General features: G+C 43.3%; 1 long non-coding RNA gene across 1 annotated transcript; it reads right to left on the bottom strand.

Annotated features, from left to right (window-relative positions):
* Positions 1 to 33,866: 33,866 nt before the first annotated feature.
* LOC118351217 (uncharacterized) lies at positions 33,867 to 43,645 on the bottom strand. Its single transcript, XR_004806302.2, has 3 exons — positions 43,597 to 43,645; positions 35,229 to 35,415; positions 33,867 to 34,408 (listed from the first exon to the last, which is right to left on the bottom strand). It is a non-coding gene; the product is annotated as an uncharacterized LOC118351217 (long non-coding RNA).
* Between the last annotated feature and the right edge of the window lie 28,444 nt (positions 43,646 to 72,089).

Genomic DNA, 72,089 nt, shown 5'->3' on the forward strand with positions numbered 1-72,089 from the left:
GATAGCAAATGGACAGCAGAAGAGACAGCACATCTCATTGGTAGAGCCTATATTGTTACCAGCAGATGATGTCTTCTTCAAAGATGCCAACATTTGTTCCTGCTTTGCTAGGTCTCATATCTGACACTGTAAGCAAAGTATATGTAGGTTTTTTGGACCCAATTCCTGGAGTCCATGGAGGAAGCGTGTCATAGGGTGAGGCTGAAGGTATCCCAGGCCATGGACCTCCAAACATAACCTTTTACTGCTACCAGAGCTTACCTCCAGTCTATGGGCATCACTTGTGTCTTACTCTTCATTTCACCAACGCCCCTGACATTTCTCTGCTGAGTAAAATTCACTGCATGGGCTCATTCTTATTCATGGACCTCTAAGTGAAATTTAACTTATTTTAAAATAAGGAGCTAAAATAAAATAATACTGATGAATCCAAGAAGATGAGTGAATTAGAGCTAAGAGGATGGCAACTGAGAAAGCAACACCCACCTCTTCATGATTCAGATAATAATAATACAAGGAATTGCATGCCTACCACTGGTTCCTTACTTTTCAAGGTACTCTTCCCTGATGGGTAGGATGGGCATCACTTATCATGCAACTACTACTTCCCCCAAACTTGTAAGCAACACATTCTTTTGGCAGGTGATGTCTTACTCTGTGGTTCTATGTGACAGGAAGAAGGAAAGAAGCAGAGCTACTTTGCTGCAGCAGGGGCATGGGTCTTAGGCACTGCAGCTGACCCCGCCCCACTCCTCAACGGTTTCTAGTGTGCTTTCCTGCACTGTTTGGGACTCTTTGACCATCCAAACTGTGTCACTGGCCTCTGTGCTTCTTGGAGGAGGACACCATGCATACCCAACTTTGTCTTTCCAGCATGAAGAGAACTATGATAGAGTTGGTGACAAAACTACAGCCAGAACCTAGATGTCCTGACTCCCAGCACTAGGCTTGTCCTCATTTCACCATGTCAAGGATTTTATGGATTTATGAAGCAGAATGTTAACATGTTTAATCAAAAACCCAGTATAACTGAAAATCTGAGAGTTATTTTCTAGTTATTTCCAAAATTTCCCAAGCATTCTGCAGGAAAATATATTTACCACAGCTAATAAGACTCTGTCTCTCCACTATCATTACATTTCTTCAGAGCATTTCCAATAAGAACACTCCAAATTATCCCCCCTCAGCTAGTTCATCTGTTCAGTCAATAAGCAACATTTTATTGCTTTTATGAATTAAGCCCACTTTGCATCCAATCATTTTGCAAACATCTGTAGCAGGAGCAGGCTAGGGAGCTTTTGAAAAATCAATCAGAGGGGAACAGCTTTCACTTCATGAGTTTTTTTTAATTTTAATAAAGTATTTACACATGTTTGCTCTGCCTGAAATGGAAACAGGATGGAGGCCACAGCAGCATCGCAGAGTGAGGGCTCCTGAGCCACAGGCAGCAGCAGTAGGGCCCCTGTCCTGAGTCTCCCCAAGCAAGAGGGGACCTACAGAGCCAAGCATTGCCTCACTGAGCCTAGTCAATTGGTTAAAGACCCCCTGTCTTTTCCTGTCTTTTCTCTCAGGTCTGATCTTACTGAGTTTTACATATGAATGTGGAAAAAAGGGACTTTTTTGGTTATAACACAGTCCCTAGATCTGGTCTTTATAAATGAAACAGCAAAGTCGCCTGTGCAGGGATGAGTTCTGTATGCTACTCGAAGTTGAGTTCAAAAATCCTTGTGGATGTATAACAGGGAGAGAGGAAGTCGATGTCAGTGGCAGATTTTAGACTGAAATCTAAAGGTAAGGACCGTGGACCTACCCAGTATTTTCTAGAAGGATTTCTAGGGTCATCTCGGATACATGAGTCACTCCTAGAAAGTCTCGAGCTCATTGAGTTTTAGTCTCCTTCCTCTACTGTGTTGCCTTTGTAACCCTCCAGAATCTGTCTTTTAGTGTGTGATATGCTTCTCATGATGCATTTTTTTTTAATTTAAGAAGGCTCCATGACCAGTGTGGAGCCCAACATGGCGCTTGACCCCACAGCCCTGAGATTAAGACCTGAGCTGAGATCAAGTGTCTGCCATCCAACTGAATGAGCCACCTGGGCACCCCTCTTGTGCTCTGTTTTAGAAGACATTTCTACAGTTTGTCCTCCTCTCTGTCCCTAATTTGCTACCATGGATTATTTCATTTTGTGTGTTTAGGCTGCTGAAGATTACTATGGTTCAACACAGTGCAGAGGGGAAGGGAAAGAGGCGCTAGGGGAAGAACAAACGGCATATTTAACAACCGTTGGTTGAGGACAGAACCCCCAAGTAGTCAACTACTGCACCAAAGATCCCTGGCACTGGATGGGATCCATTCCAGCTGAAGCCTCCTCTTGGATTGATGAGAAGCTTAAGAATTGGGCAAGCCCTTTGTCAAGGACAAAACCTCAAGGATTATGCTACAGCATGTAGTTCTCTATTTCACTCTGTTTTCCTGTCTTTTCCCACTGACAGGTTTGAGGGTTATTTTCTTTTCACCCTCAGTGGTATCATGCTATGAGAAGTATTTCTTATTAACAAGAGGAGGCTGATACGCGGTCGGTGACCTCACTGGGAAGAATGAGAGGATACAAGACAAAATAGGACTTGGGATCTGCCCACCTTGCAGAGGGTGACAAGATGGCATGCTTCCGAATTTGACCACTGTGGCAAGATGACACTGATGGGGCCCCAGAGAGGGCATGGGGAAGGCGCTAGAGGGGAGCTAAGAGAAGGAAGGACCTCCAGCTCCTCATTCAAGGGAAGCCCTTGCACCAGCTCCACACCCTGCGTTCACTCGCAGTTAACCAGGAGTGATGAACACACCGGTCCTTCTGGTACAAGTGTGAGCCCGGTGCCTCTCCGGCTGCTGGCGACAGCAGGTGTCCACGGTAGCAGAGGTGCAGTTATCTTGTAGTTGGCCAGGGATGGCTTGGGAGGCAAAACCCTGGAGCAGAAATGGAGAGAGTTTAATTTTTTATCTGGAGGCAGTTTTCAGAAAAGTCTGTAGCTGCCACCTGGCAGTTTGGAAGCAGCTGTGACTTAAGAAAGCACCCTTTGCTCAGGAGACTCTTCTTGCATGGAGGCCAAGTTTAACAGGCTTTTATTCCCCCATAGCCAGTTCTGAATTATTGACTAAAAGGATTTAAGCAGAGAAGCATGTTTCCCTGCTCCCCAAAGTCAACCCTTCGAGCAAATACACTTCCAAGTTACTTTTTCAAAGCTGTAATCCACTTTGCATTGAAATGAAGAATTCATAAGAACAGTAGACATGTTTTTTGGTTATTAAATGCTGAGGTGTATCACCAAAGTGTTGAAGGATAATTACCTATAGTTTCGTTCGTACAGGCATGAGAATGCTGGTATATTTACCCAGGAATGTATATCTGCCTGTTTTCACATATTTTATGACAAATAGATGGCTCCCACAAACACAGCGTTTAAACATATTATCTTTTTTTAAATGTAACGCAATATTACCTTGACTAATAAAAAGTTATTTTTTGTAGCATGAGAATGCTTAAGAACTGCTGCTTCAGCTCCTCTTGCATCATCCTCTTGTTGGCTTTGTTTCATGGTTTCCAATTCTACTGTATAATAGGGCAAACGCCAGGAAAACTGTGCACTTTAAATATCTTACGATTTTATGTGTCAGTTTTACCTCAGTACAGCTACAGTAAAAAACCTGCTTTTGATTTACCCTCTGCAGCCTTTTATTTTTATTTAAGAATTTATTTATTTATTCATGAGAGACACACAGAGAGAGGCAGAGACACAGGCAGAGAGAGGAGCAGGCTCCATGCAGGGAGCCTGATGTGGGACTCGATCCCAGGACCCCAGGATCATGACCTGAATCAAAGGCAGTTGCTCAACCACTGAGCCACCCAGATGTCCCTCTCCACAACTTTTTAGAAATCTTGTCGGTTTAAACAGTGATCCTTTGACTGCCCCACTTGATTGCCGCTGCCACAAAGCTGGACACAGAAGGCCTGTCCTCTGCAGACATCAGATTAGTCTCTGGTGAGGTCGTGTGTGACACTCCCATCTCCTGCCTTCTCCCCACTGTCCTGGTTGCTTCTGGTTGCTTTGAGCTGACTCCACCTGGGACGTCCGTGATGTGTTTTAGGCCAAACACTGTGGATCAGTGACTAGGATTCTTCTTGCCTTGTTCTTGAGCCTCTTGGACCCACGCCTGTTACTTAAGCTGGATTTCTTCTTTATTTTTCATTTGGGCTGGCTGAAGGGAGTTTCTGATTCATCATTGCACCAGCAGCCCAATGGAATCACAAAGGTCCCCCCGAGGGAGGCCGGGAGGCAGGGGTGGGGAGGCCAGAGGGGAGCGAGGGAAGCAAGGTTGCAACAAAGCCATGTGTGAGGAGGGCACTTTCCATGTGTTTGGTCACAGATGAGTTACAGACTCTGCACCGCAGAGGGTGAGGCTCCTTCATTCACGCTCCATTCATTCATTCATTCATTCATTCCCCAGGATGTGTTAAGTGCTGGCTCTGTGCATGAATCCTATTCCCTGGCTACCATCTCCTTCTTTCTCCCTCTTTTCCTGAACACCTTGTTCATTGCCCTGCTACTCTCTCCTCCTTACCCCACTTTCTTTGCTTGGGTCCCAGGGCCCCCTCTTTCCCGGCTGTCTGTCTCTTCCGGACAGTGGCTCCTCATTCTTCCCTGCTGGATCCTCAGCACGCTGATGCCAAATGCTAGTGTTCAGAGCTCAGCCCTTGGCCCTATTCTTTTCCCTGTAGTCTCCCCCTTCATGGTCTCATGCAATCACATGGCTTTAATCATTACCTGTGTCGGAATGACCTCTGAATTAATATCTGTTACTTGGATTTCTCCTGTAATTTCCACATTTGTATATTGTGTTCCCTACCCAACATCACGTCTCTTGTGGGTTAAGTAGTGTTCCCCAGAATGATAGATTGAAATCCTAAGTCCATTACCTATAAATATGACCTTACCTGAAAATGGGGTCTTTGCAGATGTAATTGAATTGACATGAGGTCACCCTGGATTAGGGTGAGCCCTGCTCTAGAGTGACAGAGTCCTTATAGGAAGAGGAGAGGGGACACAGGCACCCAGGAAGATGCCGTATGAAGACGCTTGCAGGGATGGGAGTGGTCCAGCTGCAAGTCCAGGAGTGCCAGGCATTGCTGGCAGCCACCCAAATCTAGGAAGATTAGGGGAAGGATCACCCCATATTGCCTTTGGAGAGAGCATGTTCCTGTTGACACCTGGATTGTGGACTGGAGCTTCCAGAGGTGTGACACAGCAAGTTTCTGAAGTTTGTAGTATGTTGCAGCAGTCCTAGGAGACGAACACAGTGTCCGAAGCCTAACTCTTCATTCCTTCCCTCTCAAACCTGCTCTCTGCTCTGTCTTCTGTGTGGGTGATAACAACCCCATTCTTAAGTTCCTTTGGCCAAAATTCTTGGCGTCATCACCCCGCTGCGTATCTGGCATTACTGTAATGACTTGCCCTTGGTCTTACTTTTATCAACAGGTTATTCGCCAACAGCCCAGTCTCCGCCTGGCTCGCTCCCTCACCTGCTCAGGTCTTTGTGTACCTACCACCTTCCCAGGGGTGGTGGTTCCCGGCTCTGCCGCACGCTACTGCACATCCTCTTGCTTGTTTGTTTCCCCTGTGGCAACTACCGTGAACAAACATACTCTGTATTTCTCCTCTTCCCGTGTTTCTCCTCTGCCTCCCTGCTCAAGAATAGAAGCTCTATGCAGACGGGGATTTGCCTGTTTCGTGGCTGCACTCAGATCCTTGATCAATGGCTGACGTCCAAGGGCTCTGCAGGCACCTGCTGCTGGAAGCATCGGACAGCTGTGGCCACCATTCAGAGGCAGTGTGCCTGTTGCTTGTCTTCCTCTTGATCAGTCTTCATCCTTTTCCATTCTGGTCAGCCTGTCTTGGAAGAAAGCGCTTGTTAACAAATTGGATCCCAAGCTCTTTTCAACTGCACGGGGTCTTCATCTGCGAGACAAGCAGAGCGGGGAGATGGGATGCCCAGCTGACGGATGGAAGCCACCTACCACTTTGGAACTTCACTTTGGGGGAAGCTAAGGAATCATCCAGCCTCTGTCTCTTGTTGTGCATCTTGCTTGAAGCAGCCACAGCCACTCCTGGGGGAGCAAAATATACTAGAAAGAACAAAAAGAATGAAATGTTTGTTTTCCGGCAAGAAGGGTGGGAGCTACTGAGTTACATATAAAGCTGTGAGCTCTCTTCCTGACCACTGAGGCTTCTCCAAATATTTAGGCTCCAGAATACTAATAAGGTCCGATGCAAATTCTGTTTCCTTTTCAATTTGACATTTTCCAAGTGTATCTATGGGTGCCCGGTGGCTCAGTGGTTGAGCATCTGCCTTCGGCTCAGGGCGTGATCCTGGAGTCCCGGGATAGAGTCCCACATCGGGCTCCTTGGATGGAGCCTGCTTCTCCCTCTGCCTGTGTTTCTGCCTCCCTCTCTCTCTCTCTCTCTCGAATAAATAAATAAAATATATTTTTTTAAAAAATGGTGTATGCTTTTCACTGGGACTCCAGTCTCGTTGATTCTGTTTTGCATGCTTTCTTACCTTTCGCCAGTGTCAGTCAGGAACCTGACCTCTTCCGGTAGAAGATTCTGGAAGGCAACATGTGATCTTAATTTCTCATTGTATTCCTTAGCTACTAAGTTTTCAGTTCTGGGGCTCAGAGGTACCTATTTATTTAAATATAATTTCTGTTACCATTGAGTGTTATTCTCAAGGTAATTCAAATTAGAAAAAAAAAAAAAACAAACAAACAACAAACCCTGCCAGGTGAGTCTGTAATTTATGGTATCACCTCATCTGTGAAGCCCTCCCTGTATACCCTAAACTACAATGTGGGAGTGCAGTGAGTAGGTCTGTGGAAGGCCTACCCTGAGCGCATAAGGGCTTCTTTGTGTCACCTGCTCCTACCAATATGGTTGATAGGTGTCATTATCCCTGAGCCTCTTATGAGTAAACCCTGATGTCCACAGAATAAATACTAGCTGAAGTTCTCAAGGCTTCAGGGGGCAGAGGTAGGATGAGAAGCCAAGTTGGCATGGCACAAAGCCTTTTTCTTTCTGTGCCTATGTATAGAAAGTGAAATTTCAGATAAAGGTGCAGAAAAAGATGGTATGTGTATTCTTTTGTCCTGAAATGCCATCCTGCTTCTGTTGGGAGGAAACATCCTGTTTGTAAAACAGACAAACTTCCAGGGCTCCTGGGGCCCACTCATCCCTCTCCCTCCTATTTCTAATACCTCTTGCACAGGGACACGTCTGCAACCCAGATGGACAAGACAGGAACTCTGTACACCTGAAAGTGTTCAAAACAATGCCACTTTGTAAAGACAGCCAGGGTAACACTTGGTAAAAGGAGACAATTTTACGTAGTGGCTGTCATATTATTCTGTCAGACGTAGCAACAAACAGCATTCACAGGATCTTATCCCCTATCAAGGAAATGAGCAACTGCGACCTAATTAGAAGGAAAGCCCAACTCCTGAGCATAGGCCTATGGTCTAAGACTGGGAGGGATCCTAGAAATATATCAAATGAAAGTAGCTAGATTTACACAGACCCAACACACAGAGAATCATCAACTACGTGGATGTACAAAATGAGGAGTCTGAGGGGAGGGCTGGCTTTAAAGGAGGGTGTAAACATAAATGCTAGTCAGAGGAATTGTGTCATACACAATCAAGCCAAGAAAACCGCAGAAAACAGTTTAGATCATAAAATCTGCCTTTCTATTGACACACCCATGGACTTGCTAAACAACCCAGGACTGATTTAACAAATTGAGGTAAGGGCCTATAGTCCGAGTGTATTAGAAAAAAAAAATGTGTACAATTTTGTGGGCCAGAGAACAGGCGTGAGAGACCCAAGGTGGACCAGTTGTCCAAAGCCCATTGTGTTTTCTCTGTTCTTTTCCCAGCCTCCCCTGTGGCTTCTTAATAGATTGTAATAGTCATTTACCCTCTATTTCCCTACAATTAGAAATAAATAACACTTGACCCAATGGGACTTTGGGCCAAGGTTCCTTTCTGAGTGTTTGGATAGCTTCCCTTTGCTAGAATGGGCATCCAATACAGTTTATAAAAAATGAAACCTGAAAGCAAAATCTCTGATTTTCTTCACCACCTTTCTGAAATTCAATATGCAGTCATGAAAACTAGTCAGTTGGTCAGCTGTTGTTCTTTGTGTGGTTCTGGTCACGGCCATATGTATTTTAACAATGATTATAAAATGGCTCAGTCAGACTGTTTTGAAAGGGAATTCATTGCTAATTCATGATGCAGCTAGACTTACAACTTTCCTCTGCTTAATTACAGCTTTTTGTGAGAAGAACACTCATTAAAGGGAAAACAGGGATGGAAGAGTTTCTGAGTCTGATCGATCTTGAACATTGCAGGTCTGGGCGACTCCTGCTTGCCGTGTGTTGCGGGGGTGTTGGGTTTGGATGCGCACATCTGCATTTCAAAGAAGTTCTCATCTTCACCAGTGTTTCTTCCAAAATATGCCAAACCAACTGTCAAGTTAAAATAATAATAAGTCCCTCTTCCCGAATTCCCTGCCAACCAAATGAAAATGATCACAGTTCAGGGGCAATGTGAGAAGTCAAGCAGTGCCAGTATGCTCCCCTTCTGCCTGCTTTCCTCCCTTTGTCAAGGGACACTATGGCTATTGGCTTTGGTAGCTCTAGAGTTCACTTCCTTCTGCTTGTGATGATTGAGCTCATATCAGGAATAGGCCATCCTCCTTATAAATTCAGCTCAGGCAAGGGCATTGGTCTCATAGCAAAGCAACAATGTTGTCTATTTGGGGTTTTGTTTTGTTTCTGGTGAGTCCCATCCCGAAAAGTGAAACAAACACAGACAACTTGGCAGTACAGAAAAAGGAAAGATCAAGAGAGAAGTGTGCTGCCCATGGGTAAGATTCCAGAACTTGTCAAATTCTCTTGATCTTCCCTTTGTCCCTACTGCCCAGTTTTTGCTCAGAGTCATGGTTTCAGTGGCCTTTGTCATTTGGTATAAATGTTATTTCCATAACCCTGGCAAATGTTTACCCTGCCACGAGCCTCATTCCTATGAGGTGTTGGGTGTTGGCTGCTGTTCTGATGCTGGCCACGAGCTCCTGGGGCCGGTGAGACATGCCGAGATCCTTTACTCCACTCAGCTATAGACAGAATGCTAGGGAGCCATGCCAGTTTGAACAGACATCCTAAGCCCTTCCTTTATGTGATCTCCACACTCACACCTACACCCTGTTAAAAGCTAGTGCTGTACACTTGGGTCACTGTGGATTGCCTTGAGCTGCCATAGGGAGACTCCCCCTCTGGCAGATGGGATATAAGCAGTCAGGGATGTGTACCAGGGATGCCACTGTCCTTAGGTCTCTCTTTCAACCCAGCTAAACACAGGAGTGAGGACCTGCCCTCTAGAGCAAGGGTTTTTACGCTGCTTGCACATTAGACTCACTTGAGCATCTCAGAATAAAACAAGACTGATGTCTGGGTCACACAGCACCAACAAAACTAGAACCTCTCATTGGCCACAAGCAGGAGACCCTTCTGAAACCCCTGCGCACACAGGCCGATCATCCTGTGTTTCGGAAGTTGAATGACTGTACTTGTGGTTGGGATACACAAGTACACAAGTACACAAGTATGTGGGTTGTACATAAGGATAGAAGGAAGCCAAGTTTTTAAATCACCTGTGGTACATCCTCAGACTCCTATCTATTCAGATTATTGTGTGAGAGAAGGATCTTCTCTTCTGATTTTGTCACCTCAAGTTTGTTTCTGGTAAAACAGATAATCCCAGATTGATGAATAGAACCCCACACCACCTGATCTTCATAGTGTGCAGACAGCTCTGGAGATCACCAGGACACATGCCTAACTTCTTTTCTAGACCATCAGCTCTTTGCAGAAAGGAATTGTGACTTATTCAACCTTAGCTTCCTTCGTTCAGCAAACACATACTGTGTGCATAAGATACACCTCTTACTAGCCAGGAATTGGAAAGATGAAAGTCTCTGACTGCAAGAAGTTAATATTCTAGTGGGGGAGACATATAACACACACACACATATATCAGATAGTTATGGATGCTTGAAAGAAAAATTAACAGAAGGTGTTTGAATAATAGGGAGAGCTTTTGTTGGACAGGATGGTCGGGGACTGCCTCTGTGTCCTGGTAAAGTGGCCTATCTGAACGAGCACTCAGTATCATTCTGTGGAGTTAATGAATTTGGTTTCCCCCAGAATACGTAGCCATTCAGAACTGAAGAGAGGTCATAGTCCACATGACCTCACCCAGTATGGCTCTCCTCCCAGCACAGGTCAGGTCTGTTATTTGGGTTCCCTGTACCTGCTTCTGCTATCTCTTCCCTGGCAGCCTTTCTCAGTTGCAGGGGCTTATTTACTGAGAATTGGAAAGCTGGATAATCAAGTTTATTAAGCTGGTATGAAAATTAGGAGTTGCTAGGACCTGAGTGTAATTAGATTTGGAGACCTTCTCCATGAAAGACAGACAGAATTGGAATGTTTGGACTTTGTGAGTTGGAGGTGGGGGGGTAGGCATTGTTCCAGCGGCAGGCAGTGGTGTGCATTGTTTGTAGGGAATCCCAAAACAATAATAAAACAAATCATAAGTCAGTATTCTTTTTATTATCACCATGCCCCAACAATTTCAATAATGTCACTGATTAAAAAAAAAAAAAAAAAAAAAAGCTCCTCCATGTGAACTTTTCTCACCTCCTTCTCTCATTGGTAGAACACGGGTAGGTCCCACGGAGAGACTACTCTGTTTAAAACAGAAGGAACTGGGCTCTTCTTAAATTGAAGGAAAAGCTAGAGAAGATGGCTGTGGGCTGAGAATGACTCACAGAAAGATCTGCCCCATGATTGAGGATATGTAGGAATTGAAAGTTGTCACTAGTTACCTGGGTTCCAGGAAGATTTTGCTGTGGCTCCAACCCAGCAGATAGGAAGCTGCTCCCACTCAACCCCTCTCATCAACCATGGAGCTCAGGACAGGACACTGAGTGTCAAATGCTGCAGCAGAAAGTCCCAATTCTTTCTCCCTCTCCCTCTCCCTCTTTTCCTCCTCCTCCTCCTCCTCCTCCTCCTCCTCCTCCTCCTCCTTCTCCTTCTCCTTCTCCTTCTCCTTCTTCTTCTTCTTCTTCTTAGCAAGAGTGATAATGTAGGGGAGTGGGAGAGGAAGAGAGAGAATCTTAAGCAGGCTGCATGCCTAGAGCCTGACTTGGGGCTTGATCTCATGACCCAGAGATCATGTACCTGAGCCAAAATCAAGAGTCAGATGCTTAGCCAACTGAGCCAGTTAAGCCTCAGATGCCCCAGAAAGCCCCAACTCTTAGTGACTTCTCTTGCCAGATACAGCAATAGAGCCACAGGCAGATGGCTTCCACCTCACCTTGACCTTCTAATCACTCTTTGTCCATATGCACCTTGTTCCTACAGCCTAACTGTGTCCAGAACCTGGCTACCAGAAATTATTGGACATATGGTTTCCATCTCTCTAACTGTGAAATACAGGAGGACACACAGAGGGTAATTGGAAAGGGGATCAAATGCTCCAGGTTTTGACCCTGCTTACCACTCCAAGTCTGTGATACTTTTTTGTACCCACGTGTAGATGCTCACACAATCCTAATATATCATTAAAAATGTGACTCACTGAACATAACGCTCAAGCTAAAATGAACCTACTTCTCTCTAAAGGGGAGACTACATTTCCATCAGTCACTGTATCCATCCCTGTGACATGGTATATTCCAATATTATCTTGATATCTTATAACCTGATGATGTAACCATCATAACATGCCTTATAATAAACAATGAGAGGAAGGTGTCTGGATGGTCCAGTCAGTTAAGCATCTGGTTTTGGCTCAGGTCATGGATCTCATGGATCATAAAATTGAGCCCTGAGAGTTGGGCTCTGTGCTCAATGGGGAGTCTGCTCAAGATTCTCTCTCTCTGCTCCTCCCCTACTTGCACACGTGCCCTCTCTCTCTAAGATAAATAAATACATTGTTAAAAAAAACATGGAAAAGAAGTTGAGGAAGACAGAAGTGTTTAGTAATTACAGGTATGTACAAAACAGAACTGAGAACTTATGGGTAGCTCCCTACTAAAGTTCCTATTTCAATAGCTCCTCATAAGGCCATACCTGATGTCATCACTGATCATTCTATGGCTGTACCTGGTCAGGTGAGGCACATCATCCTCCCTCCCAGGTTGAGCCCTTGGTAGTTCTGCTTATAATGACTTGCTAGAATCATCTCTTAATTTTTATAGCTGGACATGGAGTTCCTGGAGGAGCCCCAGATAATCTCCTGAATTTCAAACTCACTCCTGCCTGCTGGCATTCCATAGCAGCAAAGCTACTTCCCCTTAGCAATCAGCACCACTTACCCAGGTCAGCACAGTGACCTTCCCTTTGGCTTGTTGATCTCAAGGCATAGTAAGCCCTGGTTCCAGTCAATGGTACCACTTTCGTGGAAACATTCACATATTGGGTGAGAAGAACTCTAATCAGCAGAACTGAAAGTCACGGAGATAGGCAGCAAAAGTTCTGTGACTGGACAAATCATTAGATGAATTAGTGAAAATGTGAATTTCATTGAGCCCCTGAGTGTCCAGACCCATTTATTCTGACCTTATAAGGCCATATATTGTCAATTCCTGTTTCAAAGAGTATTGCTTATTTAGTAGGCATCCCCTCAACACCAGCTGTTGCAATAACTACATCTGCCATCAGCCTTTGTTTCATTCTCTAAGGATAACTGCTTCTGTTGAGTTAAAAATCATAGCTTCAAGGGATCCCTGGGTGGTGCAGCGATTTGGCGCCTGCCTTTGGCCCAGGGCGCGATCCTGGAGACCTGGGATCGAGTCCCACGTCGGGCTCCCGGTGCATGGAGCCTGCTTCTCCCTCTGCCTATGTCTCTACCTCTCTCTCTCTCTCTCTCACTGTGTGCCTATAATGAATAAATAAAAGAAAAAAAAAGAAAAAAAATCATAGCTTCAGTCCTGGGGTTGCAAAGGCAAATCCACTTTGCCAGCACCCCCAAAAGAAACTCTCAACACGTGCAACACTGGGGTTAAACACTGAAACAACCCCCTGAAAATGTCCCATAGCTCTTCTGCCTTCCAGCCACGCACAGCATCAACCAGTTGGCAGAAAGTGATTTATAGCCAGTGTCCTAGTGTAAGGGAATCATAGAAACAAAGGTTTCAGCTTTCTAGGCTTTGTACAACAGAGAAGTGTACCAAGCCACATTTGGGATGAAAGCCATCCCATTCACCACAAAATTCAAGGAACTCCAAATAAAGTAAATGGATGATTGTCATATGTGCCACACACGGGATGTCAATACAGCCATGGGCAAAATACGTTGCGTGTGTGGCAGCAGATGAATGACATATGTTATAATAGTTATTGGATTCTGGTCACTTTTCTTTGAGTTTAGCTTTATTGTCCCCATTTTACAGATTATGATGAATACCCAAAAAGGTGACTTGATTTATTCAAGAGTATTCTAAGAGGATTTGAACCAGGTCTGGGTACCTGAAGATACTTTTCAGCATTTATTTGAGGGATGTAAAGGTTTTTAACATTTTTTTTTCCCATGGTCAATATTAAAGCAGAATATGGCAGCCATTCCCTCTCACATTTCATTGTGTGGTTGTGCACTGCACAAATCTTAAAGGCACTGTCACATAGGCATAACTAATCTCTTACAGTTTTGAGCATATAGAATATATTTATATTTACATATATTATATAATATATTTATATATACTTATATATTTATATATATTAAATATTTATATATTTATATATGTTATAGAATATATTTATATATATTAGAATATAAACATATATAAATATATATAAATATAGAATATATTCTATATATAGAATATAAAGTCACCTTCTTTGTAGTGGAATTTTCCCTTAGGCTTTATATTAATTACCATGCCCTAAAAATTGAAGAACTGTGACTCCTGGACATAGAAACATATTGGCTAATTTACCTCGGGGACATTTATTTGGGTCACAGGAAGTGGGTCCTCTCATTGGAGCACATTTTTCTTCCTCATAATCTGAAGAATCTGTCTGAAGTTAGGATAGAGTACAAAATGAATGTGTTTTCTTGGAATATTCTTAGAGGCAAGAAGTTGACATTTTATATTCAATTGTGTGTATGTTTGTACATGCAGTAAGGAATTCTGAATATTTTTCACTAAAAATCTTAGTGGAAAGAAAACCATAAAACAAAAGACAGAATGCCATCATTCCAGTGTGGTTACACACAGCTGGCATTATTCTCCACTTTTGTTTCTTCCCCTGGAGCCCTTTCAGAGATGGAAGATTTCCTCAGACAGCATGTTCTCAGCATAGGTTGGAAAGACAAACAAAAAGTGCCTAAGATTTTAGAGAAAAGGGACTTTAAACTGTCTTTGTTGGTTTGGGTAAAAACAAAATCTATAGGAACAGCTGCTTCCATTTTCTTTAAAAATATAAAGGTAGAGGGGTTACCTGGGTGGTTCAGTTGGTTAAGTGTCCAACTATTGATCTCAGGTCAGGTCGTGATCTCAGGGTTGTGATATTGAGCCCTAAATCAAGCTCCAAGCTTGGTGTGGAGCCTGCTTAAGATTCTCTGCCTCCTTCTCCCTCTATCTCATATATATATACATTATTTATATTTATATTTATATTTATATTTATATTTATATTTATATATAAAGGTAGAAACACTCTGTTGTCTATTAATTTCCATCCCAGGAGTGGACAGGTAGATAAAACCCTTTTACAGTTTCCTACCCCTGTTCTTATATCCATGACCCTCCTCTGAACTTTCCCACATTTGAATCTTACCTTTTCCCTCATTCTAATACATCTGATACACAGAAGTGAAAGCTGAGAAAAAAAGGGATTAAGTAGAAGTTTTAAAAGATTATATTATGTAGCAAAGAAATCCAAGCTGAGCCTACAGCAGTTGATTCTATGTGTGGTCCTGAAGCTACAGGTTTTCTCTTTCCTTCCCAGGCTCTCCCTGCATGTAGGCAACACTTAGTAGGACCCACATCCGCATCCACATCCTATGATCCTGTGGATGGACACTGCAGGAACCATGCACATGCTTTACTGAAGTGTATAGTACAGAGTGGTTAGGGATGTAGAGCGAGCTAGAACTGGGTTCCATGTGAGCACACATGCACTTGTGAGGGAAATCTGCCTGCATAAGAAGGGTGGCAGTTTTCTAGGGACTAGACTAGGTCTTAAAATCTGAGTAAGAATGGACCAAGCAGGAGGAAAGCATGTGCTAAGGTGTGGAGAAACTATGTATTGTGACTGATTTCAGACAGGATGATGTCAATAATCATGGTCATGAGTAAGATGGTTATGGGTTTGAGTCCTGGTTCTGATCCTTATCAGCTGCATGGCCCCGGGGAACTTACTTAGTTTATTCTTTGTGTAGATGCTTCATTTATTTAAAAAAAAATAACAACAGTAGGACTGACCTTATGTAATGTTATGAGCACTAAGGGACATAAAGCATATAGAGAACCTGTCACTGTATTTGGCATGATTTGAAGTCCAATTAGTGTTAATGTCGGTGGTAGTAATTGCCATCATGATAACAGGCACCAGCACAATGCAGTCTGCCCAGGAAAAGAAGCATTGCAAGTCTGAGTTGTGGTCTCGGAGAGTTTTGTGAATGATGAGAGGTCTGCCACAGTCAGCCGTGTGAGTTAGGTGGGAAGGGTGTGAGAACTCAGTAGATATGGAAATATGTAAACAAGACAGGAGTCAGCCACTTTGCAGGGATAGGGCATTTATGAATGGGAACATGGGGGGAAAAAGACCTCAGCAGTTTAACTGGCTTATGTTGGGCTTCAGCTCTAAGTTATTTGGACTTCTTCGGTAAGTCTTGAGGAAATCTGTGGGAGCACTGAAATCACCATCAGTGAAAAGGTGATGAATAGAATTGTGAGCTTTATGGGACTGGCGCTATTCAGTGCTCTTTCCTCCGCTTAAAACATTGGTGTTGGTACAGGTCATTTGCAACTGGCATTCCAAACATGACCGCTCGGCCTAAGATGTCATAAATGTGGGCAGACCAGAAGCAGGAAGGCAGGCTGAGACTCTCACAAATGACACAGTCATTCCTGCACTTACCTTTGTGCTCATCGTCAAGTACAAAAAAAGTATCTTGTATACAGCTTACCTTGAAAATGTCGCTCTCAGCTTCTGAAGGCCACCATTTCGACTACTGCAGACAGGGCCACTTGCAGAGCTCGGGTTCTCGCTGAACTTGGAATAGGGGGTACTTTTCCCTGGATGGGAAAGCATGGGCAGCATCAGATGTGGAAGCAGAGATGACGAATCGTTTCTCAACCAGAAACTGGCCTTCACGCTTGTGCAGGATCTCTACTGATCTCTTCCGATTTACAGGGTCAGTTCTAGGAGCTGACTCTAGTTGTGTTGTCCTGTGGGAGGTGCTGGCAGGAAATCAGGCAGGAGCAAGAGAGGTTGTTTCAGGTTTACCCCTTACCTCCCGGGGCCACCCAGATCGTGTGCGCTGGACGAGCTTGACTGCTGACTGCCATAACAATTTCCACACAGGGTTTTGAGTTTTAGAATCCATTCCTACCCATTTCCCCTTAAGGGTTAGGGATATGAAGAATTCCCAGTGTCACTGGCTCTGGGCTAACACTCTGTTCTTCGTGATCTCGGAAAGCCCCCTCACAAATTTGTGAATAATCATTATTAACATTTCTTCAAATGACCCAATTTGAGAGTGCCAGGAGTTTTCAAGCAGGACTCTGACTGGTCCACTGGGCACACATGAGGGGCCGATACCAGTACAGAGGTAGGGAGTGGGCAAAGAAGAGATTACATGATGGCAGCAGTATTGTAAGTCAATGAAAATATGAAATCCTTGCAAAGTTAATGAGACCCATCTTTTATCATCTTCTGAGTTTCTACAGGATGGAATTATTTTCCCATGGCTCTTCTCAAGGCCAATTTTACTTAATAGATCTCCCCTTAGGAAGAACACTAATGTTGGCTGGAAGACATATTTGATAAGCCATATGGCTTGGCCAGTGAGTTACTAATAATGTGATCAAGAAAGAATCCCCAGTTGCTATGCTGGGGAGGGTCAATGAGAAGTGAGAGGTAACAGAGGAGGGTCAGGGAAGAGGGTGGAAGATAGCACAGCTAAGTGTAATTCCTATCTAGGACCCTCAGATGTTAGGAGGACCTGATGGACACCCCATCAGAGAATTGAGGTGTGGTTGAGGAGTTGAGGGCTTTTTGTCTCCAGGCTTTGCAAGTGGGGTTTTTGGGCCAGTTTACCTAAAACATCAAGGAGTCATGGCATGTAGGTGCCAGATTCCAGCTTTTATTATCAATAAGAGCTACACTGGAGCACTAAACTTCTGAGTGATAAGACACTTCTTCCATAGAAGAAAGAACTCAGCATTTGTTTCAGACTTTACCATAGTCTATTTAAAAAGAACACCGGTGCCAGAGCCAGCAGCTGGTTTTGGCTGTGAGACGAGGTTGGGGGAATGCCTGTGTTTAGAATACACTATTGTTTTAGAGAGAGAACATGAGATAAAAATGGGCAAATACTTGGATTCTGCAACATTTTAAAAAGAAATTTAAGAAGAAACCCAAATGTACCTTTTGGGTTTCTTGGCTTATTGTTGGCCCAGAAAAAAAAATTGTTACTGTGATTTTAGGAGGATTGATGCTAACTTGCATTTATTTTTGCATGCAGTGACTCTTCAGAGAATGGAGAAGGAAAGGTTTAGTTTTCCTCCTCATTGGACATATCAGGAAATTTTAGAAAGCTGGTTGAAGGTCATGCGGAGATGGAGTTAGTGTCGGGATTGTCTGAGTCCCACATGGTTCTCTCTTCACTGACTCGTGCCGCCTCCTGCTTGAGACTTCTTTTCCTTAAGACAAACTAAAAAGCAAAATGGTAGAGAAGAGAAACACTTGGGAGCCAACACGGTGGCAAGCAAAGAGCATGGATTTGGGGATAAGATTGACTTGGAGAGGAGTTTCCCCTTGACCATATAGACTTCTCCAAGTCCTTGTTTCCTTACCTGTAAAATGGGGGAATAATGTCTACCGTGCAAGGTTGTAGTAAAGATTAGGGAAATAATATGTGTGAGGCGTTTCGTGGAATGCAGGTGGTGATCAGCAAATACATTTCCCTTACTCCCAGCGATGCAGCTTATCCCTTTGCAGGGGAGCTTGGACTGGCTTTGTCTCAACTATTGCCAAATGCAAAAGGACTCCCTGTGTGAGGCCATGTAAAATGAAGTGCTATGATTTCATGTGGGGTTTGTTCCAAGCACTCTGCTGTGATTAGATATCTAGTTAGAGGCTCCCGCTATCACATTAATCATATGTGTCCTTGTAGCTGATTCAGACGAGAATGACTGCAAACTTCAGTGTTTCTGGTTGGTTCTGAGAACGTTTGGTCTTGGTTGGATAGTGCTGATCGTACTTCATATTTTAAAAAAATATCATGTTGCAGGGGATACATCTATCAAAGAAGTTGTCACTCATGACTTTCCAGAAGCATCCTAGAGTAATGAAGGCTGAGAATTTCAAATTAAGGTGACCTTTGATAGTATATAGGAGAACAAAATGAGATGTTCCCAAACTCATTGTTTCCCCATTTATACCAGAAACTAGGTATTTATTTTATCTTTCCCTTCTATCCCCACCTGTGTGTCTCTTGTGTTTCCAAGAGTCTTGGGATTTAACAAGCCATGAGGGGGTGACATGACTGTTGTTCCCTGCCTCCCACCTACTCAGGAAATACACATCACAATCATCTCCACGATTTATGACTTCAAGGCTGCTGGCTATGAATATTCCGATTCCTTGGAGGTGACTAGTGCTCTCAGCCTCTTCAGATACTAGCACATTTCCTCTGAATCTTTTTCCTGCAAAGGCCAACTTACTTAAACTACTGCCTTCTTCAAAGGTGAATTTCTTACTCTCTTTTCATCTGATCCTTTTATCTGTCCTTCCCTGAGTGCTTCACACTTGGCACAAAGTCAACCTGCTGGTTACAAATTATTTTACCATCCCCTCAATTCTCTGAGCACAGACAATGTTTGCTCATGTTTTCCAGACATCTTCTGCCATGTTGGAAGCCATCGCTGTGCTGCCTCTGACAGTTGTGACTTGTTCTTCATCATCTTTTGTTAGATAGTCTTCTACATGGGATGCATTTCCAAGGGGGTCTCTTCCCCCTGAATGAGATGTTACAGAGAGTATGGAAGGGATGGAGGGATGGGGTCAGCTCACCTGGGACACTGGGTTAGCTGGGCCCTGACTTGCCCAGCTCCTGCCCCCGGAGGAAGTTTGCTATGGTTTTCTGTACCACTTTTTCTCTCTGCAGTGAGGAATTGTTTAAGATGTCTTCATTCCTGCAAGTTTTGTGTCTACTTTGCCCCACCAGTTGCTGTCTTTTAGAATTTTTCCACTTTCTGCACATCTGCTTTGACATGTAAAGGCCACAGCTTAACTCACATACACATAAGGAATTCACCAAATTGAGTTAAGCAGACCAGTGATTTCATGGCCCTGCTATGTCTTGGCTCTGCTAAAATATCCGGATCCATGCCAGCTTTTCATGGAGAACTGTGCTCTGTTCTCCAACATAGGGTATAGCTTGCTGTTCCACATACTCCTCTGGGCTCTGTGTGCTGGACAGCATTAGCAGCATCTTCCCACACTTCATGCTTCACACTTGAGCTTTGTGGTTTCACCTTATCAAGTAGAAGTCGAGTTGCTTCTCTCTTCCTCCCCCACCCTCATTATTTATTGGTTAACTCTTAAAATTTCTTCCTATAGCCTTAGTAAAAAAAAATTGCTGAAAGATACAGATGTTTCATATAGAACTATTTACAGATATAGGAATGTACACGGGTTAGTATACACATACTTTTTCTTGTTCTATCAATTAAGCTGGTCTTAAGCAATGATGCTGCAAGGGCATCAAGCACATCTGGTGCCCAGATCTTGTTTTCCAATACCATTCTCCAGTGAGAGGATCTAGGACTCTCTGAGAAATTGGTTCTAGGGCTGAGACAGAAAATATTCATGATGAGCCTGGATCATTTCATAATATCAGAACATAAGAAAGGGCCGAAAGAATATAAAACAGAACAAAAACCCCACAGTGATCGGGGAGTATGGAACGGGACACAGAGGTCAAATGAAAGAGCTCCTAATGACCAAGGCTGGAAAACTTTGAGTAACAAAAAATGTAAATTAGTGTTGTTTTATAAACCAAAGTGTACAATATATATATTCATGAATTTTTACTTACATAACTAAAAAATTGAATTAATAAATAAATGAGAGAGAAAAGACCAATCTCCCACGGAGAAGAATTCCAAGTAATTTATTGGAGGATTTTGCCCTCAAGGGGATGGAGCCTAGTCCCTCACTCATTAAGTGTGGGCCACACAGAATGACTTCCTTCCAAAGGAAAGAGTTTGGGCAGAAGAGAAACAACAGTCACTACCTCAACCACAAGATCCAGGTCAACACCAACATTGACAAGTCATGTCAGTAGCGTATACCTTTTATGCAATGTGATGAAAATGTGGTTTTCCTCCCCCAAGCACATAATCCCAGTCAAATAAGGGGGGACAATCATAAAACTCCCCATTAAGAGACATTCTTTAAAATACTAGATTAGAAAAAAAAATAAAAATAAAATACTAGATTAGTATCCCCTCAAACCTGTTAAAATTAATAAAAACAAGAAGTGCGTGAGAAACCATCACAGCCAAGAAAACCCAAAAGAGGAAATTCAACTAGATGTCATGTGATATCTTCCCTGGGATCCTGGAACACAAAATGGACATTAGGTAAAAACTAAGAAAATCTGGATAAACTATGGACTTTAGTTAATAACAAGGTATCAGTATGCAAGGCAATTCATTAATTAACAAATATGCCATGCTAATGTGAGATGTTAATAAGAGAGAACCTGGCAGTGGGATATTTGGGAACTCCCTGTACTTACTTCATAATGTTCTGTAGATCTAATGCTGTGCTAAAAAAATTTAATAAGAAACATTTCTTCAATCCATAAAAAGACTTTACACACTGTGGATACAATCATGAATCAGAGGGAGAAAGTACCTGGTCTCATAGAGTGTATAGATTTCCTTTATATTACTCATTAAATTTGGATCTTGGCTCCCATTAAATTTCCATGAACACTATTGTCATATGGTATCACTTGATGTCATTCAGAAACTTTTCAGCTATCGGACTGCGACCCTCACTCTAACATTGAGGACTGGATGTGAAAATAGAAGCTAAATGAAAATGTCTTAAGGGAATCCCGCAAGAGTTGATATAAATACTGCGCTTGCTACTCTTAGTGAAATGATATTATGACTGTGTATCAAACGCAAAATTCTACTAAGTGGGGCTTTTTCAATATCAGCTCCTTGAGGAGGATGTCCACTGATACTTGGCAGCATAATGAAGAGGAACAAAGAGAATTGACACCAAAAAGCAAGTGCAATTGTCTGAAACGGCTTGGTGCATGAAAACAAATCACACATGCTTTCAAGTCCTTCTGTCTACTGCACATTGAGATGCCTGACAGGCATGCACGAGGATGCTTAGTCATCAGTTAGGAACCAGAGAGAAGTGAAGAACAGACTGCGGACCCAGACTTCCTCAGTTTGATCCCACCCCTGCCACACAGTTGCTCTTTGAGCACAGGCTGCTCTTGGCCTTTTCTTTTTTTTTTTTTAATTTTTTTTTAATTTATGATAGTCACAGAGAGAGACAGAGAGGCAGAGACACAGGCAGAGGGAGAAGCAGGCTCCATGCACTGGGAGCCTGATGTGGGATTCGATCCTGGGTCTCCAGGATCGCGCCCTGGGCCAAAGGCAGGCGCCAAACCGCTGCTCTTGGCCTTTTCTTGCCTAGTTCCTCACATATAAGATGAGAGTAATAGTGGTCTCTACTTCATACACTACTTTAGGAATCAATGATCCATTAAGCAGGCTTAGAATAATGCCTGTCTATAATACATACCTAACAAATATAAACCATGACAATCAAGAAGTGGCCAAAGTACTTCAGGTTATTAGTAGCAAACATTTATGTAATGAACTAAAAATGAAATCATGGAAAAATTCAATATTGGACAGTTTTACAAAATTCAGTATATATGATTAATATACTGTGGCCTTTCAAATTATGGCTAGTTAGTCCCTGTCTCTCTGAAATCTGTAGGAAAGGAAGGAGAAAAGGAGGCAAGAAGAAAGAGAAAGAAAGTACACTGGGACACATCTGTCAGAAGTTACCCTGATGGGTTTCAAGAGAAGTCTTGGAGATGGGTTGGAGGTGTTGCAATTTATGGGACACTTTAACAGCATATAGCAAGAGCAAGATGAACTTTCCCTCACTCACTTCATTATTATCTCATTTGTACTAGATTTTTTTTTCAACTTGGTTGAGAAGGACAATGCCTATCTTCCTACTTCAAATGAAAAAATTGTAGCCAACAACTTATGTAGTGGTTTTGTAGCAGTTGTGGTGGGTGCTCCAACTGTATCTCCTCTCCATTCCCTCCTCATGCACATCGAACACTCACCAGTCCCTTCCAATGGTCTGTGACTCTGTCTCCAGGCTCTCTTTGCTGCCTAAGCAGCACCCAGGCAGGCTGGAAGACTGGGTGTTCCATGGCCCTGGGAGCAGCCCTCTACCTGTGCTGGCAACCCATTATGGTGGGTAAATGCCCAGGTGCCCACCCCTGCCTGGGGTATTGCTGAGGGGTGGCTTCCTCTAAGCTCAGAGTTCACCTGTGGGGTTGAGGCCCTGGTTGCACAAATACTCTTTTTCTTGGCTTCTTCCCTAGTCTAGCTTACTTCCTCTTGTTTTTACTGGTTCTCCCCAGGATCACCTTTTAAATAAACTACTTGCAGTCATACTGTCTCAGAGTTTGCATCAGGGGAAACTCAATCTAAGATAAATTCTGTACACTGTTCTATTTTTTTAAGTAATCTTTGAACATTTTCTTTTCCCCAACAACAGCATCAGTAGGCAAGCAGAAGTATGATGTTTGCCATCAAAAGTCTTTCATAGCAGTGGCATCTAGAAATTATGGCTGTGATATAAATAAGTAACTTCATTATAAGTGCATGTATGGTTTAGCTCAGCCATGACCACCCCTCATCAAGCCTGATGCTTTATGAGCTGGGGCCATTTATATTTAGTAAGACAAATTTCCCATTTTGACCAAAAATTATTCTTATATTGTTGGCATATTCTAATCATAAGGAGAAGTAGGGGCCTGAAGAAGACAAAAAATCTACACCGCTCTGTAGCTCATGTTAGAAATGAGTGATGGAACAGGACTTGAAAGTGAGACCACAGAAATGCCCTAATTTCCCCTGTTGCTAGTTTGTAACTTTCTGCTTTGTGCAGTTTTGCTCATAATTAAGCTCTAAAAAGAAGCAGGTATATGAAGTGTTTTTGGAGCCAGTAGGGAATGAAGAAACCAATCATCTAGCTATCCTGGAGCTACATGTGGGGAGACAATGTTCAGAGACACCAAGGCTAGTGACGGCAAGTCAAAGGGGAGAAGGCAGCCTGTCTCCCTGGGGCACGGCCATGCGCGTGTAGTGCGGGGGACACATCTGAGACCAGGACCACCCGAGGGGCTGAGCAGAGGGAATGCCTGTCCTCCTATTCCCACACACACCCATCTTTCCAATCCATAATCTCCTTGCAGCCATGCCACCCCACCTCCTCATCATGTGGAGAAAGAGCACTGAGTATAAAGTAAGCTGGTGTTAAAAAAAAAAAAATCTATGTCACTTTTTAAATTTTAATAATGAACTAAGTTATAAAAAATGACTTCACAGTTTAATTTTAAAGGTTTCAAAACAGCAAAGAGAGCTTGAGAGGGTGGAGCTGTGTGTCACAGAGTTGCAGGGTTGAGGGAGGCCCTAGAGTATATGGGTAGCTATTTGCCTGGAAGATACCTGTTGGAAATCACTGTGGAAAGAACGGGGAAACCAGCTCCCCAAAACCATAGCACTTGGTGAAGGATAATAGGGATAATCATCGTCTTGCATCAAACAGCCCATCGAGTGTGCGTGTGCTATCTTAGGAGACAGTTGAAAGCAGAGGATGACAAGAAAGACTGGAAGTGAGCATGGTGGCAGGATTTGACTTGTCTTGGAAATGTGGCTCTCAGAGCAAGCATTTGCCAGCAAAGCCTTAGGGTAGCATTAGCGTTGCAAGACTAGCAGAATTCCTTAGGGTGCCAGACTCTCTTCAAAATCTGTCTTTCCTCTAGAAATGCATTGACTTTCAGCTCATTAGGACCTGCCCCACTAAAGACTCTCATAATTGTCTGCGCCTCCACTGAGAAATTTTGCAGCCATCACCAACGTGTGTGATGCACAATACATGTCCTCCCCTCTGTCACAGTGGAGAGGGCCTGCATGTATGCACCTTCAAGAGCTTTCCAGATGTCACTAGCCTCCCGAGAGCCCCAGGAAGCATCAGGTGGCCTGCTGTAATTGGGTAGGCGGGCTCTTAAGACAGGATTGAGGAAGTGTTGACGGAAGAGCTCAGATTGAATTCAATTATATCATCTGAAATGAAGGTCAAGGGAACTTATCCACCAATGCAAAGAAGACAAGAGCTGCATCGAGAATCACAGGTTATAAATTCATTCATTCGCTCATTCCTTCATGCATGGCACCTGCCATGTACTAGGCACGATGTTGCCCACAGATGTTTGGGGAAAGGCTGGACGCTTCCTCACAATTTTCTCAGGTGATACAATCTCCACAGCCACCCTCTGACAGGGGAGGAGATTGTAACTCAAAGCCATCTCACAGGAGGCTTTCTGATTTATGCAGTATTGTCAGCATTTGGGACACCGTGAGAAGTAAAGGGCTATTTGCCTTATAGCTAATTTTGTTGTTGTCAATGGTGTGGAATGTCCCCCTTCAAGAAAAATGCTAGATCTCCTCTAATACAGGCTTTCCACAATTATGTTGCTGTGATGGCAGTTGGGTATATGTGCATTGTGTATTTGCTTTAGATTCAGAAATCGGGCTTAGGTTGTTCAGATTTAGCTACATTGTAGACCAAAGTCTTGAAGACTTTGGATGCCTGCTTTTCTTCTTCAGGTGGAAATGTGAGTTGTTTCTCTAGGAATAAGCTGGCAGACTGGGTAGCTGGATGGGGCTGTGGCTGTAAAAGATCAAAGGCCTCTGGTGTGGATGAAGCAGTGGGGAAGCTGCCTTCCAGAAAGAATTTACATCCGGGAAGGAACAGTGCTAAGTAGTGTCTCTTATTGTTGATCTTGGGAGAGAAAGTCCTCTCAAGCTTTTAGCTTTATCCATGTCGTGACAGACTCTGAAAATAATTTATATTCAGTCTTCTGCAGGGAAAGAAGGAGGCTGCTCATGGTTGAGGCCATCAGCTGGGCTCTCACCAGCTCAGACCCCATCTGGCACTTTGAAGGCCACAGGAGTCAGTAAGGTGACCCACCCTCAATTCATTTGAGCTACACCGTGCACCAGGCGAGAAGTTCTGATTAAGGAACTTCTTTAGGATCCCCACATGAAAAGCAGAGCAAAATGAGAGGTTTGCTTATGGAGTTCCTCACAGTCCACTTATCTAGTTAATTCTACCAATGCTTATTAAGCATTTGGCAGGGGTTGGTTTTCACACCAGGTACTGAGGTTACAAAGACACAGGATGCCCAGACCCTGTTCTCAGGAGTGTTGCAATGAAGTTGGAGAGGCAAACGGAGGAAAACAAATGTGGCCCAGTGATGGAAATGTGTGTGGGGGACAGTGGGGACCACAGAAGAGAGTGATCCATGAAGGAAATACTCTTTAGAGAAGGTCAGACCAAGAAGCATGGGCACATTGTCCGACTCTGGGGAGAAAGGTTGGCTTGTCTCTGCGGAGTCTCTCGTGGATGCATACAGGATACCTCGCATCAGAAGGGCATTTGTCAGCTGTTCTGCTGTCTCAACTCGACTCTAGGTGCGCCTTCCACAAATACTGTGCATGAATTCCGTGGCCAGACACTGTGGTAGACCTTCAGAGATATTTTCTGTCCTCCAGGGACCCATGATTTTCTGGTAGAGGCAGACAGCAAACAACGTCAGGAAGTGTGTACCTCAGTTCTATTGATGCTGTTTTGGTTAAGAAAGTGGCCTACAAGGAACAGCCGTTAAATCTGAATGACCCACACTTCACTGGCATGACAACTGGACGTCTATCTGGCCTTCTCCCAACCCTGGAAAAGCAGTTGACAATAGCAAGCTGAACTTCAGGTAGGTGTCTCCTTTCAAACTCTGCAGCATAACTACCATCGCAGCCCTTACCCAGTGGTCACGATCACCAGCACCCACTCTTGTGATGAGTGTGGTGGCAGGCGGTCTTTCCTCCATGGGCACTGAGCTCCAGAATCATGTGCCTGGGCACATGTCTGCTTCATGCTGGCGGACCAAATGCCCCTTACAATCCAGTTCCATGTGTACTTGCTTTATGCCCTTTCCTTAGCACCTGGTGCGTGCCATCTACCCAGACTAGTGTATACCTGTTCTTCATTTATGTTTTCACTGGTTCACTTAGTCAACCCTACGTCTCAACTCCTATCAGACACTGGAGTAAATACTGAGGACACAGGGAACAAAATGAAGTAGCTCCTGCCCTCGCAGAGTTTGTAAGCCAATGGGGAAGATGGCACCAGAAGCAAGTAGAACTCAGCATGGTGGGTGTCCAAAAAAAAACATGCTTGAAGGTAGGAGCAAGCGATTTCCTGCAGGTAATATTGTAAGGTATTTTACCCACCATGAATTGTTAGCAAGTTAATTCGAACAAAGAGTAAATTATACGATGTCACAAGTAAATAATTGTGCATTAAGAGCTGACTTTCCTGAAGTACCCAAAATGCAGTATGGTAGGATTTGGTTTCAATAAATAATAGCCAAAATAAATACACCGAAACCCAAAGTTCCATCTTTCCTTCTGCCATCATACCTCACATGTTCCACAAACTTATAGGTAGGATTGCTGGTTGAACACACGGATGTGCTGTGCCTGGGATGACATTAGCTTCCCTCGGAGATGAAGGGGCTGGAAAGGTGGGAACCAGAAGCTCCATACCCTGAGATGTGGGCACAGAAGTAGAAGAATTATTGGTGAGCATCAGGGAACCTCGGAAGCAGGTTTGCTGTAACTGAGACGAGAGGGCTGAGTTCTCACAGGTGAATCCTTCTGGACCTCTTTGCTCAGTGCTGGTCTGCTGTGCCTCTGTCCCTATGAGCCTTTGCCCACACCACCTTCCAGATGATGCTGGTTCCTGGCAGTGACTGTTTGTTTACCATGTTCTAATACCTGGGCAAGCAATCCCAGGGAGTGGAAAGATGGTGTTTATACTAAACATTCTGGTTTGCTGTTATCAAAGATATGGTCTACCTAGCAAGGCAGGAAAATACATTCTTTTAAAAAGTATGCAAAATGCTAATTGCTGCATGTGAAGTCTTCTTTCCATTCTTTGCCATCCCAGAATGTATGGCACTGACTATGAAAGCAGAGAGAAAGAGGGACACACCTCCTGGGTAGACCCCAACAAGGTAGATCCCAGCAAGGAAGATTTCAATCAGTGTTATATTACCTGTGAAAATTAAAAAAGAGAAATATATATATTTCTTATTATTCCACATATATATTTATGGAATAATATATATATTAATATACTATATATATATGCACTGTTTTTTCCCCATTTTTACCTGCTCCATTTTTCTGTAAAGGCAGTTGCATTTTTAAGCATGCATCAGGAAATCTTAGCCTTCAGTCCTCATGGACTGATTCCGAGCTAAAGCCTTCCTTGCATTTTTCTGCAATGTCTAAATAGAAACTGTTCATTCAAATCTTATTCAACTTCCTAGAAATGAAATATGAAAGTGAGTGAGAGCTACATGCTCTCTGCTATCCAATGCAAATGTATGCAAATTTCTTCATATTAGAATCATTGTCTAGTTGTCACCCTCGCACGGGGCACATCAAAGCCATATGACCTGATTTTTGCACCTGCTGTTTAATTAAATTTACAAGGCAGACACACTCCCCACTCCCGGTGATATACAAATCCGGTTTTACAACCACAGCTTCTAATTTACAAGGTAGTTGACGGCTGCGTCCCACCATCGATAGCCGCCCAACTGCTCTTTGTTGCACCGAAGATTAAAAAAGGAAGAAGAGCTAGCATTTGGGCAGCTGAATTCACAGAAATATTAAAAATTGTCTCCCTCTCCCATCCAAGCCCTGATTTTTGTTGTAAAGATGCAAAGGAAGGTACGCATTGGGTATTTAATGCCAAGGGGAAGAGCATTTTCGTCTCCGTTGACTTCCCCTAATTTTCATGCAAGGGACAAAGCTCTGGGCTTCTCTGAAGTCTGATGCCTCCAGTCTGTTGGGGGTGGGAGGGGGCAGGAAGTCCTTAATATAGCAAGGCCAGTGTGGTTTGAGGAGAAAGATCGAAGTTCTAAGGCTATCATGAGCTCAAAGTGTTTTCTGAGAGATATTTATTGCATGAGAATAATGTACTGTGAAATTCTCCCTCAGCTTCTACCCGCAGGAATTTTTAGTCTTTAAATTGTGTGTATCTGTACGTAATGGAGGAAAGAAATAGTAGAGCGTGATCTTCACTGGGTTTGTGTTCGATTATTATTAGTATTTGTTCTTGGGCTGGCACGGTGCTCTTCATTTCTTCTAAGGGCTGGTACACAGACATGGATTTGATTTCCGTGAGAGATGGCTCAGAAAGGAAAACCAACGGAAATATTTTACAGGAAGGCGAGAGGGGATGAAAAAAATACTTCTTTGTCTGTTTCCACTAAATCACCCAGCCCAAGACCTATAGTGAAAGAATAAAGCCTTTTAGATTATCGTAGGGAACATAATTTCATCGAAATAGTACGTTGGGGTTTTTAAAAGTGTTTTTGCAGCCATGCACTCTGAAATCTGGAAGGGCCCCCCGAAACATAAATTTTGTGCAATAATGTGAAATGCATGATCTTCGGATAAAGGAAAGTGAACTTCCCAGAGTCCACCCATAGGTGGCGCCACGCATTCACCAAACTGAAACCCTGTGCAGCCAAGTTTGGAACAAGTCACATAAATTAAAGCCTTGAGCTGCAACTAACTCTGAGACATATGGGTTGAGTCCCAGGCCTGCCCAAGAATAACTTTGAAGAAAATTTTGTTTTCTGGCAATACAGATGCTAACACACCACAGAACCTTTAAAAAGAATAAATATGTAGATGGTTCATAGCTCTTCAGAATAATTTAACCTTCCCCCCCAAAATTAAGATAGCATCACGAGAATAAAATAATATAAGCTCTGTTTTTCTGCTTTGGGGGGAAAGAAAGACAATTTGATGGCTGTGATACTCTCAAGAAGTATTTGTCAATTAGTTTTTATTTACTCACATTTTATTATTTCAGTTTCAGACGTAGAGCAAAGAGTGAACGCATCTTAAAATGAGCTAACGTTTGATGAACAAATAATATTTAAACACAGATTCTATGTGGGAAAATGTCATTGCCTGAATTTAGAATTTTTTGCTTCTTTGTTCTGTGCTATGAAATGTAGTCAACGTGTTCCCATTTAGGAACCAAACGTACGCCTTCCAAAATCCTTTATTCTATCATGGGAGAGTCTAGTCATCACGCCCGGCCAGGAGGTGAACAGTTTCTGGAAAACACCGGTTACAAAGCTGTTAGCTGTACCCAAAATGTGAAGCTATGGCTCTCGAGTAAGTAAAACTTTAACCTTAACACAGAGGTTTTGTTTAAACAAGGACTGTTTACAATGGGCCTTGAATCAATGGCGGGGGGAGCGGCCTTTGTTGGATCTGACCCTCGCTGAAGTCACTCCTGACAAGGGACCTGCTCAGGTGAGGGGGCACCTTGAGAGAAATAAATGCAAGCCCTCACACATATTTCTTTGTTGCCCAAAAGGTAGAAAAGGGCAGCAAAATTAGTTTTTATTTATCCTTAAAGCCAGTAGCGTCAGTCCATTTGGCCGCCCTGAAAATGTACCCAACGGCTGGTCAGACTGGCTAAGATCACCTGTAATATGTCTCAGTATCTAAACAGGGAGCATTCCTGCAAAGAAAACACACATAAGTGATTCATAACATGGAATCCAGCTATTGTAGTCTGTTTGTTTTATCTCCATGTCTTCTCGAATGCACATTTCAGATGTGCCAGGTATGATGTTAATCATCAGTGAATGCCTCCATCTGTGTTTGCGTAGATGTGTTTTTTTCTTTCGCGTTGATGAAAGGTCAAGAAATCTTTAAACCTCAATCCCAAAGCAGGGATAGCCAATAGAAAACACCTTTGGCTACTAGGTTTCGGTCTCCTTCATGCCACAGAACCTGTCTTGTTCAGTTTTGTACTCTCGGGTCCGGCCCAAAGCCTAGAACATGCTAGGGGATCAGGAGCTGTTCGTTGTCACTGCTGCCCTTTTACTTGTATTTGCTTATCATGTTTGGCTGATTAAACAAATGAGTGAGAGTCCCAGGAGCTGAGCACATGGTGGGTGCTAGGAAGGGTGAGGACATGAAAGCCACGCTCCTTCTTTTGCATGGTTGAATTACGAAGACGGGTTTATGCACGCGTTAATAGCGACAAAACACACTGGCCTTGGCTTCTCATCACCAGCTTCATTTGCGAAGTGAGGCTGAAATGACCTCTTTCTCAAAGGTGGGAGGGTTGGAAAAGGGGGGCTTTCCCGGGACTCGGCACCCAGGGGCCACTTTCAGAACTGTCCCAGAGGCTCGGCGTGATTATCCCATTACCTCAAGTACTGGCCAGTGCCACCCTGGGGCACTACGACATCAGCCCCCTCTTTCCAGTGAGGACACGGGAATCCCTCTCTATATTCCCTTTTCTCTTACTAGATGTAACTTTTGTTGGAATCTCAAGCTCCTTCCCATGGTGGCAAAGCTGTGGCCCAGGGCCAGCCCCATCCTAGTCATCTGCCCCCTGCGGTCCGGGTGCCAGCTTCAGGACCCTCTCCCTGTTCTGATGGGCCCTGCTCTCTGCCCTATTCACAGCACCATCTGTCTTCAAGTGAGGTCCCTCAACGGTGGGAGTCTACCTCTGACCCATCCCTTTCCATCTTGGTTCCTTACAAATGAGTGATCACTTTGTAGCAAACAGTCAGGAAGCAGGAAATTCAGATTCACTCAATTTGAGTGTGGCCAGACACCTACGGCAGATACTGTGCAGGGCCTTTAATAAGTAGGCTTTTCTTCGCCCTCATTCAAACTCCCTATACCATTGTTTGGTTGGTATTTCTGCGTCCCCCACCCAACCAAGGAGAACCCTGTGGCTCTGAAAGATCACCTTCTTTTTCTAAGACTCTGGAGCTAGTAACGGGATAACCAGTATTGCAGCGTTTGTTCTGACTCGCCAAGATAAACCCATTAAGAGGTCTTCTGTACAAAGCCTCGGTACGAATTCTTCCTGGATGTTATTCTGCACACTTCCCCCCTTCCTGTCGATCTGTAACTGTGTGGCACCGCAGGGATACTCAAGGCACCAAAGATGCACTGGGAAGCCCAAGACTTCCTCCTGAAAGAGCTGCTGCTGTTTGAGGAAACAAGACTAACATACAGGCAGTGGTAACAAAAAAACTCCAGGTCAGGTATTTATGAAACTAATAAAAATCCCCAATAATTGCCATGGAGAGGAGTTTAGGTACCTCACCCCGTGATAGACGTGGTGTAGCCCTGGGACTGACCTCAGAGGATGGTGCAAAACAATGTGTGCAGATTGCGCACAGCCGTGCCAGGCAGCTGCCAGTGCACACGGGCCGTGTTTATGATCTCGGTTACTACCTTCTCATTTACTCCCTAAAAGACCTCTGGGAGAGACGTGGAGTCCCTCCAATTGACACACTAAAACAGATGTTGGACCTTCATGTTGCCCGAGGTCAACAGCTGAGAGGTAGGAAATTGGGGTTAGAAGCCTCTCTGCCCAATCCTGTGGGGTGTGCAAGGTGTGGAGGGGTGTGCCCAGGGGTGGGGGAGCAGGAGAAGCTTCTCAGAGCTGGTGGGCCTGGGTGGAATCCTGAAGCCCAGGGTGGATTTTGAGGGCCAGAGAGAAAGTAGATAGAGGACAGGGAGACAAAGTGGGAGTGGCTCAGATGATGCTCATGGTCAGCTTTCTACACATACCGGGGGTCGTGCTTTGTGGTGCACTGGCCCAGCCTGTTTGGAAGGAATGGATTTGCCTCTGGAGCAAAGCAAAGTCCTCATAGAAATGCTTTTAGGATCATAACCTGCAACACTGAAATCTCCTTCAGCTTTGAGACCCCTTTGGAGAAGGGTCTGCAAAGGCATCAGAGGGCAGGGCCAGTGCTGTTTCTGATGGCCAAAGCATGCCACGTGTTTGCAGACCACTTGTGAGGAAGGCTATGGGCAGGGGAGAAATGCAGGTACCAGCCAGGCTGGGGGAGGCAGAGGGCATGCTGTTGGGTGGCCAGGAGAGCTGAGGCAGTGGACACTAGAAGCGCCTTGATGGCCACGGGAAGCACAGAGGGGAACAAGGCAGAGGACCAAGAGGGATGGGGACCAGAAAGGGCTTTCTTGTGCCTCCTCCCCCTGCCGAAGCCTCTTCATAATCAAGTTGAGGCTGTGCTCATCCAGGGTCTGAGGTCGAGCACCTACATGCAATAGAAAAGAAGGCCATGGAAAACCTGCTCCTTCAGCACAAAGTATGGTGGATGACCCGGTGTTTGGTGTGACAACCGATGAGAAGGCTTTGTGACATCAAGCATCTAATTAACCATGCAAGTCCCTTGAACACACTACGCCTTGGTTGCCTTGGCCAAGAGGTGACATGGCAGTTGTCCATGCTACTTCTTAAGCTCTTGAGAAATCCAAAGAGGTGACAACTGTGAAAGCTCTTCCACAACTGTAGTGCAGGAAGCAAGTAGCGATTTTCTGGAAAGTCCCCCTTTGGCTCTCTAATCAGACCTCGAAGGTGTCAGCAGGACCCAGTCATACTAGTTTCTTAAGCACCCCTTGGCTGAGGACACATCGTAGTGATGCGTGCTTGTTTTTGAAGTAGAGGCTCTCTCTCTCCTGACTTGGGTGAGCGTCTGCGGCCAGGTGCCACTGAGCCCTCACTCCAATGGGCATGTAAATCCCAGCTCCGCTCCTTCCTTGTGATCCTGTGCCGTTGGGTCACGTGTTTTGATACTCAGTTTCTTCCCATCTAACTGGGTAATAAGATTGTCTCCCTCAAGGGTGTGTTGGGAAGCTCAAATCAGATTACAGGTAGGTTCCCGGGGCAGTGTTTAGCACACAACAGTTGCTCTCTTTAAGTTGCTCACACACTGATGAGCTCCTTAGAGGACAGAGACTATTAAACATTTTCACAAATCATCCACTTCTGTACCAGATCTCTTCTAATACTGGATGCCCAATGAATCTTTATTAAATAATCACATTTAATCTCACATAAAAAGGCAACTTCCTGCTATTACATAAGCCATAAAACAAAGGACCCTAGAAAAGACCATCTGGTCTGTGGTTAAAGGATGCTTGCACTGGGCTGTGTAGAAAAGTCATAAGAGTGTAGGTTTTGGGGTCACTCAATCTAGTTCAGATCATGAGTATCCCATATACTAGCTCTATAGCCTTAGAAAACCCAAATATCCATGAGCCAGTTTCCAGGGGATGACATAACCTTCATGAGTGACACCGAGTACTGGCTTTAACACGGCTGGCTGCTTCTTTTGGGTTTCTCTCATGGGTTAGCCTGTTGGAAACAATGCTGCGCTGGTGGGCCTGTGTTCTGAGTGCGTGTCATCCAGGTCATCAGGTCTGTGTCCATTCACATCCACATGGTGACACAGTCACCCACAGAGGTGACTGTGGGTAAACCCACAGAGGCGGTATGGGTCTCTTGAACTTAGAGTCCCCCCCCCGCCTACTCAATGCAAGAGTCCTTCCAATGGGGTCTGTGTAGACACCAGCCCTTACCAAGGGAGGGCTGGGATCCCCCGTCTCTGGCTGCTCTCTGTTTCACTCAGGAAAATGTCCTGTTTGGAAAATTTATTGTTGTTGTCTGCTTTTTTAATTTTATGGAAAGATCTTTCTTGTCATGTCTCCAAATCAGTGCTTACACAGACTTCTAGGGAAGAACAGAATTCTCCCTCTGCTCCATGATAGTCTCTTAGTGACTCAAAATGTTCCTATTAAGATAATTTGGGGAAATTTAGTATATTTCCATTCATCTCTACAGAATCCTCTTCTCCCCTGATCACCGCCTTCCCCCATTAACACATCACTAGTCCCACTCTTAAGTAGGGAAAACAGAACAACACCAAAAATAGCAGGTAACTTTGGCTTTGCAATCTGAGTTTGGTCCCTGCTTGATTTCAGCCAATTCCCTCCATTTTTACATTTTCTCAGGGCTTTTCATTTGCTGACAGCTTGGAAGGCCCGAGATACCAAATCTTAAGTCTTCTTCCTCCACTCCCCACCCCTACCACCTGTCTACTTAAATGGTCCCGAGGCACAGTGAGACTCTAGCGAACTGTGGGACAGAAGGTCCTTGCTGGCCAGGGCACCGGAGCACTCAGAGCTGCCCATCGCCCTGCATGTCCGTCACGAGAACATTCTCTGTTGGCTGTGTCTAAAGAATCTTACTTTGGAAAGGTGATAGCATGTTGGCCCATCAGAGAAGCCATAAATCTCCCTGTACACATAGCAGTAGAATTTCACTGAACAGAAAGAAGAGCTCTTGCCAGGTTGATGTTTCATTTCAACCTGGCCATCTGCGTTCAGGCAGATACTCAGGCTGCCATGCTGCACAGGAAGGCATGCCACTGAAGCCTTCTGAGGCTGTGAATGGCTCATGGCAGTATCTTCCAATACACTGCGGTGGCAGCTCCTCGTTCCCCTAAATTCCCCCCAGAATTAGCCTGAAGTCTTGCTATGCAGTCTTCTTATGCAAATGATGACAGCGAGTCTGCTAGAAACTGTGCATGAGGAAGTGACCTCATTTCTTACCAAGGGTGTAGGCTTTGGAGGCAAGAAGTCCTTGAGATAATTTAGATGCTGGGACACAGCTGATGAGCAAAAGGCTGCTCTGGGCTTCCAAGGAACTGTAGTTCCACCAATTCATGATGGCATCAGAGGTTGCCAAAACTTGACAAGGTCATTCACTGATCGGGCCGGTTCTGGAATGCTAACGGAACTGCAAGAAAGTGTTGTGTTCAGCATTGAGACAACTTTATTCCTGATGAAGTCCTACACTAGCCCATCTCAAGCCCAAGGGAGGTGCCCAGTGGGTCTGCTGGTCCCATGAACCATAGCCCGCCTGGATTGAGCAGAGCTGCTACTCTGAGGGAAGTCTGGCCTGCTGGAGGGACAGCATCGGGAGATGTTTTGGGGACTTGGATGGAAGATGACAAGCATGGAATATAATGGTCCATTCAGCCTCCCACGCAACTTCCTGAAGCAAACAACCACTACATGCCAAATGCACGCTAGTTCTGAAGGGTTTAGGAAGAACTATAAATAAGCCTAAGTTCCAATAATATAGTTGGAATATGCGCATAAAATCACTGAAACGGCGTGAGGCAGGTGTTCTAACAATAAGACGACCAGTACAGAACCATGGCTCAGAATTCCAGGGAGGGACAGTGGTCCCTGAGCTCCAGTGATCAGGGAAGGGGTGGCCCATCTAAGGCCTAAGGGCATGATGTGAATAGAGAAATCTCTGGAAGGGCCAGGCTGGAGTCTGTGCTGGAGTCCTGTGCTCTGCTTTCCTGAATCCTGTGGAGCTGAAGGAGGTGAGCTGTAAGCCGGGCCTTGGTCCTTCTCTCTGGAGCCACCTTGTTTTCAATTGCAAGTGCTTGAAGATTAAGCTAATGAGCTTTCCTGCTGTTGTGGTGGGGAGCCAACGCCTCCTCCCTGGCACCCAGCCCTAGTTATTTTTCTTTCAAATAAAGAAACAGGCTGTCTAACATCAGGTGGAGACCTAGGTGCCTTGCACAGCCTCAGGTTGGAGAACATCTTTGCCTCGGGTGACAGATGGCCCCATCACACTCCATCTCCCAGACCTCTGGCCCCAGCGATACTGCACATATGACACCCTCACTGCTGACACTCTGTCATCCATTCCATTAATGTATGATAGGACTCAATCAGTCCAGCTGCTAGGCCAGCTTCAGAGCAAAGTTGCAGGAAGCAAAGAATACCGCTTGGACGCATCCATGACCTGCTTTCTTCCCCTCCCAGCCAAGACTTTGGGAAGCATCTCTCGGCAGCACAATAATCTTTGAATTCACAGCTGATGATGCTCTGAGTTGACCCGGTGATGCCTTTTTATCGGATCCTGCTCCTCTTTGGAATTCTGGCGTGCTTCATGTTGACTTAAAAATCTCAGCAAAAACACGACTTTGTTTTTGTTTAACGCTACCAAATTTGAAGGAGGTGTGTTTGTGGGTGAGTGTAGGTTTTGAAGGAAAACATTTCCTATTTTTGTGAGATTCTGTATGTCAGGTTTTTAGTCACCATTCTGTTGTTTATTGTGCTCTTTTCATTTTTATTTTCTGCTCTGTTTTGCTCCTTGTCGCTTGGCGCTTGAGAGTGGTGTCAACCGTAGGACTCTAGAATCCTGTCTCTGGTGTAGACCTGCCGCAAAATCACAATGTTGTTGAACAGGAAGTTGTTGCCAAGGCCAAAAGGCACCTAAGGCCAGTGACACCTTGGTAGGACTCCTAATTCTATATGTGCCATTTTAAACACCACATTTCCAGCCTTTCTTTCAGCTCAGTGTGGCGTGTTATCTAAGCTCTGACTCATGGGACGTAAGTGTGTTCTGTGTGGCTTTGGGGTTGTATCCAAGTTTGGGGAGGGGATCCCTTCTGTTCTTCCTCCATCCTGTCCCTGTGTGGGACCAAGGGATGAGCATGGCACCTTAGACAAGCCAGAGCAGTGGTCGGGAGCACCTTGTCCCTGAAGATGGGGAGGAACCACCACATCAATCTGGGACTGCTTCTTTCTCATGAAAGAATTAAGTCATCTGGGCTTAAGCCATAATTTTCTTAGGTTTTATGTTACATGCAAACAAATTTAATCCTAGCTGACATAGCACTAATACTTCAGAGTTACCTTTACCTTCCTGAGGATGTTTTTTGTGCATCACCAACTCCATAAATGCCTGTTCATTAAATGAAAGCAATCAGCTCTTCTCATTTTTCTCAGGATTATTATAGCCCTACAGCGAGAGTAGCTCCTTTGGGGTATTGCTGCCTACCCTCCTTCTTCCAGTGTTCATGAGTGCTCACCATGTTCCAGGTATTGCACTAGCAGCTGATCCTTATACCTGTGGCACGCCGATTTGGTGGGAAAAGATACATGTGCTTTTACAGATTTGGCAAAAGTTAGGAGGGGTCATGTGAGGTTGAGAGTTCAGAGAGGGTCTCACTGAGGTCGTAGCACTGGGACTGGTATCTGGAGGATGAGTAGGGATTAACTTGATGAAGAAGGTGAAAATCTTCAGAGGGAGGGACCACCTCATGCAAAGACTCTGAAGTGAGAAAGAGATGGAGAGAAACCTACAGAGCAGCTGACTCGGGCCAGGATTGCTGAGCACGGAGACGAAAGTGTGTAGTGTGGGGTGTGTGTGTGTGTGTGTGTGTGTGTGTGTGTGTGGCAGAGACAAAGACAGGGGCAGCGGGGATTTGAGGAGACTCAAAGACATGAGGGGAGCTGAGAAGAGAACCTGAGATTGGTGATGACATGGGCAAGATTGCCAGAGTCATGTGGATTATTCAGGTCCAAAGCAGAAGTCCTTGTAAGCCATGAGGCCAGCTTAAGAGTTTGAGGATCATGAGAACCATAGAAAACATTGAAGGGATTAAAATATACCTATTCCAGAATTCTATCTCTGTTGCTACAGTCTGTGGAATACACAGGAGGAAGGCAAGAGTAGGTCAAAGAGGTCACATAGGACATGGCTTCAGCAACTTGGGCCGAGTGCCACTTGTTTGTGCTCACTGGACACTTGGATTCCGATTCTTCACTTGTTTAGCCACCTTTACACTTTTCCTTGTATTTATATTACCATTCTCCATGTCTATAGCTTCCATGCTAATCATCTGGCTTTATGTCCCAGGGCATACCTGTGACAGGTGCTCATTCCCAGTGAACGTCATCATGAGGAGCCACCAATAGCCACTCTTTCCTTGTGTACTCAATAGAATAGGATGTGCTAGCTCCGGGTTCTCCTCAGCCCAGGTGGGTCTCTGAGGCCCTGAGAATATCTGTAGGAGATGCTTGAGGGTCATGTGCATGGACACCAGGGAGTAAATGGGCATGGTGGTTGACTTCTACCCCTTTTTCACCCACTTCAAGACTTTTCTCATTCTCTGCTTCATGGAACATGAGTTTCTGAGTATGATTTTGTTTGAAAAATAACCTACTGATATTATAGATTTAAAAAATACGGCTCTGGAAAGTCAATGTTTGTAGAACACTAATGGGCCATTTGGCATAGCTCACTTTTAAGACCCCATAGATGCCTTCCAAACCCAAGTCCTTCCATGAGGATCATAGTATCCTGGCTGTTCCTCTTCCCAGAAGATCTGCTCAACACCCTGCTGCTCACATATTTACTTCATACCAGGTCTAAACTCGGTTCCTGATTTCAAAGTCCTATATAATCCCTCCCTACAGAATCAAGCAACCTCTAAGTTCTCCAAATTGTAGCTTCCCTCCGATAACATAGAGCTTCCATTTCTCCACTTGCAAGCTACATTCTTCCTTTCTTCTCTTTGTACTTAATTGTCCTCACCTCCTTTCTCTCTGCTACCCAGAACATGCCTAAGCCCCCAATCCAGCTTATATTCTATCTCTTCCATGACAATTCCCATAATTACATTTCCTTTCCGCATTAAATACCACCTGTACAGTAGATGCAACACTATTCATTCTACAGAGTCTTACAACATCTTCTGTCACCATCATAAACTCTGAAGAGTTTCAGTTCTATGCCATCCAGTAGAGTGCTAAGCCAACAGACCATGGTAAGGCAGTGTCCTGACATGAAGGTGGCAGCTGATTTTTGGCCCCTGAGGAGTTTCTTTCCTTTCATTTGCTGCAATATCAAGAGGGAATGAAAATATGTCTCCTTACTTCTGGGGAATATTGGAAGATGAAGTAATTATTCCCTGTCTCAGATGAAGGAGTGGGCTTATGATGGTGAATGATTGAAACTCTGGGTTTAGTGAGTCATCAGGTCTGTTATGAAAGGGCAGGGGGAGGGTGCATGGGTAGAAGGCTTGGAGTGAGGAGATGAAATAAAAGGAGAGGGTATAAACTAGAGGGAGACAGCTGGAAATGGCACAGGAAGGTGGGAGAGAGAAACAAAAGTGGGATTGCAGAAGCCCCAGAGACCTCAAGCTCCCCTTCCTGAAGCTGTCCTGGATGGAGGAGGTCCTGCTCTTCTGGAAGAGCTGATAGTTTGAGCCTGTGCCTGAGTGTGCAAGAGCCTATGGGAGGTGAGGCCTTGCCTCTTGTTGGTACAAGATTTACCTGCACCAGGACCTGCCAGTACAGCCTACAATACCATGCTCTTCCTGTGGGCCTTAGGGAAGGCTTGACTGACACAGGGACCATGTCCACCAACTGCCCAAGCAAAGTGATACACAAGTGCTTGCACACATTTTCTCAGTTCCCATCCAATTACCCCTGAGAATACCTCCCCCAACCCAATCCCCTAGGATGACTGAAGGTTCAAAAATGAAGTGAAGACTCCTAGTAAGGTATTTTTCAGTGGGGAAGCTTTTGCAAGTGAGCTTTGGATGACAACACTAAGAGCAAGAGCCTCCAAGCTGCAACAGCAACATCTCTGTTACAAGTTGATTGGGCTACTTTCAGGAATGATGGCAGCACTGAAATGTGAATTCCTACCTTCTAAGCCCCATGAAATCTGTAATAAGTCATGCCTTCTACCTGGAGTCTCAAGTCACACCTTGTCCTCAGCCAGTCCTGACCAACAAGATGGAGCTTTAGCAAGTTCATCTGCCTAGCCAGGAGGCCCTGAGTCAGTGTTAATGTCAGTTGCCTGGGGTAAGTGAGGGGAATCTTGCCAACCCACTGCTCACTGAGTCATATCTTCCTCTATTCTCCCTCACCTACCAGTCTTTATCTCTGACTTCGTCTCATGTGTGTACCTAGCACCTCAGTACCTGCCCTGATCCCAGGTTCCTCAACTGAGCTTTTGATACGCTGCCTGGCCCTTGTCAAGCTTTTCCCTTGGTATTGGGATCTGCTTACCTGTCCTTAATCTGCAGGATTTACTGCCTGTGACCATTTGCTAGGTTCTGGTCTAGATTCTGAAGACAAGTCAGGAGCAACTGGGTGGCACAGTTGGTTAAGCATCTGCCTTCGGCTCAGGTCATGATCCCAGGGTCCTGCGGTGGAGCCCCATGTCAGGCTCCCTGCTCAGCGGGGAGCCTGCTTCTCCTTCTCCATCTGCCCCATGTCCCTGTTCATGGTTTCTTTCTCAAATAAATTAATGAAATCTTAAAAAATAAAAATAAATAAAGACAAGTCATGGTCCACCTATCTCCTGGGCTCCCTTGGCTGTGTCCCTTCCTATAATATGGTTTCCCTTGAAAACCATGACTACTGTGACCTTATCTCACTTTTTGGACTCAGTGTATTGAATGGGGCCCTTTGAGGTCATTGCTGCAATTGAGTCCTATGTACAGTCTATGATGCTGCCTTCTTTACCAACCCACCAGCCCATGTGTCTCATACCCCCAGATGAAGTCATGACATTCTAGTGGTTAGCTGAACAGAATCTTATTTGCCTTATCTTGAGACATGGTGGGTTCATTTCAGATCAAAAGGGATAGCCTGTTTCATTTTTAGAGCTGTGGCTCTCATCCATTAAATGCACCTGTGTTGAAAAATGGCTGCCCTAATGTAAAATACAATAATTACTTCACTGAAGCAATTGTGTGTCTTCCTGTGGTGAGGATCGTAGCAGTTGGGGGAAATTGTACTGTGACTGGTGGGAACTGGAGCTGAAACAAAGATAGGGAGCATGTGTGGCAACAGCTGGGTATGTACCGCATCACCTGCATGTAGGGGAGTGGAAACAACAGGGGCGGAGGCAGCAAGGTCTTCAGCAGCCACAGACAAGGCAAGGGATTCAGGAAGGAGGGATGTCCCAGGGAACATGCAGAGAAGGCCAAATACCAACCCACTCAACAGCAGTATTAGGAAAAATCTCCTAACCTTATTCAAAAGAGGGCCTGGTGAGTGGCGCCAGCTAATCAATCTGTGCCAGGTGTGCCCCAGCACTGTGTTAGGCACTGTGAGATAATGCAAATGTTTATAAAGCAGAAAGCCTCTGCCTCAAATTCTTTCAATACAGAACCAGTATGTGAAACCATAGTGAAGAGAAGAGAACTGTGCACTGGGGGACTTGGTGAAGTTTATTTCCCAGCACCTGGAAACTGGACCAACCACCTCTTACTCGCATCACTTATACGTCACCAATTGCAGAGTATCCTGATTGCATGATGTTTCCTTTTCCCAGAACCTCAACTCACTCATGTTCAAAATATCAACCAATCCAAAGGTTTCCCCTCCTGGTATCCCAGGTCAAGAATTTCTGAGCCCAACTCATCAGCAATCAAAGCTGCATGCTCACTTCCTTGAATAATAATAATAATAACAACAATAATAATAATACATAAATCATCTATGTTGTTTCTCCTTTGCTATAGTAAATCAATAAAACTAAATTATAACAGTTTCTTGGGTTGAGAAGGTACTTTCTGTGATTTGGAGCTGTGACTCCCCTGACCATGGTACGGACCAGAGCTCTTGATCCACAAGATGTTAACACAAGTTAGCATCTATCAAGACAGCTGATGTCTTTTTTCCTCTTGAGGCTCCTGGACCACAGCAGAGAGATTGGTCACATGCTGGGTTTCTGCTTTGATTTTGTTGAAGCTTCTAACTTTATTTGGTCCTGGGAAAATTAGATTTTACTTGTGGAAATCTTTGCCTCAGTTGGAATTGTTTTCTTAAAATTTCTTGGTGAAATTGTGTTCATTTGACCTGACTTTGGTGGAGCATATTGTTAATAACATTATCTGAAAGGGGATCAGTCAATAGAGAGAACCCCAATAAATGCACTAATGAAAACTGACCCCAAGGACTAAAAAGCTTAAAGTCTTGTCACGTTACTGGTCTTCATTGGACAGACTTTGCCTTGGGTCACCGTCTGGAAACCTTAGGCTGTTTTTCCTCCTTCTATCTGCATTCCTGAGAGTTAATTTAGAAGATGAAACCTCCAAAACTGTCTCTTTCTGCTAGAAAAGACCAATTGTCATGTCTGGTGGTCAGAAACAGCCCACTTCTGGTCAGCTGGCATCAAACATGCGGTTCTAAAGGACACATTCAATCAGCTGCAAACAAAGTTCACCTGATGGTCTTATCGCACATCTTAGCCAGGCTGGATGCGTGTCTCCAATTATGCTTCTTTATATCTCAAATGCTTGCTCATGTCATTAAATGGCACAACTTTTTATCAATTATAATTTCACCAGAGATGATTTAGATAACTTTGATATGACCAGATTGTCCATCTCAGAAGTGCCTCAGAGCAAAAAGACACAGGACAATTCCTGATATTTAATGATCTGTCTTTGTCAGTTGGCATGAGAAATATTCTGAAAGAAATTCAGGTCCAAAAATAGCTTCATAGGGATCCCTGGGTGGCGCAGCGGTTTGGCGCCTGCCTTTGGCCCAGGGCGCGATCCTGGAGACCCGGGATCGAATCCCACATCGGGCTTCCGGTGCATGGAGCCTGCTTCTCCCTCTGCCTATGTCTCTGCCTCTCTCTCTTTCTCTCTCTATGACTATCATAAATAAATAAAAATTAAAACAAACAAACAAACAAACAAACAAAAAACAAAAATAGCTTCATTAAAGGGTACTCTAGGGAGAACTTAATTTCGAGCTTTCAACTTTTTTTTTTTAAGCCTAAAGAAGAATTGTCTTTAACTATTGACCAAAGCCACTGCTTCCTTATAGATATGCTAGTGTTCCAGTTTCAATAATAAACACTACCCCGGGTCTGTCCCCTTCCTCACAGTTGATGAATGCCCCAGGGAGCTGACATCTCTACTGGCTTCAGGCAACCCCTCCTTTCTAGCTGATAGCAGTTACCTAGGCTCCTTTGGTGGAAGAGATACTTTGCCCTTTTACGATACTGACATTCAACTGAGCTGGGAAGCTTTGTTAGTGTATAGTATAGTTAGAGTAAATGATCCCTGCCAGGTTTCTTCCTTGCCTGGATTTCCCTCCAGTTATACCCCAATAATAGCTAACATGAATACAAACTTACTGGTAATCTTGTGCTTAAGGCAGGCCCAAACTTGAATGAAGTAGTATAAAAATCATAGAGGCTTACCTATAAAATAAGAAAGTTTACATATAGTAGTTTACCTATAAAGTAGGAATAATAACAATAGTATCAATTGAACAAGATACCAGTAAAACAACTTAGAACAACATATGGCATCTAACATATTCATCATCATCATCACTATCATTGTCATCACAGTAAGGATGACAGGGAATTTTGTGGATCAGAAAGTTCCATGCAAATGGAACTGGTATTATCCAATTGAGTCACAGATAATAATCTTCCCGGATATCAAATAATGCCATTTCTCTTTCTAAATCAGGCCATTGACAACCTACAGAATGGGAGAAGATATTTGCAAGTGACACATCCAACAAAGGGTTAGTATCCAAAATATGTAAAGAACAGATATAACTCAATAGTCAAGAACAAATAATCTAATTTAAAAATAAGCAGAAGATGTGAATAGATATTTCTTCAGAGAAGACATACAGTTGGCCAACAGACACATGAAAAAATACTCAACATCACTCATTACCAAGGAAATGTAAATCAAAGCTAAAACGAGATATCACTTTGTATCTGTCAGAATGATTAACATCAAAAACACAAGAAACAACAAGTGTTGGGGAAGATGCGGAGGAAAAGGAACTCTTTTTCTTTAAGTAAATTTATTTTTTATTGGTGTTCAATTGAAAAGGAACTCTCTTACACTGTTGATGGGGATGCAAACTTGTGCAGCCACTGTGGAAAATAGTATGGAGTTTTCTCAAAAAATTAAAAATGAGCTACCCTACAATCCAAGAGTCACACTGCTGGGTATTTACCCAATGAATACAAAAGCACTAATTCAAAGGGATACATGCACCCCTATGTTTATTGCAGCATGACTTACAATAGCCAAAGTACAGAAGTAGCCCAAGTGTCCATAGATTGATGAATGGATAAAGAAGATGTGATATATATAAAGTAGAATATTATTTATCCATAAAAAGAATGAAATCTTGGCTTTTGTAAAAAACATGGATGGAGCTAGAAAGTATTATGCTGAGCAAAATAAGGCAGCGAAAGAAAAAAAAACCATATGATCTCACTTGTATGTAGAATTGAAAAAAAAATGAGCAAAGCAAAAAGAGAGAGAGAGAGAGAGAGAGAAACCAAAATACAGACATGTAACTATAGAGAAGAAACTGGTGGTTGCCAGAGGGGAGGGGGGTGAGAAATTGTGGAAGTCAGTGATGGGGATTAAAAAGCATTCTTATCATGATGAAAATAAAGTAAAATTATAAAAAGTAAACTCCTAAAAAAATAAACAAATCAAGACCTTGAAATTCTTCCTTTTGAATTGTGGAAATTGTTCATATCACATTATGTTTTGTTTAGAGTAAGTAATCAGATCCCTAAAGATGCATAAAACTCCTCTGTTGCTATTATTTGAAACATTTAATTTCTTTTAAAATGCATCTTTATTAGAAAGTCACAAATCTGGCTCCCCATACAAATTCAAAATCAGGAATGAAGTTTGCTGGGGGAAAAAAAAAAAAAAACCTTAATGTGTCCAAAGGTGTTTATAACGCTCTTGGATTTGAGCCACATGTGAAATCACTCAGTTTTAGCGATCAAAGGCATTCTGTTCTTGTTTTTGTTTTGTTAACCAATAAACTGGATAAACTTGATATATTCTCTTTACTCTGTGGGCCTCAGTTTCCTCATCTGTATACCAAGGAAATTGGAGATAAATAACTATGGAGTTTAATTCACTCTGATTATTATAAAATTCTATAATTCCACGAAACCTGCTCAGTCTCTAACCTCCAATCAAATCACAATGTGTTCTAATGCCATAGTAACCCAGGTGCACTTCACAGCAATTAAATCAGAGAGCACACAAACAATGCCCAGCTAACAAAGCTGGTATCAACCCAACAGGTGGTTTCTATTAAGACAGATTCTAGATTCTGCATTTAAAGATACAGGCACATTAACTTTTTTTAAAGGCAACACCTTTATAGAACTAATAAATTAAGAATGCAAGAGTTAAATGTCATAATCATCATGAATACATTCGACAGTACCTATCACAACTTTATCTGAGGCTTTAGGGTTAGGGACCAAAGAGCAACCCTTTTGCATTAAGATTAAGAGACCACATGCTTTTGTTTTTTGCCCCAGCTCCATACCTGACATTGAAACACTGATTAAAGAATTGCTGTTATTTCCTTTGAGCTGGAAAAACTGCAATGCTTTGCTTGAAACCTGTTACCTTGATTAATGTATAGGGCTCATCATTGAAAAGCAGCAAAAACATATATTATGCTTCTCTTGATTCTAAATATATGTACTTTTAATTTCTGTATTCAGTCTATGTAACAACTCGCCAGGGAAGAAAATCAAATTACATACTGTACACATAAACCTCAAAAAGTACTGATTACTGATTAGAGAAGGAAAAAAAAAAAAAAACTAGGGTAGAATTGCCGAATGAACCACAAAAAGGCATAGGTCTGAGTCGTTAAGAACTTATTACCATACTGCTGCTCTCAGGGAAATGAAACACATTGATATATTTTTTAATTAAAGTATGAAGTATTCAAGCAAATGCCACAAACTTCTTAGTCAGCACCTTTAGAAAAAAAAACTCTTATTTTATCTTTGTTGAAACCAAATGAAAAATGATTTATTTGCCTGGAAATTTATGATTTGTGAGGCTGTATAAATCAGCCATTTGGGGTAATTGCTTCAAGTGGCAACATATTTGTATTTGGTAAGGTGACTTACGATTTTGGAAGAAATTCATTAGCTTTATGAGAAATGAAAACGCTTGTGGGTTAATGAAATATAAATGTATGATCTGAAGCTCTATTTCTGGAATGAAGTATTTGAAGAGTTGTTGCTGCATGACTTCAAATGCATTAAAGAAAATGTACATATCATGTACCTTCTAGTGCAAGTTACATGACCATGCTCATAAAAATTCTCTCACTCTTGCTAACCAGATAGTTTTTCTGGAAAATTATACTTTATTGGGGATTAAACACAACATTGTATGGCCCTAAATTATGCTCCTAATTCATTACTGATTCAAGTTGAATCAAAGAAGGCCTAGGCAAATCTTTGTCTTTTGAAATAGGGTGTAGGACAGACACTTCCATGATTTGTAATATACATCTCATCAAAGAGATCCACCTCCTACAAAGAAAAATACACAAAGATGAACCATGTTGAATATTTGGAAGAATCTTGTCAATCTTAATCAATTGAGGTCATTTTGTTAACCTGGAAGTTTGTTCTTGCAAAGTTACAAGTGAAGAGGATGTCTTTGTTATTGCTGTGTATACAGCAAGGGCACATTAGCTTCAGGCGTTGTACAGGGCCTCAAGATTGCAAACCCAGAAGAGAGAAAGTCCACTGCTGACAGCTGCTTGCTTGCTGGGCAGATGCATTGATTCACCCAGAGAACATGTACTTGGAGCCTCAGAGGCCAAGTAGACTGTATCAGCGTATGGAGAATTTTAAGCAAATTCCACAAAATTTTCATCATGTCTTTATTTTTTTAATATATTTTCATCCTTGTTTCATAATACCAAATGCAAAATATCCAGAAATTCTAGGAAATTCAGTGTTGCCTCACATAGATAATTGGCCTGATGGATCTTTCTGTTCACATCCTGGGAGGTCTGCATGATGAGCTGTTCTCCGAGTCCACCCACTGTATCAAGGTCAGTAGAACTGAGGTCTCTTGCAGCTGGAAACACTTGCATGGTCACCATTCCAGAGAGAGGCTTTTCAAAGTGGTTTCTATTTCCACTATGTCAGAAGTTTCTGAGGTAGAATTTGGTGATCGTCTATAAAAATGTTACTCCCACCCAAACACACTTTCGAGTGTTCATCTTGAACACTGGAAGCTTTAAAGATTTACCCAAAAGTATTTTGCGTATTGTCCTAAGTTTATTTTGGCTTATTAATTTATTGTTTTATGCCAACTTTGGAATATTCCATGCTTCAGACTTGGGACTGCAATATATCTGTGTTCTATTTTCAGTTCAATATTGTAAAAGCTTACTGGGCTGTACCATAGCTGATGCTCAGCCAGGCACTGGGGTAAGACAGGGGGTCAGTCCCAGCCTTGAGAAGGCTTGTGGTCTATGGTAGCAGCAGGTTATACAGAAACAGAGTCAGCAGTTGGCTTAGGTGAGGATAAGGAACTGAGGAAGTGGAAAGGTGACAAATTCTGATTTGGGGAAATGGGGTTCAGGGTAACCAGAGCCGAGAACATAGCTTTTGATGGGTATCTTGAAGAATGATTTTTAAAGGTGGGGAGATGGTGGCATATCTGATATCATATCGTGTTTGGTTTTTGTTCTGGGAGTCACACAACAGCCTATGAACAAAAGAACGAAAATGCTCACCTGGATGAGGGATTGCCAACATCATTGTCAAAGCACATGACATATGTAAATCACATGGTGAGTTGGGTCTTTCGTGTTGAGTGCTTTGAAGAAAGAAGAAAACAGTGATGTCAGCCCCTCAGTGTTTTGAAATCTAAGTAAACATGTCTGAAGTTTCAGCATCCAGCCCTTTCATGCTATAAAACAAAAGAATATTTATTTTTTATCTGTGTTTTTAAAATTATACCCATCTCTGACTCACCCATCTCATTTTTACAAATTTATCTATAGACAAAAATTATACGAAATGATTTATCTGCTACAAAAAATATTTACTGTGGTGTTGTTTATAATAAGATGAATGGAAACAACTTGAATTTTCAATCAGAGAACAATTGATATCCACGACGGAAAAGCAAATTTTACTTATCCTGTTTAAAACTCATTTTTGAGGAGAAGAATTCTGGAAAATTCTTCACATTGCCTATTAATAGTTCTCCTCACTCTATGTCTCTGGTCACTTCCCTGAAGCTCCCATTCACCAGAAATCAAGGTTTTTCAGTATATCCACTATAAGTTGTGTTTTCCATTGCATTTTGCTCCTTTCTGGATATTTTACAGATCTACCTTCTTGTTTATGAACACTCTCTTAAATTGTGTTTAGTCTGCTGTTTAAACCGTGTATGATGTTTATTCTATTTTTTAATTGCTGTAACTTTGGTTAGTGTATGTTCTATTTGGCTCTTTTTCAAGTTTATTTATTTATTTTGCATATTGTCTTATACTTAACAGAAGTTTTTGTAAACACCCTTTTATCCTTTCAACCGTTTTAAAAATACTTAGTTTATGACCTCCTCCAGCATCTTATTCTATGATTTCAAGTACTTGAGATGCTAATGCCCCTTTGTCCACTCCCTGCACTCTTGATGGGATTCCTCATTTTTAAATTTTGTTTATAAACTCCTCTTTGGTAGGTCTTGGTCCCTTGCCTTCTTGCTCCCATGGGAATTCCATGGGGTAGGAGTTATTGAATGATTTTCAATGTGTTGCTGTTTAAAGGTATGACCATTTCTAATTTAAAGCATTAATTCCTAATTTGAGTTTTCCTTCATAATAAGGAAAATGTAATCTTGTAGGGCCGATCAATGTGAAGTGCATGGTTTAGTTTCTAGTGGAAGTTTTTAATGGAATACATTGTTTTTCCACAGAGAGCAAAATAATCTCTTTTTTCTCTTTAGGCTGTTGGACAGATTTTATTAGTTTTCATTTCTCTGAAGTATTGGGACTTTGGGAGTTCTAGCTTTATGCAAGGATATCAGCTCCCATCCCCCATCTCTTCTGGGCTTGAGGATTTGTCTCTCATTTGTGGGTGGTCATGAAGTCTTTAGCACTAGAGCATCTGTGAGGCTGCAGATGCTCCAGAACTATAGATGCAGTAGTGTTTGAGCCTCACTCTTTGGCCTTCAAGTGCTTCTTTGCTTCTGGTAATAGAAATTTTCTTTTTTATTGCAATCTTAGCCATCCATTAAAAATAAATTAAAGACATCTTGAAGAGAGGAAAAAAGCAACCCATAGTTGGGAGGAAGATATTTGCACTTCACATATTTACCAAAGATCCAAAGTCTAGAATATTTAAAAAGCTCTTGTGTTTGAGGAATAGCAGGGAGTGCAGGGTGGCTAACAGGGCAAGGGCAAGGGGAGAGGAGGGGGAAGCAAGGTTCTGGAAGAGTCTGGGCTCCACATCAAGAAAAGCTTTAGAGATCTGAATTCTTAGGCTTTATTCTGAGTGGGATGGGAAACCAGCAGGTGATTTTGAGCAGAAGGGTGACGAGATCATTCTTAAGAGGGTCATCACAGTGCTGGGGCAAAGGAAAAGTATTAGGTGACCATACAGGAAGATGCCCTGGCTGAAGCATTCAGTGGTGGAGGTGGCAAATTCTGGGTATATTCTAAAAGACAGGATTACCTGACAGACTGAATGTGTATTCTGAAGGAAATAGAGGAGTCAAAGTCACTTATATGTTTTTGGCTTGAGCAACTGGAAGAATAATGTTGCCAGCAACCAAGATGGGTGATGATGACTTCAGGTGAAAGAGGCTTGGGAAGAGCAGTGATTTGGATTTGGTTGTGAGAAGTCAGAGAAAGAAGCGGTGATATTGAACAGGCAGGTAGAGGGATGAGTGTGAAATTCAAATGCTATATGTGGACTGGTTTATAGAAATCTGAGAGAAATCTAGCTTTTGATTGGTGTTTGAAGCCCATAGAGTAGATAATATCTCTAAGGTACAGGGAATAGACAGAGGAGAGGTCTCAGTACTTGGCCCTGGGCATTCAGTGAGGAGGAGACTGGGGAGATAAAGAGTGGCCTGAGAAGAGCCCCTGGGGGGTAGGTGGGGAACCACTGCAATATGGAATCCTGGAGACTAAGTAAAATCTGCTGCAAGAGAAGGCCAATGCTCTTGTAGCCAAGGCTGAGAACTGACTTTTGGGACTTAACCATGCAAAGGCCATTGGTGCCCTTCATAAGAGATATATCAGTGGAAAGAGTAAGTGCTGATTCCAAGGGATCACAAAGAGGTTGGGACTTGAACATGGAAGAGAGTAATTGCAAAAAGTCTAGTGAGCCATGCTAGTGTCTGGGGCATCCCAGCCAATGGCACTCAAGAGACCAGAATGCCAAAGGCAATGGACTGTTCCTTACAGGTATCAGAGAGGAAACCTCAGCATATCTTACCTTCAGGGAGTTATGGTGACATATGGGCTTGGCCATATGTTAAATGGGAGGGAGGGAGACAGTCTGTGGGCTGCAGCCTTCACTGGGGTCCAAGGTGTTAGCCAAGCAGGGGTCCCATACCCATGATGGACTGGTGAGTATAAAGGGTCCCAGAGGCCTGTCTGGCAGGAACTGGGGGTCTTGGTATTGGCTGCCTCTATACATCTGGTGGGTAAAAGCAGAAATTGGGTGATCAGGAGAGGTAAGGGCATGGACTTAGCGAAGTAGGGCAATGAAACAAAACATTCACTTTTGTTTGAGCAGTTAAAAGCCTACAAATGATCCTCAAACATCACAAAGAACAGTGGGTTATGACAAAAAGTAAATAAAATGTTTTCAATAAGTATTTCTATATAAGGCAGCAGAGAGGGGAAGATGTGTAATCAAAAGAAGGTTTTGGTTTTGTTTATAAAATGGGAAAAATAGTATATTTGTATCAGTAGGAGTGGTCCAGTGATTGGTCTAGCAATTGTACTTGGGTAGGGGGAGAAGGTGAGAGAAGCAGTGTGTAAGTGGAGGGGTTTGCCTCAATTAAGGCTTGGGAGATTTCACCCATAGTCATGAGAGAGAAGTCAAGAGAAGTCAGTAGAGTTGGTGTTGGCAGGCTTAGAAATTCTCTTCTGACAGCCACAATTCTATCAGTAAAATATTAAGCAAAGTTGTTAGTTAGTAGTGAGGATAGAAATAAAGGTGCTGGAGGTATGAGGAGAAAGGAGAGGGCAAGGAATAGTTATCGGGAAGTGAAGGAGCAGAGAGACTAAATGACATTATGATGGCCTGTCAGCAATAATGCTCCACTTGATGTGCTTGATGGGAATTTTAATTTGACGGTATTCAGTGTGGCTGCATGCTTGTCTCCAGAGGTGTTTTGATGTGTGAGTAGGAGCCAGAACTAGTAGAGAGTTAGATTTGTCGAAGCTGTGGTTTTGTCAAACGAACCTGATGAGCCACAAGGGGTGAGGAATTGAAGATAAATGAATGCAGGGGGTTTACAGTAAGGATGGATCATAGAACTGTAGGTAGTAGGAGGAAGACAGGGTAGCAAGGGGCTGAAGAAAAGGGGAGAGTTCGTAGGATCCATGAATTGATGGCAATATTGGGATAGAAAGACTGTTAGTGAGGAAGTATGAGAGAGAATGGCCTGCAGAGATGAGAGGCAATGGTGGAAGAATGGGGTGCTGAAGAAGTCATGCCCATTGCTAAGGGCGCAAGCATGGAGTCCAACAGATGACAAGATCATTGGGTGCAGGAGGTCGAGGAACCAATTGTACCATGTTTTAACAGTATCATTTCCAAATCACCAATATTTAAACCAAAAGTATTGTGGAAGAGATTGGTGGGTAGAAGCCAAAATCAAGGAATGAAGACTATTCAGTAAATAATCCAGCCTATGAATTTGATCCTGCTTTTTGAATCTATTTTGTTTTCCCTCTTACCTACTTTAGGACTTGGTCATTCTCCATCTCAAGATAATGTATGTACATGCCTCCTACCTGGATTTGGTCTTTATGCATCCAGACTTTCCCTCCCAAATCCATTCTTCATGCAACCATCAGAGGTCTGACTGTATGCCTCCTAGAGGCTGACAGCCCTTTGGCCACTTCTCATCCCTTTAGATGTCCGAAGCCCTCAGCCTGGAGTTCCTGAGTCTTCTGTGACCAAGAGTGTGCTTACCTTCTCAGTGTTCACTCTCACATCTGCATTCCAGCAACAGATCTCAACTATGCATTTCTGCTTATAGTACGTCCTTCATCATGGGTTGTGCCTGCCCTCAGCTGGGACTGCCTCTCCTCTCTTATCACCGTTCTCGGGTCTTTGTGTAGCAGCATTCAGTTCATCAATGAAGTCCCTGCTCAAGAATCACATTTTCTAGGAAGCACCCAAAGCTAGAACCATTGACATGTTACACCACAGATGTAATTTTTCTAGGAAGCTTGACAGCAGTTCATGAACATTTGTGAAATGCAAGAATAATTGAATAATCGATTCCTTTTATTTTTTTTTTTTTACACTTTGGGGGACTTCAGAACTTAGAGCAAATAAAACCCTTTAAGCCACATCTCATTTGTTAAGCATTTGTTTTATATCTAAAAGCAAGTGAAAAGGAGTAAGCTTAAAATAGTATTTTATAATATTCTACACAAACTCATACAAAAGCAAGATTGAAAGTCTCAAGACTTTAAACAGGTAACCAACCTGGCCCATCGCTACTCAAAATATCCCCTGCTTGGTACCAGTTTATAAACTGTTGCCAGGGTCTATATGATTTGTGAACTGTCTGCAATGAGACACTTTTGCAGCAAAATGGGACTCAACCACATTCCAAAGCTTCCTGCTTAATTCCACTGAGATGATTTCTGTTAACCAGACTTTCTTGAGGATTCTCCATGTGTTGATTTACATTCTGGCACAAACACCTCATCTTCGCATTATGAATATCACTGGCCACTTCCTTTATATTATCAGTGGGAAGACTGAGGCCCATGAGAGTTTTGACTTGCAGAAGCCACCAAGCAGCTCCCTGCCCTGTATCTGTGACTCCTGGCTCCCACCACTCTGTTTTCCACTGTTCTGGGCTCTCCCTTACAACGACAGCTAGCTCCACCTTTGGTTTTAATCGTTGGACTTTTTGCTTTGTTTTAAAAATTAAGTTCATTCCTACTGCATAGTATTCTTCAAGTTTATCTTTCCCAGAAAGGTACTCTTTTTCCTTCCTGGTGGAAAAGAATCAGCATGTGTTGTGGTATTATTATTTAAATGTTTATAGTCTGCCATTTTTTGCACACCACGTCCCCAGCCGCGTCGAGTCAGACGGCCTCACACAGGTATCGTCTGCTCCATCTGGTCCTCGCCTTGCTGCAGGCGGGCCCCTGTATGGTGCAGCAGCTGAAAGTCCATATGGTCTCAGGTGTAGCCCTAGGTAGAGCATATTGCGGCATGCCAGTCTGCAGGCCCTGAGGCAGGAGTAACTGCCGGGAGGCGCACATCTGAGTGAAGTGGCCACCGCTGTGCCAAAATCAGAGGGCAGAAGGTGTTCTTGGCCTCCAGGATGGTCTGGCCTTCCAGGACCGGTCGGGGATCAAGAAGCCATACTGAATCGCAAATGTCAGTGCCTAAGCAACATCCAGAAAACTTACTCTTCTCTTTCCCTGCTCTCAGCCCTAATAAGTCAGGTAAAGAATTTCGAACTGGCACGGCAATAAAACATTGAGGGGAAGGAGATGACGTGCCTGACTCTCAAAGTGGGGCATTGTTAGCTGAGTCTTTCCTTCACATTTGGCATTTGTGCATTGAGTGTTTTGCTTTTTGTTTCCTTTCTAGGAAGATCGTTTTCCTAAAGGAAATCTGCTTTGGGATTTAGAGTTATTTTCCTTATTTTAGTGTGGCCTGTATCACTGAAGTTTCCACACAATGAGCTGTGCTTGTCAATCTTTGAAAAATCAGAATTCCATCTGAAATGTTAAAGTTCCTGATCAGTACAGTGAAGGATATAGAAAGAAATACTTTATGGTGATTTTCACGTGAAGTTACTCTGGCTTCCCTTCTCCTTGAGAGCCTCCAATTCTCCTACTGCTCATCTTCGCTAAGGATGCTACCTTTGAATCAGTCTTCAGTGGGACTTCTTTCTAGGGACACTAAAAAGCCCTTGCTACCACACTTTGCCATTCCATATAAATCTCTGAATCTTTTAAAGTAAATTTAAAAGTCATCCATAAGGCCTGAGGATAACTTTATAATGAAGCTTCCAAGGGTATTCAAGGAGTGGCATTACATTCTTGTTGTGAAATTGGCAAGTCTTTTTTAGAATGCTTGGAATTTAGTTGAATCCCCAAGGCAAAGAAAATATTAATGTACACCTATTTGTAGACCCTGAAAAATGGACAAGCCAAACAATCCTAAGAATCCTTGTTTTTCTATCTATATTAATTTTTTAATTAAAAAATATACCAAAGAGTCTATTTTATTTCCTGACATTCATAAATTTATGTGGTTTTATGGAGACAAATCCATTTGCTTTATGACACCACACCAGTCAAAACTTTACCAATAGCCAATATCCAAGTGTACAAAGGGAAGTTTAGAGTTGCTTCCACTTCCTATAATCCTCAGTGGGCAGAGAAAATACACATTAAATCACCCAAATATTTAGTGATAATTTAAATGGTGGGTTGAACTCAAGGAGCAAGGATTAGAGATGGAATGTTAAGTGGAAAACACTTAACAAGCAATGACCATTATTGGAAAAGAAGATATAATCTTTAAGTTTATAAACAGTGTAGGATCATGAAAGGATATGGAAGTGTATGTCAAAAATAAAACAAGACATAATAGTGATAATGATATGAAAGTAGAATCACCCCTATTTTTGTAATTATTCCCAATTTACAGATGGAGAAACAGGTTCAGAGAGGGTACTTTGTTTGTCTGAGACTAGGCAACCAGTAAGCAGAGGAGCAGATCTGCCTCTAAAACCATATCTCCTACCAGACAAAGACAGAGCTAATTTGTCAATGCCACCAAGAGAAGCAAGGTCCTCAAAATACATCGGGTTATTCAAATTAATTTTGGAATATCAAGATTAGCCACAAATGGTAAAGTCTTTACAGAAAATTAAAGCAGAACTAAGAAAAAATGTATAAATTGGGGTTGAAACGTAATTTTTAAATGAACATCTGACAATTAAACATAATATAAAAATCCTCAAGTATTGCCTCTCCAGCTACTCTACCTATAACTAGATACTAATAACATTCATGAGCATTGGAGCAGGACTGAGAATATGCATCCTGGATTCCTGCAGCCCTGAAGCTTTGGGTTGCAAAGATGGATACAGCTCCTTCTCTAAGCAGGTCATGTTGACAAGATCAGAGTTAACTTCCATGCCAAGGGATCACACTCTGAGGTCCAGCTCATAATAAGAAGCTCCTCATCTACACTGTTTCTATGTTTGTGGAGTGTCTGAAAACATGACTGGTTTCTGATTCTGAGCTGCCCTGGAAGGGAACTACCTCATATCCTCTCCTGGTCTTGCCTTGCATCCAGTCTGCAAGGTGCACACAGAGAGAAGCCCTTTCTTTTGCCCAGGAAGGTCTCTGGGGGCTGGTGACAAGGAGAAACAGTGATCTAGAGATGTCTGCAGAAACTGAGGTCAAGGGAAATAAGAGGTGAAAAGTTAAGTGAGAAAACCCAAAACAACAAAAATGAACCCTAATGTAAACTATGGACTTTGGGTGATAATGACAGGTCGATGCAGAGCCATCGATTATTATTAACATGTGTACCTCTCTGGTGGGATGTTGCTAATGGGTAAGGCTATGTCTGTATGGAAGTAAGAGGTGAATAGAAATTCTCTGTACCTTCCCCTCAATTTTGCTGACAACCTAAAACTGCTCTAAAATAATTAACTCTTAAAGAAAAACAATAATGGGACAATTGCATAAATCACAGTATTTGAATCAGTTGCTGGAAGGAGTTATGTCAAACAGTTTTACTGATATTATTGAGATTAAATAGGAATTAAGAAAAAATCAAGGTTAACTATAATAAGAGTATATGTGTAGAGAGTTTTCTGACATAAAAGGAATGCCGAGGACATCTGAGGTTTGGCCTTGGAAAAGCGATTTTGAATGTCAAGTTGCCAACCTGGTCAGATGGTTATTAAATTTTTTTTTATTACTTTCCAAGTAAGTAACAGTGTTCCACTAGATCATCTATGACTCTAAACGCATTGAATTAGGAAACTTCTTTTTCTTCCTGTGAGTTATTTGCCTGTGAGATCAGTATCCCCAGAAACATTCATGTAGTCAAGGTGTTTTCAGTTATTCTCTTTCTTTGCTTCTCTCTATTCAACAGTGAAGATTATCTACATTTCAAATCCTTTATCCAGCCTGCATTATTTGTGAGCTTTCATTGTGGACCTACTCTGGGTGACCTGGGCCAATGGGAGGCTTGTTCTCTCTACTGCCTTTACTCTCCCTTTTTCTGTGATCAAGAGCTACTTAGTTCTGGGGGTCTCTTTCACTCTGGATCCTTAGCGACGTATATTTTCCACCTTCTCTGTCACCGCTTCACACATCCCCAAATGTTGACACCCCCAACATGGGCCTTCCTTACCCAGAATCAAGCATGGTATTTTCAATATTTATAGTGCAGCCCACTCTGCTGCTAAAATACTCCTTACAATACAAAAAATAATAATATCTGCTTTCCAAGAAGCGTGTGTTTTTGAAACCCATCCAAAAATACATTTTCCTTTGCACTTCTATCTCCTGTGTTTATGGTGGATATTTCACCTCAGGTACTGTGGGATGTTATATAAGAAGGTGTTTGGGGAATGCCATGGGCTCAGAAGATCCTCCTTGAGACCCGGTTGCTTTACAATTTCCCCTGTGTTCCTGAGACCCATCATGGCTGAGGCTAATTGGCTTTGATATGCTATAAATGGAAAAGAAGCTGGTTGTTTGGATTGCTGCATGCTGCTGTTCAGCCTCTTCAAACAAAGCACTGGATGAGTAGCAATGCTATCAAAGGTTTGCAGACAGGAGCTGCGCGCAGAACAGCTCCTCCTTGGGCAGGCACAGAGAGAAGGAGCTCTAGCCTGGTGTTTGGGCTTGTCAGTACTCATACTCTTGATAATGTTCACTTTGGAGCATCACACTTATGAATCCTCAGTGAGGGCAGAGAATGGCATCATTTCTACTACATATTTCTGAATAATGGATTAGTTACTGGCTGAGAAGAGAAAATTCTAGAAGGGGAACAGAAAGGAGAAAGGGCTAAGGAGCTTGGGTGGAGAGTCAGATGCAAAGAAAGGGACAAGTGGTTATTCAATTTCTTGGAAGTCACCAAAAACCTCAGGGGCAGGGATTTCCTCTTTAAAATTGGGGTGTAGCAGTCTCTTCGAGAAAAGCGGCATTAAGTTACAGGTGATGTTATTGTTTTGTTTATGCCTTCCCTTACTAATTCTATGAGGTCCAATTGGCTTATGCAATCTGGTCTAATTCTTAGGTCGAGAGAGAGAGAGAGAGAGAGAGAGAGAGAGAGAGAGAGAGAAGGATCTTTTCTATTCATCCAAGGCAAGGACTGTTTTTCTGAGAAGGCTCCTAGACATTCAGAGAAACTTTGTTTCCCACACCTGGTTTTGGGTACTTTTCTGTTGATCTTGGAACCCATCCTAGAATGGGTACAGTTGTGTGTGCACAAAGTAGGTGCTCAAAAAGCATTTGTCGACTTGATTTTAACATGGATATCATGAATGCTGGTCATGGAAGAGCTGTTGGAGGTGCCCGTGAGTCAGCCGCCTCACTTAGAGAAGAGGTGGTGACCTTCAGGGCACCACAGGTGATGAGAAATGCATCTGGTGTGTGAGATACACCTTCCAGAGGAGGGAAATCCAGAAATGCAAAGAGCACTCCATCAGAGAAAAATTCTACATACAATCCTAAAAGCAACCCCAAACTCCTCACAATAAGAGCCACAGATGGAACAAGCATTGCAAAAGGAGGGTGTATTCATGTGTCAAATATTATTTTCATAGCCAAGGCAAAATTAACAATCCAACATAAAGAATTTGAGAACAGAATACTAAAAATGAATCTTGAAATGAGACACAGACATTTCTTTTTATATTTATAATTATCTCAAGCCCTTCCTTAAGATTTCCTGCAAGGGATAAAAACAGACACTTGAGTAATAGGTATTACTTGTATCTTTTACTAAGTTGTGAGCTCCATGAGATCAGGAGTTCTGTTGTTCACCTTTGCATAGCTCCCCCATTAACTGCCTCTCCCCTGCCACCCACACGGGCACACCCACACAAGCACACGCATAGAGCACATGTGCACCGTCACATACACATGAGCACAGCACACAGGAACCCCCTACACAGGCACATGAACATGAGCACACACACAGACACATACACTGGCACACACACATTGGCACATACATGGGCATACACATGGGCACACACAGGCACACACATGGCACATGCACACAGGAATACCCACACAGGCACATGAACACGGGCACATGCAAAGACACACACATGGGCACCTGGGCACACACACGGGTACATACATGAACACACACATGGGCACACATGGACATAAACACAGGGACACACACATGGGCACACTCACATGGATGCACACATGGGCATACTCACATGGACACATATGTGGGCACACATGGGCACACACAGGCACACTCACATGGACATACACATGGACACACTCACATGAGCACACACACATGTCTTTGCCTGGTACAGTAGCTGGTACAACACAGGTGTTCAGTAAATTTTGAAGCAGAGGGGATCTTTCAGTCATTTAACAAATATTAAGAAATTACTTTGGATGAGCACTTGGCTGGTGCTTTCACATTAAGGAAGATGAAACATTTGCCTTCAAGGGGTTCGTAATCTGGTATATGAGTATTAATTTCTCATTTATAAATTTCAGTAAATAGCATGAGAGAATCCCCAAGGAAGAGTTAGTTAAATCTAGTAAGAAAAGTCGGTCAACCTGCACAGACAAAGCACTTACACTATATTCTGAGGTAGAAGTGTTCCAGGTAGGCTGGGGGAAATGTCATCAACGTGGGGAGACCAGCATGAGCCATATACTACACAATACAGATCTCAGCGCCCTGCAGCACACGGACTAATGGATTGTTCATGTTCTACACTGCCCTACGCCCCTGGTGGTCAGGGACTGCGGGGTCCCCATTCATCTCTCCAGCTCTAGAACTCATAGCAGTGTCTAGCAAACAGCTGGCACTCAATAAATGCTTCCTGGATGAATATGCAGCAACAGATGAATGGCCTCCAAAGAGATTGTCAAATCATTTGCATAATTCCTCTTACCTCATTTCAAATACCTGGCATTTGACCCAATCTCCCCACATATGGCTTATCTACAACTGGGGGTAAAAATAAAAAAAAATTATGTTGTAAGTGACTTCAATTTCAAAGGAGAGAACAGATGGTGGTTTTAAATAGTTATGGGAAGAAATTAATGGGAAAGAAGACAATGGCAAGAAAAATCAATGCTTTCTCTGTGGGTGTAAATCTGAGTGAGGTCATAAGAGGGACTTACTGCACTTTGGACACCATTTCTCCCGCAATCAATCCACAGATTCTGTGACACTCAGTGACATTCACTCCAACTGGCAAAGAGAATGTGACAAGCAGGTCTATTTTTAAGTGGCAGTTGAATTGAATTCATGTCAAGAAAAGAAAAGGGTCGGGGGGGTGGAGATTAAAAGGGAGAGAGAAAAGCTTTTGTGGATGCCCTGCCACGAAGAGCCCTGTGTCCTGGAGGGCTGTCCCCTATTTGGGAAATGCCAGGACAGGCATGAAGGAGAAGTTCAGTCCAGCCATTGTTGGAAGACAAAGCCCTCTGGACTCCAGTTGTCCTGAATCTTGAATTTGCATGGGTTTCCTCGCATGCAGGCAGGGACAGGCAGCCAGGATATTCTAGTGATAGTGGGATGTGGTGAGGCCACTGGGATTCACTGAGTGTCCTGGGAGCACCCAGCCCCATGTGACCTTGGACACATCACACATGTGATGAGGACCCTCATTGCTCAACCACGGGGGCTCGTGCACATCTCTGTTTGTAGGGATGAGGATGATGAAGAAGGAAGAGGGGCCTTTGTGCATCAGGGTCTGAGCACCCTCCCTGCCCCTGGGTATTGGCTAAGCTCTGAGTGTGTATTGGGGTCTAGAGCATGGTTTAAAGCCTTCACTATTCTCTAGTCTGGAGAAATTCCAAAGAAGTTCAGGTGAAGAAATGGTAAACAGAAATAATGGGAAAAATTAAAATTTAATTTTAATAGGTTTGAGGGGTATGCCAGAAAAACATATGTATCTGCTCAAAGTCACAGGTTTAAAGTTTTTCAGAAATTGTCATAATTGAGAGGGTGCAAAAGGGAGAGCAGAATTATAATAAAATCAGGGTCATTGTTCAGTTTTCTTTCTGTCACTTATTTCCTCAGTGAGCCAGATTTTTGTCCTTGCACGGGGACCAGAATGAGATGCAGGCAATAGTCTAGGAGAGCCTTGATTTTATGGACTGGGGAAAGGGCAGAGGAAATGCAATGTGGGGTGGTAGCGGGGGTCCCTCTTCTGGACATCAGGTTGCCTTGGCTTACAGCTCCTGGAGTTTCTGGGACCCCCCCACTCTTGGTTTGTAGGTTGGAACAGGCCATCTGTGTATGATGGTTGACTTTACGTGTCGACATGAAAGAGCTAAGGGAAGCCCAGAGAGCTAGTAAGACATTATTACTGGGTGTGTCTGAGAGGGTGTTTCTGGAAGAGATGAGCACTGAATAAAGACACCCTCTCACCAATATATGCAGGCATCATTCAACCCATTGAGGACCTAAATAGAACAGAAAGGCGGAAGAAGGTAGGTCACTTTCTATGTCTTCTCCTGTCTTTGGACATTAGTGCTCAGATGGCAGATTGTGGGACTTCCTGGCTTGACCTCTGTGATTGTGTGAGTCAGTTCCCATAGTGAATGATTTTTTATAGAAGTCTATCAATATACCAATATATGTCTATTGTTGACATCTCTGGCTCTGGCTCTGCCTCTACCTCTACTTCTATCTCCACCTCCCTCTCTCTCTGTATCCACAATGGACAAAGCCCAGGTGTCCATCACTTTCCTGAGCAGACCATGGGCTTCCTCCTTTGACACTTCAGGGCTGCTTGCCGTTCCTGACTCTGAAGACCAGAATTTTCCATGTTCGAATGTGAGGGACTCTGTTGGGGCATGGGGCAATGCTCCACAGGAGGCCAGGCACAGAGGTACCTTGAAAAACATGTGAGGAGTCACAGACAGAACACTTCTGTCCCCTGCTGCAACCTCCCAAGCCAGGAGCGGGGCTCAGGGTACTGCTTTTCTGGGATTTAGCCTCTGTTTGCCTGGATCTCAGGCAGGAAGTGCTTGCTTTCATCCCTGCGGACCACACATGCACTTGACTCTCAATGGTCCACAAACAGAAATCAGGGCTTTGGAAATACTTCCTGTGCATAAGTGCGGGGAGTACTAGTCACACAGCCACACTGTGACACTGGCCTTGACATGGGGCCTTGTGGCCATGACATACAGCAAAGAGGCAAATGTCCCGGCCGTCCCCTCACACCATGGGGCTTCTTGGAGGAGTGTCCCCCAGGCTCCTCTGTGTCTGCACGTACACTTCTTCCTGCCCCAGACAAAGGTAGACTCGACTCCCACCTCTTAGTTGATGCTCGGCACAGTTCATTTGCCAAAGGCTCACTATAAAATTTATATTTTTGGCATTTGTACCTCGATAATGTTACTGCTATTTCAAAAATTTTTAAATTTCTAGATGTCACTGAGATAGAAAAGCTGGTTTTTTTTTTTCTTTCTCTCTCCCCAGTCACCTTTCAAAACCTAGATGACCTTGGACGCATACACTTAAACGATGTTTATATATGAGCTTTCTTGAATAAGGTTGACTTTTTGGGAGAACCTGCTTTTAATTGCACTGATGCATGTGATCCAGAGGTATGCTTCACTTTATCTGCAGAAAGTGATCCACTCGGATCGAAAGTACAGGTCGCCTGCCAGAAATGTTATGCTTTGCGGGGAGTTGGGTGTATGTTGGATTAAGGGGTTGTCTTTTGTGATTGTACTTTTGTGATGTTTTGAGGGGCCAAAATTAGGAGAAGGTACTTCATTCAAGTCATTTCAGGGTAGAACTAATAGCTACTACCTATTCTAAATCTTTCTGGATGCATACTTGGCATGAGTTACTTCCTGGGACATGCTCTACTTTGATCCCAAGCTATGATCACAGTCATCATACCCTTGCACAGACAAGAAAATGGAGTTTTGGAGAAGCTCCAGCACTCTCCCAGAGTCCCCTGAGCTGGGATGGTGTGACCAACCTTGGACATGCTACCATCACTGGTTCCTGAGACAAACACACTTGGGCAACTTTGAGATGAAATGTTTTTAAATTCCCCTATGGTCAGAACTACTTCATGGAATTCAGTATGCCAACTTGAAATTGTGTGTTTTTTTTTTTTAAATTATAGACTTTAAAAAGATTAAGCTACTGTTGAATGAAAACAAGATAGTTCTGATAGACTATGGTAGGACTGCACCAATATATCCATCTTTCCTTATACTGGTGTCTGATGCCCTTTCTCTGAATGGTAGTCATAATGTGAAAGAGGAAGCGCTAGTGTATAGACACCAGGAACAGGTACCCTTGTGGGGGAGCTAAGATGTGAAGGTCAAGGTCAGAAGACTTATTTTCCATGTCCTTGTATCTTTGGAATTTTTACATGTATGATTTTTATTCAGGAAGAAAAAGTGGGGTGCACCTGCATTTTCCTTCTATATCAAAGGCAAGAGGGAGTCCCATACCCGCTCTCTAGCCCTCCATGAAGAAGCACGCCATTCTTTCATCTTACTGGTTCCTGTGGTTCATTCAGAGCCTGCAGGGTGGCAATCACGGAGAGGGTTCTTCCCCATGTAATTAGGGACTGCTTGTTTCAGGGTAGGACTGGGTGCACTAGAACTTAGACCAGATTGTGCTTTACATAATCACCCAGCTAGTTTGCCGAGGTATGTTTTGCAGTGGGTTTCCTTAAACAAAAAAGAGGGCGGCCCTATAAAGCATCCCTGATGTGGTCTAATAAAACAGCACAGTTTTTGAATTTCACAGCAGGACATGAATATCATGCAATATTGGCAATTCTTAGCTCTTAAACCCCCTCAGCAACTAAAATCATTACTATAATGGTCTGTGGGATACTTTATAGGCTTCAAATGTTGCCTGTCCCCCCTTGATGCATTTCCTCAGAAACATCCCCTCCAGGTGTTCCCATTTTCTTCTTGGCTTTCCTTAGGAAGGCTAAGCATGGCAGAGACCAGAAGGCTTGGGGTTGGGTGTGGGATCTCCTTAAGAGGGTGGCTTGTTGTTTCTCTCTGGATTTCAGATTTTCTCCTCTGCAGTGTGAGGGACTTGGACAAGGAGTCCTCTGAAACACCCCCTCGAACTCTGGCTTACAGGGTTGACCTCTATGTTCTAGTTCAGAGGGGATGCATGGGGCCGGTCCCCCACTGTGCCTTCTCTCAGCTCAAGGGAAGTTTTACACGTGCCTCCGGCCTCAAGTTTGGCATTTAGGATAAACTCAAATGCGTATGTGAATCCGTGATTAGTAAGGCATCTCATTATTGTTGTTGTTATTGATTTTTTAAGTGTGTTCATTACTCAGCTTCTAAATCCATTACAAAGAACAAATACATATTTAAATATTTATTATTATCCGAGATTGTGGTCATACACTTCCTTAAGCTCCCACTTCCATCTGCTGCATGATTGACTGAACAGATGGGTGTTGCACCCAGTTCTAAAAGCCAGACTACAAAGGCTCTGCGTTTTATACTAAAAGAAAGTATGTAGTGAAAGCAGAGGAAGCACACAGTTCTACCATTTCTTGTCTTAGGTCTTTCCTTTTTATTCGAACAGGAATTCTCTATACAGCTTATATATGACTATAGCATATCGAAGAAGCAGGGTGACTATTAAATTATCTAGGTCTTTTCCTGGGTTTCTTTGCTCCCTTTGGCAACAGTGTTCACCCAGTCTTCCCAGCTAAAAATCGTGCTGCGATTAAACTCCTATACCTCTTGCCATTTACCTGGGTCCCTTAGTTATCACACTCTAAGCACTTTTACAACTTCAGTATAGCTTGAATCTATTGCCCTCTCACCAACCTCACTGTTTTTGTCATAGAGTCCAGGGCTTCAGCTCTTCAGTCTATTTTCCATATCTCTAGGCTTCTGTAAAACAAATGGAGGTACACAGGAATGTTCTAGGAGCACAGACGGAGAAAGTGGAAATGCATGGGCAAAGCATAGTCTTGAGGTGCAGGCTGGGTACACGGGTAGGTGCAAAGTGTGGCCAACTTCTCATACCCTGCGAGGTGATGGGATTTATAAGCAATGGGCTAATGGAGGCCATTGGAAGCTTACGGAGATGACAGGAATCCCATGATTGCTTCTCAGCTGGAGAAAGATATTTCTGTTGAAGATGCAGACAAAGGACTGGAGGGCATAAATTAACTACCACCTGGGGCCAGGGGAGCCTTCCTCAGAGGCTGAACAATGTGAGTGCTGGCCACATACAGAGAGAAGGGGGGGTGTGAAGGAGAGGGTCATCCTTATCGTAGAATCACCAGGATGGAGTTATCAGGGTGGAATGAAAGCAAGAGAGCAGAGTCAGGCTGATGTCCAGGTTTCTCATATAGATGATGGGGTCCATACTGGGGCCTAATAGGGCCACGGAAGACATGGGTGCAGGAAGAGGAGAGGGAAACAGAAAGAGGATGATCAATCTTAAAAATGTTGGGATTACCCATGGGATTATCTGAACAGTGGTGTTTAGTAAACAATAGGAAGCAATAGATAATTAAAAAAATAAAATGTCATTAAAGTAGTGGTCTTATCTGGGGTGCCTGGGTGGCTCAGTTGGTTGAGTCTGACTCTTGATTTTGACCCAGGTCATGATCTTGGGGTGATGAAATTTAGCCCCATGCCAGGCTCTGCTCAGCAGGGAATCTGCTTGGGATCCTCTCTCTTTCCCTCTCCCTCTGCCCCTCTCCTCACTTGTACCTTTTCTCTAAAATAAAGTAAATAAAATCTTCTTTAAAATGTGGTGGTCTTATCTATTCAAGTTAAAAATATGCATAGCCATTACCCAGAAAATCTACCTCTAGTTGTCCAACCCTTGAGAACTCTCATGTGTGCAGAAATGTAAGATGTTTTACTGAGGCATTCTTATAGCATAGAAAATTGGAAATAGCCTCACTGTCCGTGAATCAAGAAACAATAAAATAGAATGCCAACTATTAATATGACAAAGTGTTATATTACAATGAAAAGGAATGCAGTGGTTTGCTGATAAATGTTTTATAATCAGATCTCTGATTTCAGGGGTGCAAATATTCCCATCCTGACCAGTGTCAACCTACCAAGGTGACACCACTGCATATGGAGCTAGGGGAAGGTGGTGGGGCCAGCAAGGGCAAGCCAGCTCCAGCATACCTCCAGGAAAAGAATATGTCCTCCCATGTCAACACTAATAATCCTCAAAATATCAATGGGAAGTGAATAATGCAGGTTATAGTATGATATTAGGGTAGGTTGACATTTCAGTTCATAAAAAGAAAAGTCAAAATTATGTGTTTTCAAATGACATTATATATAGAAGTATTCCTAATTAAAATGAAACCAGACAATAAGCAAAATATCCCTGGAAAGAGAAAACTAGATTTCAATATGAATTTCTCCTGAGGGGAGGTTGAGAGGGAGAAGTAAATAGTAGAAGTAGAATTGGGAAGTGTATTGTGTGAGATGGAAAGCTTCATCTGGAATATTATAATATTTTTGAGAAGATAAACTGATGAATTATCTTATAAGTCATTTTTAAAGCAAAACAAGTACATACTTAACACCAGACCAAAAATATAGGGGGTATTTATTGCTTTGGCTTTCCGACTTCTGAGGAGCAGGGCACCTTTCTGGCCTCCAGGACTGGAAAGCAGTGATGAGTGGATGGGGTCGTGGATGAAGGCTCAAGAGTAAATGCTGGGACCCAGTTTCAGTTGCTCACATTTAATCCTTTCAGTACTGAAATGCTGTCATCTAAACTTCAAGTTCTGGCTATACAGTGTACTTCAATGTTTTGGGGCTTTTTTTGTCTGCTGTCCAGGCCACAGAGTCTCTTATTTGCCAAAGAGAAATAAAATGAGGGACAGGTGCTTTCAAAATTATAATGTCCTTTCAAAGCAATGGAATTATGCCTGAATGATTATGCCCCTCCTCCAATTCACATTTTGGAACCCTACACTGGAGTGTGGTGGCATTTGGAGGTGGGGCCTTCAGGAGGTAATGAAGGTTGATGAGATCATGAAGGTGGGGACCCCATGATGGGATCCTTACATGAAAAGACTGGAGAGTTTGCTTGTTCTCCCTCTTTCTCTCCACCATGTGAAGACACAGCAAGAAGGTGGCCAACTGCAAGATGGAGAAGGACTCTTGCCAGAAACTAACCCTGCCAACACCTTGATTTTGGATGTCCAGCCTCTAGAACTGTGAGAAATAAATGTCTCTTTTTTAAGCCCTCCAATCTAGGGCATTTTGTTATAGCATCCTGAGCTGATGAAGACAAATGGCAAACGTTAAAGAAAGATGATTGAGAAATGTCAAAACCAGCCTCTGAAGACCTGAACACAGGTGCCATCTAATTTAAGACCTTGGAGATATCTTCACAAAGGTCAGCCACCTGGAGCAAGAAATGCTATATTTTATTTTATTCCAGGGGGTACAATGGATTGTCTCTGAGATATCAATGAAAGTAATTCAGTTCCTCTTGTCTCACAAAGGGAAAAAAGGGAGAGATTATAAAGAAATAATATTGACATCTAGGATGTTGGATCACACCAGTTAGAGAAAGTTACTCTGAAAGTAGCCAGATCTGAATATTTCTTTAGAAGACAGCTGGGCCCTAGCCTTGGTGGGGAGTATGAGGCATCAAAACAGGAGAGTGAATTACTTAGGTAACGCAGCTGTGTGGTGGCAGGAATGGGGCTAGACTTCCTATTACCAAGGCCAATCGTGGTAGAAGGGCTGAAAAGAAGGAGATTGGACCTAAAGAGGGGAAATGCTTAAGGAGACATTCCAAAGTAGATCCTCATCACCTATATACTTTAGCTGGAAGGTATTTCTTGTCAGCTGCCCGTGCCCCTGTTACTCAGCTATCCTTTACACTTCTTCCTTTTCTGCTGCACAATCACCAAAGCAGTAGGTGATCCTTGTCTTGAAATACTGCATCTGTCTCCATATTGCCTTCAACAGCTTGCTCCAAAGTAGGAATTCCAGATCTCTCAGTTCTCAGGTAGTCATCCATCACAGCTGGGGAAAATCAATGCTGATGGACTCCCCACCCCTTCGTGTCCTGCGATAGACAGATGGAGGCCTGGCACCTGAGTTGTGCTGACCATGATGCATGAACCAAACAAAGGAAGGGGCTCCAAACATTAGGACAGAGCTAACTAAGGGCAACATCCTTTTCACAGATAAGCCAAATTGTTTTGACTCATTATTATTCCTTAGTATTACAGCATTCTATGGAATCAATAGCTAGTTGGCACCTATTAAATAATAAATAAGACACGGTCTCTACTACTGAGGAGAGATCTATGCAATCGTCGTTATCAGCAATCTTGTAGCAAGAATGGAATAAAGGCTATGCTAGAGGTATCATAAATGGACTTTAGAATTAAATCATTGTAACTGGGGGGTTGGAAAGAAGCTGCTATTGGGCAAACTCAACAAGATATGTAGGATTTCATCAGCTGGAATGGAGGGGAAAAGCATCCCAGGGATTTAGATGATGGCCACGTGGCTTGGAGATGAAGCATTCGTCTTGAACTTAAACCTGTACACGGAAATGACACTAAGAAAAACATCACTCAATCCTGTCAATTCAGTGGGGGGAAAAAAAACAACCCAGTTGAACCAATAGTTTGGCAAGAGGAAGACAAAATAACCAGCTGACTCACCAAATTGTGTTCTCTTTTTCAAGTTATTGCATTGATATTATGCACATTCAGGTGTAATTTACCCCAAAGGAGCTATTGTTTTGAGGAGCAGGAGATTTTCCTTTGCAGAAATAGTACAAATAGGTTTCTGTTTGTTTGTGTGGGCAGCGTGGGATATTATAAAGAAGCAATATGATGTAGAGAAATTGCCATTCAGAGATGTGATATGGTTCGTTTTTAACTGTTTTCAGCAAGGTAGATGGAAAAGTGTTGGATTGTCTTTGCTAGCAGGGCACAAATCGGAGGGTCAGTAATACCACTGTGTACCTGAACAGATGCTGAAAGCACCGCATCGTTCAGAGCTCTTAATCTTTTCCAACTGAGCAAAATGTTCAGCATGAACTTTTAAATATAGTGACACCTCATGTGTCCAATCTGCTGAAATTTGCGGCAGGAAACCAGTAATGGGGAAAGCTGTGAAGGTTTGCAGTGATTAAATGCTGCCAAGAGTCCACATTTTCTTCGGAAACGTAAAGATTGTTGACTTGGCAATTGACAATCAGATAGGATGGGGGTACTTTTTGTAATACATAATTATATCTGCATTATTTGATGGAGAAATCAAAGTTAGGGCTTGGACCTATGATGTTTCCAGTGTCAAACTGGAATAAAATACTTTTTTTTTCAAACTACTGATTCAAGTCAATATAGTTGTAAACATTACCTCACAATATATGCCCTATTTTAGAATTCTTGATGAACGGTATGATAAAGTCCAATATAATTTGCTTACGTGATGGATAAGGACTTTCCATTTCTACCATGCCCATGACTGTTAAGAACCCTAACATGTGAGGCACCTAGGTGGTTCAGTCGGTTAACCATCTAATTTTGGCTTAGGTCATGATCTCAGGGTCCTGGGGTCGAGCCCCATGTTGGGTGCCCTGTTCAGTGAGCAGCCTGCTTCTCTCTCTTCCTCTGCCTCTCCCTCTGCTCATGCTTTCTCTCTCTCTCTCAAATAAATACTTTTTTTTAAAGAACCCTAACATACATTATTCCCCCCCCCCTTTCTCTCTGTCTTTCTGTCTGTCTCTCTGTCTCTCACTGTGATATTTTCCTTGCTCTGGATGGGTATCGAAGTAAATGAGCGATTATAGTGTTTGCTCACTGGTAATATTTCTAGAAGGGAAAGCTAGTTCCTGCAACCAACATTTATTAAGCCTCTATTCTGAGAACGTAGATGCAGAAAGGAGTAAAGCCCCTTCCTTCATTACTGGCACAGGGTGGAGGAGAAAGAGACATGGTCTGACCTGGTAAAGGAAGTTGGTAGGTAGAGTGATCCATGAGGACATGCAGCAGGGGTGATGAGGTTTGGGGTGGAGGGGAGTCAGGAAAGGATTTGTAAGACTGATGTCCCTGCTGAGCACTGGGCTCCTGGTTCTAAACTGTTGGATCCCGAGGGCCTGGAAAGTTTTAAATTAACAAACAGTTGTTAAATGAATACATACATGAAACTGTGACCATACTGCCCTGTGGCGATGTGGATATAATTAGTAAGAGTGCATCTTTAGCCACAGACTTGCATCTCCATCTACTTTCCCTGACTTTCATCTTCAACGTGATGTGGTCCTCGCCTCTCTGCCTCCTCCTCGCATGTTCATCTTTCCATTGTGCTTCGGCAGATTCACCAAGCTCCATGTCACCTGCTCCTGGCTTGGCCCAGCCTTCACCCCAACGACACCTGTGGGTCATCCCCACTGACCTACTGAGAGGTCACGGAAAAAGGTGATATGATCCAGCCACAATCAGCAGCGTCGTTTTATTTATTAGTAGTTTAGTCCATTTATCATGGATTGTTTCAAGTTTTTCACAATGCTTTTGATCCCCCTTGCACGTCCATAAGATAGGCCTAACTGCACCTGTTATTTCCATTTTTAAGCTCAAAGCCCAAGTCGTTGAAGCAAGAAGAACCACAACCAAGGCCAGGGGAATAGCAACAAATGCAATGTGGTTTTTCTAATTCCTAGTCCAGAGTTCGTTTCCTTCCTTCCTTCCTTCCTTCCTTCCTTCCTTCCTTCCTTCCTTCCTTCCTTCCTTCCTTCCTTCCTTCCTTTTCTTTCTTTCTTTCCTTTCTTTCTTTTCTTTCTTTCTCTCTCTCTAAATTCATTTTTTGTATCAGGAGTTTATTCACCAGAGCAAAGCCAGGAAAAGGACCTGGTGTGTTGCAGCGGGAAGCTACCCGGAATCCGACTGAATACTACCCATTTTCCCAAAGAAGATCCAATCTCCAACCTGTACCCGTGGACATGTGATGAGAGATTAAGGTTTGATTTCGGAGAACCAAATAAAGAGAGGCAGAGGGTGATTTTGACATTTTCGAATATGTGCTGGAAGGCTTTGACATCTGTGACCTCAATAATTGGAAGGTTTCGCCATGCTGTGAGGGGGGTGGGGGGCCAGCAGGCAGCCCCTGTCAGATACCATGTCAGATTGATAAATGCGTTATTTGGTGCTCTGTCAAAATGCTCATGCTAGCTGGGCGTGATCTCTCGCGCATGGAACCCGGGCTGCGCCATCTGCTCGCTCTGGAAGTGCAATCGCAGCCCGCACCCCACGCCCCAGCCGGGCCTGCGACTTGCCCCAGCGCAGGGAGGACTCGAGCGTCTGGAGACACGACAGGCTCCCATCTCCTGAGCACAGGCCTTGGCCTCGTGGGGACTTGGGAGAGTTGCTCTCAGGCAGCGTGGCCCAGGCTCTGATAAATCACCGTCGGCGTCCCTGCCACACTCAGGGACTGCTCAAGCCGTGGCTGAGCGCTAATGTTTTTATAATGTGCCGTCTTGGCGACAGATTGCAATGGGAAAGCAGGCTGTTCGATGCCCTTTGTTTCTCTTCAAACAAGGTTCTTTCAGAAATCATCACTGTCATCAAAGCAGGGTGGCGTCTGTGTGGCGGAGCCAACTGTGACCCGGGCTGCGCGGTGCTCCATCCCTTTGGATGGCTTTGCTGGCTATCAGCTGCGGGGGTCCCGGCCGGTGGCAGGACAAGGGTGGGACCCGGTGCCTGGTTAATGCTCAGGCCCTGCGAGGACTCTGTCTTTGTGTCTAAGAGGCAGTAGGGCATCTTGGGGACACTGGGCTGGGACCCTTGACTGGGATTCCTTGAGCAATGTGGTGGCACCAGGGCTGAGGGCCCCAGAGCCCCCGGCCTGCTCCCTGCCGTTTACTCTCCTGGCTCTGGGACTGTCACCAAAGCTCTGGGCCTTGCTTAGTCCTTCCATGAAAAGGATATATACATATATATATATTTTTTTAGTTGTGTCATAATGAACACATTATGATTTTTTTGATTTGTGTCATAAAGAGCATAGTATGATTTTGCCCTTCCTGCCACTTGGCTCCTTACTTGATAATGCTGCTTTTCTTAAGTTCAGGTGCCTTAAAGGCAGAGGGGTTCTAGTAGAATAGCCATTGCAAGCCAGATTTGGAGGATAAAGCATCCCACTATGTCACACAGATGTGTCACACAGATGTATCACCGTGTATGGATGATGCAGTGACCATTTTTTTTCTAACCTTCCAATCTGAACTTAGACAATTATTATTATTATTATTATTATTATTATTATTATGGCAACAGAATATGATGATACCTGTGGGGACAATCGCATGGCTGGAATGATCAAGGTCCTGAAAGTCTCTTCTTCTCAGGGGCCATCTGTCCA

The sequence above is a fragment of the Canis lupus genome, chromosome 17, assembly GCF_003254725.2.
Source record: "Canis lupus dingo isolate Sandy chromosome 17, ASM325472v2, whole genome shotgun sequence".
Lineage (NCBI taxonomy): Eukaryota > Metazoa > Chordata > Mammalia > Carnivora > Canidae > Canis > Canis lupus.